At 37.6% G+C, this 71227-nt stretch overlaps 5 protein-coding genes and 1 long non-coding RNA gene across 7 annotated transcripts; 3 read left to right on the forward strand and 3 right to left on the reverse strand.

Moving 5' to 3' along the window:
* The first annotated feature begins 16422 nt into the window (after positions 1-16422).
* LOC110912704 (protein MID1-COMPLEMENTING ACTIVITY 1) lies at positions 16423-21627 on the forward strand. 2 transcript variants are annotated; one of them, XM_022157488.2, is made up of 8 exons: positions 16423-16739; positions 17625-18166; positions 18714-19129; positions 19283-19392; positions 20522-20593; positions 20919-21025; positions 21108-21201; positions 21402-21627. In XM_022157488.2, the coding sequence occupies exons 2-8, from the start codon at positions 17756-17758 to the stop codon at positions 21452-21454; spliced, it is 1263 nt and encodes a 420-aa protein (XP_022013180.1). In that variant the 5' UTR covers positions 16423-16739; positions 17625-17755; the 3' UTR covers positions 21455-21627. The 2 variants fall into 2 exon arrangements, with proteins under 2 accessions (XP_022013180.1, XP_022013179.1); XM_022157487.2 differs by having other exon boundaries at positions 16423-16731.
* Positions 21628-24238: 2611 nt separating this feature from the next.
* LOC110914377 lies at positions 24239-36882 on the forward strand. The gene is made up of 21 exons (XM_022159174.2): positions 24239-24331; positions 25894-26103; positions 27183-27450; positions 27532-27619; positions 27969-28096; positions 28193-28277; positions 28361-28499; positions 28604-28815; positions 28888-29203; positions 29304-29384; positions 29477-29573; positions 30966-31169; positions 31612-31773; positions 31879-31971; positions 32101-32205; positions 32316-32754; positions 32839-33236; positions 33390-33779; positions 33859-34047; positions 34291-35124; positions 35222-36882. The coding sequence occupies exons 1-21, from the start codon at positions 24239-24241 to the stop codon at positions 36880-36882; spliced, it is 6192 nt and encodes a 2063-aa protein (XP_022014866.2).
* A 365-nt stretch (positions 36883-37247) lies between these two features.
* Positions 37248-38481, reverse strand: LOC110914379. The gene is made up of 3 exons (XM_022159176.2): positions 38211-38481; positions 37679-38110; positions 37248-37579 (listed from the first exon to the last, which is right to left on the reverse strand). Exons 1-3 carry the CDS (start codon positions 38457-38459, stop codon positions 37556-37558), a joined length of 705 nt encoding a protein of 234 aa, XP_022014868.1. The 5' UTR covers positions 38460-38481; the 3' UTR covers positions 37248-37555.
* Positions 38482-38490: 9 nt separating this feature from the next.
* On the reverse strand, positions 38491-40145 carry LOC118487274. The gene is made up of 3 exons (XR_004881152.1): positions 39853-40145; positions 38612-38667; positions 38491-38522 (listed from the first exon to the last, which is right to left on the reverse strand). It is a non-coding gene; the product is annotated as an uncharacterized LOC118487274 (long non-coding RNA).
* Positions 40146-60593: 20448 nt separating this feature from the next.
* LOC110877548 (protein preY, mitochondrial) lies at positions 60594-62983 on the forward strand. Its single transcript, XM_022125699.2, has 4 exons — positions 60594-60753; positions 60828-60882; positions 62545-62662; positions 62749-62983. Exons 1-3 carry the CDS (start codon positions 60668-60670, stop codon positions 62653-62655), a joined length of 252 nt encoding a protein of 83 aa, XP_021981391.1. The 5' UTR covers positions 60594-60667; the 3' UTR covers positions 62656-62662; positions 62749-62983.
* Positions 62984-66162: 3179 nt separating this feature from the next.
* On the reverse strand, positions 66163-69601 carry LOC110877550 (la-related protein 1C). The gene is made up of 5 exons (XM_022125700.2): positions 69077-69601; positions 68203-68564; positions 67978-68068; positions 67250-67321; positions 66163-66618 (listed from the first exon to the last, which is right to left on the reverse strand). The coding sequence occupies exons 1-5, from the start codon at positions 69308-69310 to the stop codon at positions 66544-66546; spliced, it is 834 nt and encodes a 277-aa protein (XP_021981392.1). The 5' UTR covers positions 69311-69601; the 3' UTR covers positions 66163-66543.
* Positions 69602-71227: the final 1626 nt, after the last annotated feature.

Genomic DNA, 71227 nt, shown 5'->3' on the forward strand with positions numbered 1-71227 from the left:
TTCACGCGATTAAACCGTAACTATCCTTTGAAACTGACCGGTCTAAGCTACGGCTAAATTAAAGACCCGTTAGGATTCTAATAGGTTAATTTAAACCTTCGTTCCAGATTAGGAGACCAGTAAAAGCTATCTGTAATTTATTTCGATTAAGGATTTATACTTGCAAAGGTAAATACTTTTAACTTATTTTCCGTTATACGGGCTTGGGTTACGGTATTTAGTATACCGCTTGATCGGGCATCAAATTCTCCACCGATTGAGTGGGTAATTGAATAAATTTGATCGGCTCGTTTAAACAGTCTTGTTACTTAAAAGCCTTTGGGGGGTTAATGACCATGTCCCGGATATCCCTGGCATCATTTTACGAAATGGCCACGACCTAAGCGCAGAGTGTAGGCGTACACTCGTCAGTGCATAAATAGTCGCTGTGGTGTGTCTAGTGATCTTTAACCCGGACTTGACCGGGCTACTGAACGCATAAGGAACATGTAATTCGTTCACAAGATTATATATTTAAATAATTCTCCCAAGTTATAAAAGAGTTTGTGCCTTGTGCATTCAAATCAATTTTAATAAACATTTTACAAAAGTGTCGGTTGAATGTATTTACCAGTGTAAACTGACGTATTTTCCCAAAAAGACTAAATGCAGGTACTATGCGTAATTGGCCGGATATTCTCCTTAGCATCATAAAGAGTCTCGCAAGCTTAAGATGCCTTCGTCTGTTGAACAAAACTTATATTTTTATTTGATCCCCCGTGGATACATTTTCGACTATTCGTAATACTTTGATATTGCAAACAATGGTTGAAATATAATTATCTTTATGCTTCCACTGTGCATTCATATATTGTGTGGTTTGACTATATTGTTGCCAACTACGTCACGATAATCCCCCACCGGGCCCACCGGTGAGACACGTGGAAATCGGGGTGTGACAGAAAGAAACCATAAAAAGGCTGGAAAAAATGAAATGTAAGGAGCTGAGGCAAAAGGCAAAAGTCAACTAGGTGAAATATGGGGATGAAAACTCAAGTTTTTTTCACAGGTACATCAATTTGAACAAGGCGAGCAAGAGTGTTAATTCTATTGACATTAATGGCCAAATTATATCATACTCGCATACCATGAAGGCGGAGATTAGAAGAGCTTTCAAAGCCAAGTTCGATGAACCTCTTAAAAGGAGACCCAAGCTTCTAGTGAATGAATTCCAAATATTATCTCTAAATCAAGCTAGAGGTTTGACCGCTCAGTTTTCGAAAAAAAAAGGTTATTGGAGATGTGGAGATGATAAGGCAATGGGTCCAGATGGGTTCACGTTCAAGTTTGTGAAATGGTTTTTGGTGGTATTGAAACTGCGGATTATGAAAGTTATGATTCTGTTTTATGTGTCGGGTAATATTAGCTCGGAGTGTAATTCGTCTTTTTTCACTTGTATTACGAAAGTGAAAGACCCGTGATGTGTACAAAATGCAACATATAAATTATATCAATAGAGGCATAAAACCAACCTTTTTAGTATTAATGTTGGAAAAAGCGTGTTTCTTTCTTCCTTTTGAATTTACAGGACCAAATGAGTTTAAAAGAACAAAATGAACAAATAAGCATCCAAAAACCAACATAAATACAAGAAGAAGGAGTAACGTGACATGCCCGACCCCTCGACAGCATCTCCCAAGACAAAAACAAGACAAAAACAAGAAACAGAAGCTGACCACGGGGCTGTGCCCAGCCAGGCATGGGTGATGCGTGCTAGTGTGTATATGTTTTAGGTATATATTTTAAGCCCTTTTTACACTTTTTAGCCAAGTTTTAAATTTATAAAACACGATATTTACTAACACTACACACACATATGGGCAAGTGCACCCATCGTGGACGTAGTATAGTGTTGGTAAGATACCGAGGCCGTCCAAGGACACAAGAGCTTTTAGTACCGGTTTATCCTCAACGTCTAAAAATATCAAAATGTTAGAAAAGATTTTAAAACTAAGAAAATAAAACTAACTAAATGCTGAAAAATAAAAAAAATAAAAACAGATAGACAAGATGAATCACTTGGATCCGACTCGTGTATAGTGTAACCTTTGATTATTTTCGCACTTTTGCACTTGTTTAAGAGATTATCTTAGTTATTGTAGTAGGCCCCTCTTTTGAAGGTGACGTTACCCTCAACCCAGTAGTTTGAGTCAGCAAGGATACAATCCTAAAGGGTCGGATTATTGAAAGATAATTAATTAAGTTATTAATGCAAATTATGGTAGACCCCTCTTTTGAAGTTGACGTTACCCTCGACTAAGTAGTCTGAGTCAGCAGGGATACAGTCCTAAATAGCCGGGTTATAGTATTAATAGTAGTTTAACTTATGTGATCAAGTATATATGATCAAATTTTAACTAGGTTTTTTATGCCGTTTCATAATTTTCTTAAGTTGGTTCTTTTTATCACGACGCTATTGGTTGTAAATTTGTAAAAATAATAACCTTTTTAAAACTTGTAATTCCCAAATTAAACCAAGACAAGTAAAAAAAATGAATTTTTTTTGAAAAAATTTGGGGTGATTAGCGGTTCCAATAGAGTTTTGTGTAAGGCTTGTAATTAGGACTTGCAAAATTCAAGGTTTTAGCATCCCCCACACTTAAATTACACATTGTCCTCAATGTGTCCCAAAAATAAGTTTTTAGGTTGATTGAATGTGTAATAGGTGTGTTAAAAACAAATTTTGATGTTACTGGGCGTCTGGACACGGGCCCGTGGTGTCCGGGAACGGCCCCGTGTTCAGGTTGCCAGTAACAGAAAGTAACAAAAAGAAACAGAAGTCTGGGCACGGGGGTGTGTTCAGTGAGCACGCCCCGTGTCCAGTTACCTGAACTCGGCATTTTCTGCAGATTGTTCAGCACGGGGCCGTGTTAGGTGGGCACGGCCCGTGCTGAACTTGCTGTAACGAAGAAAAACTGTCGGGAGGCTCTGGTGTGCCACGTGTGTGTTTTATTCCTGAAAATTAAAACTAAACTAGAAAACATAAAAATTAATCTAAGCTAAACTAAGGATAGTTCCGCGGAATGCCTCCATGGCGCCACGTTTATAAGGGTCTTAAACCCAAAGCCAGTCATATGTTACCCAAGTGGGATGCTTTGCATCCCATGTTGTACCGTCAGAGAGCATCATCCAAACTTGAGTCTATGACTTTCATGCAATTGACCGGGTCGTCGTCTTCTACTCTTTTACCAACCTCGAACTTCATCTCCTTGTCCCCAACCCTCAATGTTAGTGTTCCACCATTCATGTCTACCACTGCGTCGGCCGTAGCTAGGAATGGCCTTCCTAAGATGAGTGGTACTTCGGTAACCTCCTCCATATCTAGTATGACAAAGTCGGCTGGGAAGACAAATTCTCCGACTTTAACCAATAGATTTTCGGCGACACCTTGTGGATATTTGACGGACCTATCGGCGAGTTGTATGCTCATTTTTGTAGGGCTTGTTTTTCTTAGGCCGAGTCGGTCGAACATTGATGGGGGCATGAGGTTGATGCTAGCCCCGAGGTCAGCTAGTGCATTGCGAATGGGAGATTCCCCAATTGAACAAGGGATGGCGAAGCTTCCAGGATCGATCTTCTTTTGCGGGAGTTTGTTGAGTAGCAAGGCGGAGCATTCTTCACCTAAATTAACTAATTGCAATGATTCAATTTTCCTTTTATGAGTGAGGAAATCCCTCATGAACTTTGAATATTTAGGCATTTGAGTTAGGACGTCTACAAATGGAATATTAACATGCAATTGTTTTAGCAAATTTACGAACTTTGTGAATTGCTCATCGGTCTTTTGGCGAATTAACCGACCGGGGTACGGCACCGGAGGATTCTTGGGGGGCTCTTGATTTGGTGGAGGAGCCGTCTCTTGTTGTGGTGTTGGTGGAGTTGTGGTTTGGCTAGATCGGCTCTTTTCAATAGGAGGTGATGGAGCCTCCTCGGGTCCTACGGCTCGGTTTCTCAAGGTGATGAGATGTACTTGCGCCTTTGGGTTGGTTTTAGTATTGCTTGGTAACGTGCCTTGTGCTCTCTCGGAGAAATTTTGAGCTAGTTGACTTATTTGTTTTTCAATGTTTTGAATACTAGCTTGTTGATTTCTAAAGTTCGATTCCAATTGTTGAAATCGATCCGAGTTTTCTTTTCGGTGTCGGAGATGAGGCGAGATAAGGTATCTTCAAGCCTTTCTCGTCCCCCTTGTTGTTGTTGAGAGAATTTTTGTGACTCGTTTCTTGGTTGTTGAAAGTTTGATCGTTGGTTAAGATTTTGTTGGTTACTACTATTGCCGGGTTCTCTCCAACCAAGGTTAGGGTGGTTACGCCATCCTTGGTTGTATGTACCCGTTGGAGGACCTGACAGCCTAGGTCTATTATCAATGTAGTTTACCGTTTCTGTTTGATTGTCCAATTCTTTCATACAACTCCAATTTTCATGTGGCCTACCACACCCTTCACAAGCCATAACCGAGGCCGTTTTCGTCATTTCTAATTTTTTGATTTTTGAAGAAAGGGCCTCGATTTGGGCTTGTAAAGAAGTGCTTTCGTCAATCTTATGGGTGCCCGGGGCAATAGATTTATTACCTCGGGGAGTGTGCCACTGAAAATTTGTTTGAGCAATTTCCTCAATTTGATTATATATTTCATTTGGGCGATGATTACCTAAAAGTCCCCCGGAGCTAGAGTCAAGTGTTTGTCTTGTGTGTGGCAACAACCCATTGTAGAAAGTGGATACTTGTTGCCACACCGCAAGACCATGATGAGGACGCTTTCTTAGTAGCTCCTTGAACCTTTCCCAAGTTTCATATAAGGATTCCCCATCCTCTTGTGAGTATGTATGCATTAATTTCAGTCATTAATTTAGCCGTTTTAGCAGGAGGGAAATACTTATATAAAAACTTTTGGGCTAGTTCATCCCAGGTGTTTACCGAGCCAACTGGGAGGGTGTTAAGCCAAGCCTTAGCTCGGTCTTTTAGTGAAAATGGAAACATTCGAAGGCAGATGGCGTCATTTGATGCTCCATTGATCCGAAAAGTATCACATATTTCCAAGAAGTTAGTAATATGTAAATGAGGATCTTCGTCCGCAAGCCCGTGGAAGGTTGCGGAGTTTTGGAGCATTTGTATCAAATGCGGCCGAAGTTCGAAGTTGCTGGCCTCGACATTCGGTGCATTGATAGCGGCGCCGAGATTACCGACGGTGGGTCGTAGGTAATCCATGAGGGTGCGTTGATCCGCCATTGGAAGTGGGACCCCCAAAACTTTCTCTTGGTTTTTAGCTTTAAGTCTTTTTCTTAGAAAGCGTTCGGGTTCGTCTAGAGGTTCTTTTATGTCTTTACTGGAACTGGAGCTCATACACTACGTAGAGAGATCAAGTGCGGTGCCTGGGTTCCAAGTCCTGCAATAAAAACACAAAAGGATGTTGGTCAGAAGTTTCACCACGGCCCCGTGCTCAGATGAACACGGCCCGTGGTCGGAGATACAGTAGTCGTTTTCCGGATCACTGTTACAGAGGAGCTCGACACGGCCCCGTGTTGCACCGACACGGCCCCGTGCTCAGCTCTCTGTAACTCGGAAAATAAAAACTGCCAGTAACAATGCTGGGCACGGCCCATGTCCGACCAGGCAGGGCTGGCAATTTTACACGATACACGAATACACGACACGAACCTACAGACCTTAACAGGTATCGTGTACTAAACAGGTAGACACGAAACAACCTGTTAATTTTCGTGTCGTGTTCGTGTATAGCGTTTCGTGTTTTCGTGTCTTATCGTGTTTGTTCGTGTATAGCGTTAATACATGTTAACACTTAACATCAAGTGGGTAAGATACATGTTTACTTGTTAGATACCTGTTAAGATACCTGTTTAACTGTTAGATACCCGTTAATACATGATTATTCTAGTGTTCGTTAACAGGTATTAACAGGTAATTTTCGTGTTTTCATGTCGTGTTCGTGTTCGTGTATGAAAAAAGGACACGATAAGTTATCGTGTCGTGTTCGTGTATGGGATTTCGTGTATCGTGTCTTATCGTGTACGGGTATACACGATATGCCAGCCTTACGACCAGGCACGGCCCGTGCTGAGCTCTGCAGAGACTGAAAATTTAAGAAAAATCCTAAAAAAACAGAAAAATTAGAAAAAATGATTAGGCCGTTGATTCCTAACTTTCTTAAAATCCTTGTGTCCCCGACAACGGCTCCAAAAACTTGATGTGCGTGAGGTGTTATAGGTTTTTATGTATATTTTTAGCCCTTTTTACATTTTGGTCAAGTTTTAAATTTATAAAACACGATATTTTACTAACACCAAACACACATATGGGCAAGTGCACCCATCATGAGCGTAGTATAGTGTTGGTAAGATGCCGAGGTCGTCCAAGGACACAAGAGCTTTTAATACCGGTTTATCCTCAACGTCTAATCAAACCAAAAGTTAGAAAAAGGTTTTAAACTAGAAAATAAAAACTAAAAATGCTGAAAATAATAATAATAATAATAATAATAATAATAATAACAGATAGACAAGATGAATCACTTGGATCCGACTCGCCTTTAGTGTAACCTTTGATTATTTCCGCACTTTGCACTTTTTAAGAGATTATCTTAGTTATAGTAGTAGGCCCCTCTTTTGAAGGTGACGTTACCCTCAACCCAGTAGTTTGAGTCAACAAGGATACAATCCTAAAGGGTTGGATTATTGAAAGATAATTAATTAAGTTATTAATACGTAATGTGGTAGGCCCCTCTTTTGAAGGTGACGTTACCCTCGGCTAAGTAGTTTGAGTCAGCAGGGATACAATCCTATGTAGTCGGGTTAATGTTTTAATAGTAGTTTACATATGAGGGGATCAAGAAATTCAAACCCCCGCCATCCAATACCAGTGGGTATTGAAGGAGGTTCTACTAAGCTTGACCCAGGTCATTGCAGGATCTATACACTGAACAAGACAAGATACCAAACCATTCCCTTAACCCCCGATCAGGTAGCCAACATACCTCCATATAGACCGTGGAGATATGAATGGTGTAAATCTTTTATTTTATATAGACAGTAAAATAATGCAAAGACACCACGGACAAATGATAAGGAAGACTCACCTTCAACATAAGAAACTAGTTATTAAAGTCATTAATACATAACCAAATACAAAGTGCGAAAAATATTAAAAATAATTACACTAAATGCTTGTCTTCACGAAGTGATGTAAGAGACCTAGGCAAACATGCCTTTGATTGTCAAGAACTCTTACGATCAATCTTGGATCCCGAGACTACCACACACACTCTATGATGGATGATGGATGATGGTGGTGGATGTGGGTTGTGATGGTGGTAGTGGGTGGGTGAAGTGTGAGAGAGGTGGTTTGCCAATGGATGATTTGCAAGTGAGCCAAGCACCCCTATTTATAGCCTGCACAGAAGCCCGGACACGGCCCCGTGTCCATTGGGCACGGCCCCGTGTCCATCCATCTTCTCTTTCTTCATTAAATGCAGTTTGTCTGCATTAGTTGACCATGCCCCCTTGTCCGCTGGGCACAACCCCGTGTGCAGAAGCGTATCTGTACTATCAAGATTTTCCTAGATTCTGTGAATCTTAGAGTTGACCACGGCCCCGTGTCCGCTGGGCACGCCCCCGTGGTGGGTGATAGAAGCTTCTACAACTTTTTCTTTTCTGCAGACACTTGGGCACGCCCCCGTGCTCATTGAGCACGGGGCGTGTTTAACCTTCTGTTTTCTTGTTTTTGTTTGGGAGGATGTTGTCGAGGGGTCGGGCATGCCACATTTATTCCTTTTCTTGTATTTATTTTAGATTTAGCTGCCTTTTTGCTTCTTTTGTTCATTTGAGCTCATTAATCCTGAAAATACAAAAGGAAGACAAAAGCACACTTTTTCCAACATTAGTACTAAAAAAGGGTTAGTTTTATGCCTCATTTGATGTAATTTATATGTTGCATTTTACACACATCAGTAACGTCATCTTCAAAAGAGGGGCCTACTACTATAACTAAGATAATCTCTTAAAAAGTCTGAAAGTGCGAAAATCATCAAAGGGTACATTAAAGAGGAGTTGGATCCAAGTGATTCTATCTTGTCTATTTGTTTTTCATTTTATTTATCTTTTATTTTTTTAGATTTACTTTCATGTTTAAAAACTTTCTTTTATCAAATATTTAGATCGGTTAGACGTTGACAATAAACCGGTATTAAAAGCTTTTGTGTCCTTGGACGACCTCGGTATCTTACCAACACTATACTACGCTCTCGATGGGTGCACTTGCCCTAGTGTGTGTTTTGTGTTAGTAAAATATAGTGTTTTATAAATTTAAAACTTGACTAATGCGTAAAACGAACTTAAAATATTAATAAAATCACATCACACTCGACACGCACCACCCGTATAAATTGTCGGATTATAGACCTGTATATCTTAATGGAGTTGTGTATAAGGTGATAGCCAAAACACTTGCAAATCGCCTCAAAGGAGTCTTGCCCTCAGTGTCGTCCCATACTCAATCGGTTTTTGTTGAAAAAAGAAATATCTTTGACGGCCCACTAATAGTGAACGAAGTGGTCTATTGGGCAAAAAAGAAAAAAAGGAGGTTATGCTTTTCAAGGTCGACTTTGATAAAGTCTATGACTCGGTAATTCAGGGCTTCTTCTTGACAATTTGAAGATGATGGGTTTTCCAAAAAGATGGAGAAGGTGGGTGAATGCATGTCTTACTTCAAGCAAGGCATCCGTGCTTGTGAATGGTTTCCCAACAAGTGAGTTTGACCTTAAACGAGGGCTTTAGCAAGGTGACCCTCTATCCCCGTTTCTTTTCATTCTCGTTTTGGAAGTTCTTGAAGTTTTTATAAAGATGGCGCTTAGATTAGGGCTCTTTGAGGGTATGTAACTTCCTAACGGAGGTCCGATTTTAACACATTGTGTTATGCCGATGATGGGATCGGTTTCGACCTGAATGAGTCGTTCGGAAGAGCTCTCGTACGTTTCAGAAGCGGAAACTAAGAAACGCACTTGAAAACAACTAGAAAATCACTTTAATCCTCTTTTATATTCAATTGACAAAGTTTACAGCGAGAGGAAATACCGGCAGCACTTCGGTATCAACTGACCTGAACGTTACAAATGACAATGACCTGAAACCTATTTATAGTGACAACCTATCCGTTTGAAACATTTCAAACGGTCACACTATTACAAACGGACACATGCTCAAACGGCTAGCTTATCTCAATTGGAAGCTTCCTTTCAAACGGCCATCACTTCAAACGAATACTATTTTGACATTTCAAACGGTCACCTCTTAACCTTTAGTCAACTACTTCAAACAAAGCCTTCAAACTATTGGACCTCCAAGCTAAACCTTCTCATTGGACCATAACATCTTTTGTCTTTTGTGAATAATCAAATTCGTATTTCATGTCTTCAAACAGCTAACATACAATCCCATTTCATGACATTTCATTCATGATGTCACATGTGATGTCATCTAGGTGATGTCACATGTGATGTCATGCTTGATTGGATCCGCACCGAGACCGAAACTTGACATAAGACGAAGATGACAGATGAATGCACTAACAGATGTAATTTTTATGAGGAAGCGGTCAAAAGAGAATGTGGCCAACTTAAAAAGAATCCTTAGATGTCGTTTCCTTGTGCGAGCCTTAAAGTGAGCTTGGCGAAAAGTAGTCTAATGGGTATTGGGGTAGAAAAAGAAGAGGTCCAAGACATGGAAAATTTTCTTCGTTGTAAACAAGGTGACATCCTCTTTATGTTTTTGGGATTGTCTATTGGTGAAAACATGAAGTGTGTAATACCGTGGAGACCCGATATTGATAATTTCTCAAAGAAGCTTTCAAGATGGAAATTGAAGACCTTGTCCATGGGAGGTAGAATTACCCTTCCAAAGGCGGTGTTAGGGAATCTGCCTTCCTACTATCTATCCATTTTTAAAGCACTCGTTAGAGTAATTAAAACTTTGGAAGGCATTCGGTGCGACTTTGTTTAGGGTAACACGGGGTCAAATTGCAAGATGCAGTGGGTGGCATGGAGTAAGATACAAGCTCAAAAGTGATTGGGCGGGCTCAGGTTGGCGAGATCCATACTCTTAACTGGGCCCTTCTCCTTAAGTGGAAAGAGAGGCATAAAAACTAGCCAAATCAGCTTTGGGCTAGCGTTATTAGAGCGATTCATGGGTCATCTAGCAATGCTTTTGATATTCTTCTGAAACAAGATTATGCTTGGAACTATAACGACATAATAATGGTGTCGAAAGATTTGGAGAAGGCGGAGTTCACGGGGCTGAAACACTGGGTTTGGAGGATACTAATGGCTTGTTTTCGGCATCAAAATTCAGGTAGATAGTGGCTGAAATTTTGGGCAGCAGAGTCATCACTAAATGATTGGTTGGAACACTTGGACTCCAGGTAATTTTCGTCTGGAAATTGTCTATGGGATGTGTTGCGACAAAAGTGGCTTTATCGTATAGGGGGTGCATGTTGTGGACACTTGTTGTTGTCTTTGTAGTTATGGGGAAGAGTCTAGTGACCACTTAACAACCTCTTGTGTTCTAGCTTGAGCTATATGCTGGCATGTTTGTGTTTGGATTAAAATATCAGTAAAGGGTCGCGTGAATGGAAGAAGGTCATTCAAGTGATTTTTCATGCTATGCTACGGTGGATATAAGCCCGTAATGCAGTGCTTTCTGATAAAATCTCTTTTAAGTGTCCTCAAAGTAGTGGAGGAAATCAAAGAAGACTCGTTCTTGTGGATTAAATTTAGATTGAAATTTAGTGTGCTTGTATGGGAGAAATCTCCTAGAAATAAGGAGATTTTAACATTCACGACATTTTTTTGTGATTGCTTTTGGGTTTCCCAGATTTTGCTAGCCCTTTGTCCTATTTTGTTTGTTTGAATAAAACTAGTGTTTTTCAATGATGCGCGTTGCGCGAAAGGCATTGGTGTTTTCGATCGTGGGGTATGGTGGGGCGGGGGTTTGGGGCATAGGTTGACACGTGGGCTTCGAGCGCACCCGCTGGTGAGTGACGTGTTGGGTCGGTATGGCGGGACGTGGCTAGCCCTCGTGGGTTGGCCAGTTTTATAAAAATTAAAAAAAAAACCAAAAATTAAAAAAAAAAACCAAAAATTAAAAAAATACACATAGAATTAAAAAAAAAGCCTAAAATTATTATTAAAAGTTCCTAAAAATTATAAAATTCTAAAAAAAAAAGATTACAAAATTAAAAAAAAAAAAGCCTAAAGCGTTAGGTAGATTTCGAACATGGCGAGCTTGTCAAACAGCTTCCGCTCCTTGCCCATGAACTCGATGTTGGCCACCGCCACCCGGTCTTCGTGACTTATATCACCGTCTGGGACGCTATCGTAGTAGGCTTTAAAACGGTCGAGCTTCGGTCGTAGCTCGCGCCACTTGTTTTGGCACGCTTTTAAATTCTGCTGGTCGTTCCCCACGTTGTGCCGGTTGCTAGCGAAAGCTTCCGGCCAGTAACGGGTCTCACCGGGTTGGCGGCCCTTCATCGCGTTGTGCCGGTATCAAGTGTGGGTAGCGGGTTCGGGTAGGTGGAGTGAAGGGTTGGGGTAACGATGTGGACAGACAGTGGGGTTGGGGGGGTTTTATAGTGACTTGGGTGAACCGTTTGGCTTGGCCAAACGGTTATTTTTTAAAATTTAAACCTAGCCGCTATGGTCTAGCCAACCCAGCCAATGAGAGCCGGCCACGGAGGACCGCTAGGCATGCCCAATGCCCGGGCTGAAACTCCCGCCCAAGGGGCCACGCCAAAACCCAAGCCCACCCGAGGTGGTGACTTGGGCATTTGTACCCAACTCTCGCCCCATACCCCATAGTCTAATAAATGAATATATGGTATTGCTCAATATAAAAAAAATCACATAATAAAGAATTAAAAAAAACACTGTTCATTCAGTTTCCGGTCGTTCCCCATGTTGTGCCGGTAGCTAGCGAAAGCTTCCGGCCAGTAACGTGTCTCACCGGGTTGGCGGCCCTTCATCACGTTGTGCCGCTATCAAGTGTGGGTAGCGGGTTCGGGTAAGTGGAGTGAAGGGTTGGGGTAGCGATGTGGACAGACAGTGGGGTTGGGGGGGTTTTATAGTGACTTGGGTGAACCGTTTGGCTTGGCCAAACGGTTATTTTTTAAAATTTAAACCTAGCCGCTATGGCCTAGCCAACCCAGCCAATGAGAGCCGGCCACAGAGGACCGCTAGGCATGCCCAACGCCCGGGCTGAAACTCCAGCTCAAGGGGCCACGCCGAAACCCAAGCCCACCCAAGGTGGTGACTTGGGCATTTGTACCCAACCCTCGCCCCATACCCCATAGTCTAATAAATGAATATAAGGTATTGCTCAATATAAAAAATATCACATAATAAAGAATTAAAAAAAAAACACTGTTCATTCAGTTTCCGGTCGTTCCCCATGTTGTGCCGGTAGCTAGCGAAAGCTTCCGACCAGTAACGGGTCTCACCGGGTTGGCGGCCCTTCATCGCGTTGTGCCGGTATCAAGTGTGGGTAGCGGGTTCGGGTAGGTGGAGTGAAGGGTTGGTAGGGATGGCACTGGGTCGGGTTTGGGACGGGTTTAGGTAATCCCAAACCCAAACCCGGTTAGATAAGCTTGTCCCAAACCCGTCCCAAAACCCGTCGAGTTTCTAGCGGGTAAATACCCATCGGGTATCGGGTATACCCGCGGGTTTCGAGTAAACCCGTTAATTTAAAAAGATTACTTGTTGGCAGTGGCGGACCCAGGATTTTATTTCAATGGGGTCCATTTTCGGGTCGGTCCTCGTTCGGGTCGAGTTAAAGTGAGGTTTGAACTAGATTTTAAAAAAAAAATAAGAAAAATGGGCTTATCAAGGATTGAACCCATGACCTCTTGGTGGAAAAGAGGAAGATTTACCACTACACCAGCTTTCTTTTTATTTTTATGGTGTCCACCTAATTGTATTTATGGGGTCCATATACAATTTAATATACCGAATCTACTATTTTTTTAAAAAGATTGGGGTCCGGGGACCCCGGTGGCACCAATGTGGGTCCGCCCCTGCTTGTTGGGTATACTCATCTCAAAACCCATTGGGTATTTATCGGGTAACTACTAATCGATTACATTTTGTATTGTCATTATAAAAATATATATATTAAATAACTACAATGTATACGAAATAGAATACCTATATGTGTAAAAAATGGGAGTAACATATATATACATTTTAATAATATAAAAGAAATTATATCGGGTATACAATCGGGTAAACGGGTACACTTTATCGGGTAATTGGGTCGGGTAAACGGGTATATCACTAAATCCCAAACCCGTCCCAAACCCGCGAAAAAAATAAAAACTATTCCCAAACCCGTCCCAAACCCGGTTAACCGACCCCAAACCCGTCCCAAATGTGTCGGGTTTCGGGTTTACCCAGCGGGTTCGGGTTTGATTGCCATCCCTAAGGGTTGGGGTAGCGATGTGGACAGACAGTGGGGTTGGGGGGGTTTTATAATGACCTGGGTGAACCGTTTGGCTTGGCCAAACGATTATTTTTTAAAATTTAAACCTAGCCCCTATGGCCTAGTCAACCCAGCCAATGAGAGCCGGCCACGGAGGACCGCTACGCATGCCCAACACCCGGGCTGAAACTCCCGTCCAAGGGGCCACGCCGAAACCCAAGCCCACCCAAGGTGGTGACTTGGGCATTTGTACCCAACCCATGCCCGAACCCTCACCCCATACCCCATGGTCTAATAAATGAATATAAAGTATTATATGATAAAATCAAAACACTGGGCATTTGTACCCAACCCATGCCCCAACCCTCGCCCCGTACCCCATAGTCTAATAAATGAATATAAAGTATTATATGATAAAATCAAAACTTTAAAGCCAAACTGTTATTTTTTAAAATTTAAACCTAGCCGCTATGGCCTAGCCAACCCAGCCAATGAGAGCCGGCCACGGAGGACTGCTAGGCATGCCCAACACTCAGGCTGAAACTGCCGTCCAAGGGGCCACGCCGAAATCCAAGCCTACCTAAGGTGGTGACTTGGGCATTTGTACCCAACCATGCCCCAACCCTCGCCCCATACCCCATAGTCTGAATATAAAGTATTAGATGATAAAATCAAAACACTGGGCATTTGTACCCAACCCGTACCCCAACCCTAATAAATGAATATAAAGTATTAAATGATAAAATCAAAACACTTGTTTATATATAGATAGATTAGTTAAAAAGAAATTTATAGATCTAGAAGAATGTAGGTACCTATTAAAATCCTCTCGTGCAGTTTAATGCTATACATGCCATGTGTAAAATATACCAAAAAGGCTTTTAGGTTGGGGCATAGAATTATAGAAGAAAGACAATTGCACTCCACTCCCTCATAAAAATATACATGGTTATATTACTAAGAGGTGCAGTATTTTCTCACAACATCCCCCATAAAAATACCCATACATGGTTAATACTATTTTCTCATAGCACACACATACATGATAAAAAATAATTAGGTTTTAAGGTCATATTCAAATCTGACTAGTTAAATCAGATGGGTCATATTTAGATTGATTAGTTCAACTCGTCTAATTGAACAAGTCGACCCACTGACCTATATATATCCCTTTTAACCCATTTTTACAACCCACCAACTCAACATACATGTTCAAAGTTTGATTAATACGCATTAACAGATTAACTTGTCAACATGTTTGACATCGTAAATGCGTCGAGTCCAACTTGTATAACTTAAGAGGGCTGAAACTCGACTTGTTAGCAATTTTTCAAACTGGAGCTTAGCTCGTTAATTATTTATTAATGAATTCATATACGTTTATAACTTACGATATACGTATTTTTATAATTACGACTTTTATATATAACATAACATATATATTAGTTAGTTATTTTTATCATATTTTATACGCAATTATTACTATTAATATATCTTTAATACATTAAATAAAACAAATATAATTTTATATGAGCTCGTTTAGACATGTGAGCCTATTTTTATTTTGTAAATGAACTTGTTTCAAGGCTTGAGCTCGAGTAATTCATGAGTAGTTTAGCCCAAATGTAAGTCGCATAGAGTTGATGCTTTTAACACAAATAAACATACGAGTCATATTCGGATCAAACGATTCAAGACACCAACCGGAAATCCATCAACCCAACATGATATCCACCATGAAAAGGGGGGTCGATTGTGTACATCTAACTTAAATTTGTACCCTTGTGCAATATACAAAACAAGCAAGGACATGAACATGCTAATTATATTATATACTAATAAAAATTCAAGCGAATGAACAGTGAATAAACTAATTAAATATTGATTTAGGGAATATAAGAATATGGGGTATGGGGTGGAGGTGGTATGGGGCGGAGGTTGTGACGTGGGTTGGGTATAAACGCCAAAGTCACCACCTCGGGTGGGCTTGGGTTTCGGCGTGGCCCCTTAGACGGGGGTTTCAGCCCGGGCGTTGGGCGGGGCTATCAAGATGACATGGCGTGATCTCATTTGCCAAGACAAGTAGCCGTTTGGGCTAGCCGTTTGCCAACGACTATGTGTTTAAAAAAATCGATGAAATATTAGAATATGTGGTATGGGGCGGGGGTTGTGTCGTGGGTTGGGTACAAACGCCCAAGTCATCACCCCGGGTGAGCTTGGGTTTCGGCGTGGCCCCTTGGGCGGGGGTTTCAGCCCGGGCGTTGGGCGGGGCTATCAAAATGACATGGTTGGATCTCATTGGCCAAGACAAGTAGCCATTTGGGTTAGCCGTTTGCCAACAACTATGTGTCTAAAAAAAGATTTAGGAAATATTAGAATATGGGGTATGGGGCGGGGGTTGTGGCGTGGGTTGGGTACAAATGCCCAATTCACCACCCCGTGTGGGTTGGGTTTCGGCATGGCCCCTTGGGCGGGGGTTTCAGCCCGGGCGTTGAGCGGGGCTATCAAGATGACATTGCGGGATCTCATTGGCCAAGACAAGTAGCCGTTTAGGCTAGCTGTTGGCCAACGGCTATGTGTTTAAAAAAAGATCTAGAAAATATTAGAATATGGGGTATGGGGCGAGGGTTGTGTCGTGGGTTGGGTACAAACGCCCAAGTCAACACCCCGGGTGGGCTTGGGTTTCGGCGTGGCCCCTTGGGCGGGGGTTGTATTTGAGGGTAAAAATCGGTGAATACCGGTGCCGAACCGGTACCGAAAATACGTGACGTTTTAGTTTGAGTTACTTTTTGTTATTTGACATGTTTTGTCATTCTTATAGAACGATTTGGTTTAGCGCGTCGCAACGCGCGCGCATGGTAAACAACTAGTTAGAAAAAATAGTTGAACGCACACTATGATACAACTTTGCTTCTCTGTCACAATCTCTCCACTCTCACACTGCACAAAGCACACCACACCGAAACCAACTTCCAAAGAGTTTTAGAGAGAGAAAGTTTCTCTGTGTGTGTGTGTTTTAGAGAGAGAAAGTTTCTCTGTGCGAGAGAGTTAGGGTTTAATACTTTAATTTCCTCCGAAACTCCTTCAAATCGATACGAAATTCATCTGTTTTTCCATCAATTTATGCAGCAAAGTCTGTAGACGTTGTATCTCTCTCAATGCGCATCGTACAACTACATGCATTGCATCAATTTATGCAGCAAAAACTGTAGACGACAGGTAATTAGGTAAACATACGTAATTGATTGATTTTTATTCAACAATTTTCTGTTTGTTTGTTATATTGTTTTGATTCGCATTAACGCCTGTACGTGTTTGTCGGTGTGTTCTAGATTACGTAAATCTGTAATTTAGAGGTCAACTTCAGGTGAATCTGATGATTTTTTTTTTATAAACTATGAACTGCTGATATTTTAATTATTAATTGTTAAATTTTGTTTTAATTTTCGATCTGCTTGTTTTTTTTTTTAATTTTTATTTTGATTATGATTTGATGAGGTTTTTTTAAATAATTGTTAATTTTACGAATTGTTTATGTAGAATTTATTTTTAATAATTGTTAATTTTGTTTTAGTTTTTGATCTGCTTGTTTTTTATTTTTATTTTTTACTTTCGATTATGGTTTGTTGAGTTTTTTGTGGTAGAAGAATATAAAGTCAACAAATATGTTCTACTATTTTACTAATTGTATTTTTTTTAATCATTGGTTGTTAGTTTTATTTTAATTTTTGATCTGCTTGTTTTCTTTATCCCCCCTTTTTTATTTGTTGAATTTCTTTAAATTTTTTATTATTAATTGTTTTTTTAATTATTAGTTGTTAATTTTGTTTGAATTTTTTATCTTCTGGTTTTTAATTTTTTTTCTTTTAAGAATAAATATTTAGATTATGGTTTGATGAGTTTCTTCTGGCAGAAGACTCTAAGTCAACAAATATGTTCAACTATTATTACTAATTGTTTCTGTTTGGTAAACTTTTGCTTTTATCAGACAAAGAAAGTGAAAGCTTTAACAGAAGAATATTTGAGATCTTATTTGACTAATTTTCTTCTCATTTTTTTAACCTTTTTACAATTAAAAATGACTAATTTTGGTGCTCTACAATTGATTGCAGATTTCTTATTGGCATAATGTGCAAAACACTGAGAAAACACCAAATTTGGTCAATCTGAGATGGGATTTACTAATTTAATTTAACAAAGATAACAATCCAGTAAGTCTAGGGTTTTGAATTAGGGGTGAAAAATGGCTTCTGCATGGGATCATTTCGGAGACATAGCGAATGTGGCCCAGTTAACCGGGCTGGATGCTGTGAAGCTGATAGGGATGATCGCGCAGGCGGCTAACACGGCCCGTATGCACAAGAAAAACTGCAAGCAATTTGCAATGCATTTGAAGTTGATTGGGAATCTGTTACAGCAGCTTAAGATTAGCGAGCTTAAAAGGTACCCGGAGACGCGTGAACCGTTGGAGCAACTTGAGGATGCGCTGAGGAGGTCTTACATTTTGGTCAACAGTTGTCAAGATCGAAGCTATTTTTACTTACTTGCCATGGGATGGAACATTGTTTACCAGTTTAGAAGAGCTCAAAATGAGATTGATAACTATTTGAAGCTTATTCCACTCATCACTCTCGTGGATAATGCTCGAGTCAGGGTACAAACTTGATCTTGTTCTACGGATTATATTTTTAAGATTTTATTACTTCTTACACACAAATACGTATGTCTATGTACATAAAAAATCATTAAACTAATTTTTTCATATGTTTATATATTTAAAAGTTTATCTACTCATGTGTAGGTTATGTGTAGGCAAAATAACCTACACATGAATTACACATTGTAAGTTGTATACAAAAACAAAATTTGTTCATATTTATTTTTGAGTTTAATGAGAGACGAATATATATTACATTTCTTTCTTTTTCTTATATTTTAAAAATTTTTAAGATTGGAAGAAATGAAGGATTCATTTTGTTTTGTGTGTTCTCGCAATATTTAGTGTTCTGCATTGAACCCTCCCCTATGTATACACACACACGTGTATATATATAGAGAGAGAGAGAGAAAGTTTAAAATACAAAAGGCTCTTAACGTGCAACGGTACTCGGCCAACAAAATAACACGTGCGTAATTATGATATAACTCGCGCATGTATTCATTTTTTTCTTCTTTTATAACTTTTTTTTTTGTTTGAGCAGGAAAGATTGGAATATATTGGAAGGGACCAGCATGAATACGTATTGGACGATGAAGACAGAAAAGTGCAAGATGTTATCATGAAGCCTGAACCTTCACATGCGGATACTGTTATTTTGAAGAAAACGCTCTCGTGTAGATACCCAAACTTACCTTTCAAGGAGGTTATCCAAAAAGAAAACGAGAAGCTCCATTTGGAACTACAACGATCACAAGCTCATTTAGATGTAAGCCAATGTCAAGTAATTCAACATCTGATCGAGGTTACTGAAGCCGTTGCTTCAAAATCTCAACACGAGCAAGATTCACCGAAGAAGGTTACCAAGAAGTCAGAGACTCACTATTTAGATGTCAACACCGATAGAGAAATAGTTCTATACGAGGGCAATTCAAATAAGAAGACACACTCAACTTCAAGGTCAGTGTCTTCTTTTACATGTTGACTTCAACATTATAACTGATGTAGCCATGTAGGAATTTTGGAAGTTTGTGTACTTCAACTTAAATATACACATTACTGTAATGGATTGCTTCATTTTTCTATGTTCTTGACTTGTAAATGGTCTTGCAGAAGCACATCTTCGGCTTCGTATGGACAAGATTTGGCGTCTGCTAGAGGATCTTATGGGCATGGAGAATGGCATTCAGATCTACTTGGCTGCTGTTCAGAGCCTAAGATGTGTATGTTCTCTAGTCTATAATACGTATATATAACTTCTGTTTTCATTCGTATGACAGTCAAAGCACACATGAGATGATAACAATCAAAATTGTACATTCATAATTTCATATTAGTTATTTGCCAGCCGCACTCATTCTATTCTATAAACATACATTTCTAAAGATGGTGTACAGTAAATTTGTTTTATTGCTCTCTTATTGGTCCAAGTGGACTCCATTAGGTTTTCCTTTTTTATTTTTACTTTTTCCAAAATATGCAAAATATAAATTATATCTAAATAGCCATAATTCAATCATGGTTCTAACTCAACTGGTTACTCTGTTTGGTGTTTATATATTTTTTTTACTTCTTTTTTAAACGTTAATTTCTTCCACAGTTTAACGAGCCACAACGATACTGTTCAATGTAAAATTATTTTTAATCGGTGAAAAATACGTGTCGATATTTTCTTGTGCATATTTCTTTCGGTTCTATGCTCAGTACCGATATCGTACCAAACCAAACCGATACTGACTATAAATCTCGCGGCGTAGCGCTGGTATTTTTACTAGTTTTTCTACAAAATGAAAATTTATTGTAATGATCTAGAGGCGCCCAAAAAAAACAAGTCTGAGGTGGCGTCTCAGGGGGTTATTTTGTATGTGCGCCTCAACGGGTTTTGATGTTTTTGACTTTTGTGTCAATTTCAAACATTTCTTGTCTTTTGATGTGTGTTTTTGGTGATTCCGATGATGAAATTAGTTAGTATTTTATTTTTTATAAGACATAATTTTTATATTTTAATTCCACCTCGGGCTTACGCCTTGAGGCGTATGCCTTGTGAGGCGAAGGGAAAACGCCTTGAGGCACGATTCCGTACTTTTAAACCTTGATCTAGAATGATTGTCATATAATTTGGTTTGTGATTTACGGTTTGAACTTTGAAGAACCTGGTTTAACAGAGTTCGGTTCATGGTTTGGAACTTGGAATCGGCCTTAAGAAATTTAAAACAAACTATGATTAAAAAAACTGGTTCATATAGCCAAACCAACTGTTATGCCCCAGACTTTTCGTCGTGAACACCCCTAGCAGAATCTCACCATTTCTACAGTTATATACTTAAAGTAGGGCTGTCTCTATTTGTGCAGGCTTAAAGACTTTCTTCTTTCCTTGTGGAACGTTTTCAAAGATTGCGAGTGTTGCAACAAACAAGCACATGAGTAAGATTCTTTATCCATTAATCAAAAGTTAGATGCTTTTCTTTATCTACTTGTTCATTGTGACCATATATCAGGGTTATAGTTTCCTGTATTTGTGCAGCTCTTGGTTATTATAGCTTTCCTGTTTTTATAGTTTTAATTTTTTTTGCTTTTGATAACCGTGAGAACCCGCCATTGGGAAACTCATGGGCCCCACCAATAGGCAGCTGGCCTTCAAGGGGTATAGGCAGACATTTAGTTTCACTTTGTTATTGAATGTTTCTTATATATATTTGTATGATGTACTTGCACATAACTATTGCTGGTGTTTGTTTGTATCGAGCAGCTTCTGCAGAGGCCTGCAACGAGCTGATGGCTTATTCGTTGATATTGTCATGCTGTTGTTATACTTGTTGTGTTAGGAGGAAGCTTAGGAAGACCCTCAATATCACGGTACGTATTCAATAATTTATTGGCATGACAGATATGATTTACAGAAGTTATATATCATTCAGCAATAATATATTTACGATAGGGCGGGTGGTGTGACGACTTTCTCTCGCATGTCATGTGCTGCTGTTGTGCCCTTGTCCAAGAGCTGCGCGAAGTTGAGATGCGTGGAATTCATGGTATGTCACATTTACATTTTTATTATATGATTAATAGACTATTTAAATAAAGATTCTACGAATGCCCTTAATTAGAAACAAAACAAGGAAAACTGAAAAATGGTTAACAGCAACAATGATAAGAAAGGGTAAATTGGTAATTTCTTAGCGAGACGTTGGATTGTTGTCGTTTTCATGTGGGATAGAAATGAAACTTGCAGGTCCGGAGAAGACGAAAACAAGCCCCCCACCCTCTCAATGGATGGAATCCTAAAGCTAATCAATCATATGAAGTTCAATAGATGTTTGGATATGAGAAAGTAGTTATATATGGTTTGTTGCCATTGTTAATACTCCTGGTGGTTTGACTGTTGACTTTTTATTTCACTGTAAAGTTGATCATGGTTGATTCAATATTTTTATAACATATTGCTTGTTTCCTTGTTATCCTGCATGATGTACATATTTTTATAGGATTAGGATCAAATACAAAGGCTTCTTATTGTTACCCATCATGTGCATGTCATGTGACTAATAATTAACCAGGGTTTGGGGTTGAGTTAGACTCACGGGGCAAAATAGTTAGTTATAGAGACCATGGGGGCACATATGTTAAAAAATCCTATTTGGGCTAATATAGTAAAAGTGATATAACCACAGGGGCCAAAAACGTAATTTACTCTTCATTCTAAATGTTGTGTGAATGGGTTCTTTTGAAGATATATCCATTCTTCTCACCACAGAACAGGACTCGACATCGTTGTTGAGCATCAAGGTCACGCATCCCTGCAATCTTTAGGGCTTCCAATCAAGCACACGTCCCTGCAATCTTGAGGGTCGCCAGTGGCGAAGCTTTATTGGGGCTGGGGCGTAGTGTTAGTTTTACCAAAAAAAGTTCAATTTTTTTTTTGTCTTGTAAAATATTGGACTTTTAAGATTCAGACTCCCACCAAAATAATTTGGATTTTGAGAGTCCGGCCTCCACATTGGTCGCGTTGTGATTCTGCTTCACTGGCTTGTTTTTATGACCTCATTAGTCACAATCAACAAGATTTTGATCTTGAATGTATGGATTCTTTGGAAGCCATGTTTTTTTTTTCATGGACAAGAAACTCACATTTCTATTAGCAAGATTTAAATGTCTGGTTGGTCCATGTGGTTTGCAATTTTTACAGAGTCGGTCCTGAGACTTTAATAATTACATAGGTGATCCTAGTGGTTGTATTTTTTACACTCGTGTGGTCCTTATCACTAACCTATATTAAGTTTCCCACGAGTGCAAAAATTGTAACCATTAGGACCACACGAGTGCAAAAATTGTAACCATTGGGACCACAAGACTTAACTGGAAAACTTGATAGAGGTTAGCGATAAGGACCACACGAGTGCAAAAATTGTAACAATTGGGATTACTCTGTAATTTTTAAAGTTTCGGGACCAACTTTGCAAAAATGGCAAACCACAGAGACCAACTAGGCATTTAGCTCTATTACCTATCATGCACCAAAACAACATTGTTGTTTCTTGTATGCTGTATATGTTTTGACTTTTCATTGTATTAGAGTTGTGATCGTTCCCGGGTTACAATATTCTTTTACTATCTAGACTTTTAGATTGTTCGCATCATCATTGTTATCTTCATCATCAACCGATTTATTCTCACGCAAACCACCACTACCGATGTCTATTTTTCTGCCATCTTCATCTTGCTGACTTGGGCACATTATAGGTTTTGCAATGGAAGCCCTTGCAGATGTCCTCTGTATCTCTCATATTTCTCTGTACCTAACTCACGTTTCCTATTCGTGGCCGATCATAGCCACATACAAACCATTCTTTCTTCGCGCCTAAGTGCGGTTTATAGACCTTTATTAATCCCAAATAAAGATACCATTGTCTATATAAAGTAACGTCGTTTACCCTTTTCGTAATTCAGGAACATAATATAACGTTTGATAAATTCTAGAATATACCATTGTAATGTGCTTATTTTTATCAATGATTTGAAAAAGTTTTATTTGAACATGTCAAATATAGTTCATTTTTCTGTTCTTTACCATGACGAACTGAACCGATGTCATCTGAATAACATTTGTACCGGTACTGTATTTTATTTTACAGTTTCCACGACGTGACGGTACAAATTTCGTTTAAAATAGAGTTCATTCGCAATAGAGTTTTATTTTCATTTTTGTATAATAAGCTATAGCGAGTGCTGAAACGATAACGGTACCATGACGAACCAAGTCGACACCAGCCGAACAACATCAATATCGTATTTATTTTATGATTTTTTATCGATGCAAACATGTCTATATCCCTTATGCTACCGAGGTATCATAAATGATTCCCAAAAATGCTAGGTGCCAGCATCACATATTTTCACCCAATTTTAATATGATACATCTATCTACTCTCAATTTTAATATTATTAATTTTTCCCCATTTATGACATAATAAATTGATCATTAATTATTAGAATATTTTATGCATCATATATAAACAATTAATTTAGATTACAATAAGTTATTATTAATTAAATCCACACAACAATCATTATTAAGAATAAAAAATCTAATTTATTACATACCAATAAAATTATCTTCATTACTTTAAGTAAAACTTATATTTAAAAGATACATAATAATAATAATAATAATAATAATAATAATAATAATAATAATAATAATAGTACTATTTGTGTATTACATATTTTTCAATATTTACGGGTTATTATGGTATTTCAGTGTTACTTATTAACATAGCCCGAGTTTTGTGATGAATTAAAATTAATTGTGTTAATGATATGGAAGTTAGCTGGATGAAAATTGTCTGGTTTTCTCAATGTATTCCCAAGCATGTATTTCTTATGTGGTTGATAATGAGAAAGAAGCTTCTAACACAAGATAAAATCATGGAATGGGGCGCGACTAGGAGGAACAATATGAACATGATGTGCTGCCTATTATGCTATGAGAATATAGATTCTCACGATCATTTGTTCTTCTCTTGTAAGTTCTCGGATGAAGTATGGCATAAAGTAATTACATATACTGATATGGCTAATGTTAAACCGATTTGGGAGGATGTCGCAAACTGGTTGCTAGCTAGACGATCATGGAAGAAAGTAAATAGCATTGTGGATCGGCTGGTAATCGCTGTTACTGCTTACAACATTTGGCGTGAACGAAACAATAGGCTCTTTCGGAATTGTACTCGACCACCTGATCATTTAGTTAAGGAGATTATTTCCAATGTCCGATATAAGCTCATGGGTTTGAAATTCAAGAACACAAGCCAAGTGCGAAGGATTCTAGAGAAGTGGGGCGTGCATGGAGATGTTATACTTGATTGTAATTTCAGGCCATGTAATAGTGTCACGTAGAGTTGAATTTGGTTTGGTACCTAGTTGTTAGACTAGAGGGTCAGTTGTCGTTTTGTTTTTTTGCTTCTTTAGCTTGGGGTTTTGTCTCCATAGCTTGGGTATGCCCCATCTATGATCTAGTGTGTTGCTCATTCACACTACATGTTTTTTTGGTTGTTTATAAAATCACCGGGGTAACACTTTACCAAAAAAAAAAAAAAAAAAAAAAAAAACCCTAAGTTATAAGAAGCTTTTTACAGATTATACAGTTAAGGGGCTGTTTGTTTACCTCTTAATGAAGCTCTTAATGGTTCAGACATCTTACTGGTTCAGCACTTAATGGTTCAGACTGTTTGTTTCATGAGCAGATGTCTGAATGGTTCAGACATTTGCTTCCATGGTTAGGATTTATACAGAGTCTGAATGGTTAAGACCTCTAATCTGAATTGGTCAGAAATTTGCCTCTGAACGGTTAAGCATTATACAGGCTCTTAGTGGTTCAGACCTCTTACTGGTTCAGCACTTAATGATTTAGACTCTTACTGGTTCAACACTTAACTATTCAAATGTTGCCAAACAACCCCTAAATCATTTCTATTATAAAAGGCCTGGTCTATTCACACACGCCTTTTGTCTTTTTGCACATCCAAAGCGCCTCGCTATGGCCAAAGTGGGGCGCTTTGGATGTTTTTTAAAACAGATTGGTTGTGGGTTGATGTGGGTTAGTTTGGTAGGGATTTTTGGTTGAATTAGTTTGGTAGAGATTTTTGGAGGAAAAAATTTTTATTTTAGTTTTATTACATATAATTCATAGTTGTTTTATAATTACGTCATTACGTCATTATTTTTATAGAATGTGTATAATATAAGTTCTTAACGTTGTTTATTTTGTTAAATTAAAATGAACACGTTAAATAAAATGTACAGAAAGTCATAACAATTAAACGTAAACAATCCAAAACCAACGTGATGTAAATAGAAGATTAACTGCAATATCTATACTATCTATAAAAGGAGCTTAGAAGCTGACATCACTTTGCTTACTTGTCATGATATTAGCTATGCCACATAGGATGCCACATAGACTCCGCTGATGTCATTCCGCTGATGTCATAAATCCGATTTTGTTTTAATCATTTTAAATCTCAATGTATATACAAATCAAGTATTTCAATTTCAAAAATTACAAAAATCATGTTTATTTTAGGAGGTAAATTTGAAAATGCATGGGGAGTTGAATCCCCATTTAATGCACATCATATCACCGTCTCTTTCTTCTCAATTTTGAAACATATAGCACAAAGCTTTCTTCATTCAAATTTCTACATTTCTCTCTTTCTTCATTTCAGACGATTTCTCAAGAAAATCTAGGGTTTCTGTTACAAAGCATTCTCGGTAAAATGTCATCGGAGAATAAATCCGTCGGTGAATCACACTGTTTGTCACTCAGTTTCATAGAAGATTTGAATCCATCCAAAGATATGTGGACTATCAAGTGTCGAATCATCCGCAAATGGATTCAGCCCTTTCGGATGGATCTCGTGTTGATCGATGAGAAGGTATTCGTATTTGTGTAGTGATGATTCTCTTATTTTACTGTTTTAGTGTTTATACAGAGATGATTTTCTAATCCCCATGATTTTGGGTTTGTTTTTTATTTCTAAGCTTCTTGGTTGTGTAATAGATGTTTGTGTTTGTGTTCTTTGGACAGTTTAGGTTTGTGTTTTTTCTGATACTCTTACATGTTTTAGGGTTAGATATAAAGGACTGAACATGAATATTGTTTAGTTGGTTATTGATCATCGATAGATGTTTGTTCTGTGAAAGCATAAAGTATGTTTGTTTTAGTGTTAGATGAGTTTAGGGTGAGTTATAAAGAATCACAGATGAAAAGTTTTTTGAAGTTTTAATCTTGGTTACATGAAACGAAATGGAAGGTTGTTTTTGAAAGTTTTTTGTGATTTGTGTAATTTACTTTTGTGTATATTTTGTGTTCTGAAAAGTATGTTTTGTTTTAGTGTGTATTTTGTGTTTTGTTTTAGTGTTTCATGTCATGAAACTGAGTTGAATATTATTTGGTCTTTCTTTGTTTTAGTCTTATTAAATTTGATGGTATGGTATCTTACTAATTGTTTCTTTGTTTTGTGTTATTTGGGCTTATCTATATTTTCTGAAAAGTATGTTTTATATTTTTTTTGAGGTATCGTTTGGTTGTTTATTTCTAAACTTCTCAAAAGTATGTTTGTTTTAGTGTTAGATGAGTTTAGGATGAGTTATAAAGAAAAAAAGATGCATACTTTTTCTCTTGGTGACATGAAATGAAATGGAAGGTTTTTTTTGAAAGTTTTTTTTGTGATTTGTGTAATTTACTTTTGTGTATATTTTCGCTTTGTATATTTTGTGTTTTGTTTTAGTGTTTCATTTCATCAAACTGAGTTCAATCTTTTATGTATATTTTGTGTTTTGTTTTAGTGTTTCATGTCATGAAACTGAGTTGAATATTATTTGGTCTTTCTTTGTTTTAGTCTTATTAAATTTGATGGTATGGTATCTTACTAATTGTTTCAGAAGTTTAGAAATAATGAGGTATCGTTTGGTTGATTATTTCTAAACTATGGTATTTCACTACAATGGTCAGGGTCGTAAAATTCAAGCAGGTATTAAGGCTCCATTGATACCTGTGTTTATCTCTCAACTCCATGAGGATGAGGTTGTTATTCTATCCAGATTTGGTGTTGGAGAAAACAATGATACCTACAAAGTTGTTAATCATGGTTACAAGATTAACTTTTACCGTTGTACGGTTGTTACACGTGCCAGTGGTTGGGAAGGGGTTGATTATGGATTTAACTTCATGGCACATTCAGAAATTCTTAAAGGAGAGGGAAAGAATCTGGTCACTGTTGGTAGGACTGTTTCTCATAGTCTGATATATATTTTGCTTACATTTTTGAATCTGATGACTGTTGCTATGTTTGCCATTTTAGATGTTGCTGGAATTGTTGTGTCGTGTGGAGATATGGAAGTCTTTCCGAATGAAAGAAAAAGGATGAACTTTGATCTTCAAGATGTGCAGTAAATTTTTCTATCCCACTTAAATAAATTTGTTTGTGTGTTATTATTGTATTTAATTAATGTATTTGAGGATTCATTAAATGATTTTTCTTATTTATGTTTTTTTATATCTGTTTATGGTTCTTTAATGATTATGTTATTATTAGCACATTCATTGGAAATAATGTAAAGACAGATTGTTGTTTTATTATTGTCTTTAATTAATGTGGGAGTTGGACATTCATTGCATTTAATACAAAGACAGATTAAATCATTGGCATTATTTATTGTGACTGATTATTGTTCTTTTAATAGATAGTATAAATTTTAGTGGAACTTTTAATGCTTTTTTTTTATCTGTTTGTTGTAGGGGAGAAGTAGTTCGTTGTACTTTGTGGAATGGATATGCACAACAATTTAATGATTTCTTGACGCAAAACAATCCGATTGAGAATGTCATGGTTGTCATTCAGCATGCGAAGATTAAGCTGTGGCAGGGTAATTTACATTTGACTGATTCATTTACTTTAGTGTTTGCAATGTGTTTTTTTCATTTGTAATGAATTTGTTGTATATGTATATTGTTACATGCAGGACAATATACCGTTCAGAATGATAAGTTTGGAACTCGACTGTTTCTCAACAAAGAAATTCATGAGGTTAATGAACTTCGTAGGAGGTACTATTACTGAATTATATTTCTTATTTTTCATATTTTTCTTAATACGAGTGTGAGTATTAACACGAATGTTGTTTTCATAGGCTTTTAGTGAAACACTTTGAAGCTGGTGCTTCTTCTTCTCAAACCATTCTTTCATCTCAGAGTGTATTTCCAGTCCGTCAAGAATTTCTAATTGATACTCCTAAGAAACATGTTGATGAAATAATTGAGATTGAAAGCGTATGAATATTTCTATATCCATTCAAAGTCATTTAATTTCCTTTACTGTTTTCTATGTTTTATAATATTAGTATGTTAATAAAGTTTTGTCTTTCATTTTATAGGTAATGTCATGTGTGGTAGTTGCAACGATCAAAATTGTTCAAGAAAACTATGGGTGGTTTTATCCGGCATGTCGAAACTGTAACAAGAAGGTGTTGACTAAAACTGAATACTTACAATATGCTAAAATCATTTCTGATGAGGTCATGAATCTGTCTCCTACTTCATTGGTTTGTCCGAAATGCGATAAAGAATGTACATCGATAACCATTAAGTAAGTTAATGTTGCTTTTTAGGTTTATTGCTTCCTATAATGTGAATGTAATTTAACTACTATTTATTACAGGTTCAAGGTACATTTGAGAGTCCAAGATGAAACCGGTAGTATCTCTTTCGTGATGTTTGATAAAGATGTAACGAAGCTCATTGGTTCAACTGCGAGTGATATAAGGGAACGCCAAGTGAAGGCCAATGATACTGAGAGTTTTCCACATGAAATATCTCGGTTGGTTGAAAAAAAGTTGGCTTTTAAAATTGAAGTTTCTGATTACAACCTTAACCATGACTATCATGTTTACACTATCCAAAAATTATGTGATGATCCGGACATACTTGCTGAGTTGGTTGCTGGTAATGGTAATGGTCTTGAGGTTGTTGATGAGGTAATAGTTTTTGGATATCTTTTATTGATGTGTTTTTAGTTTCCAGTTTTTGTAGCTTAAATAACTTAGTTGAATTTTTTTGGTAATATTTTGATAATAGGTGTTTAGTCAAGAAGGTTCAGAAATCAAAGTTGAGAGATTATCTGAGTCCTCACAGATGGCTGGTGCTGCTATTTCAAAGGTGAATATGGATTCTATGATTTTGTTTTTCTTGTCTGTAGATTATATTACCTTATTTGATACTTTAGTAGTTGTTTTGTGATTTAATTCAAGGATGTTGTATCTGTTACCGCCGACTCTTCTGTTGTCGAAGCCGAGAAGGATTCGGGCACCAGTCCGAATGGTAAACGTTCGTTGCAGGATGTGGAAGGTCAAAATATTGGGGAACTGTCTTCTAGCAGCAAAAATAATCGGAAGAGGTCATCTAGGGTTAAAACCTAGCTCCTTTCATGTCTTTATCTTTTGATGTTTAAGCGAGTCTAACTTTTGGTCTGTACTTAAGTATGTGTTTTTGGAAGTTGGGTTGTTGTTGGTAAGTGTTAACTACTGAAACAGTTTGTATGTATGTGTTAGATGTTGGTAAGCCTATGAACTTGGATTGTGTGGTAAACCATGATGTGGTTAAATTTTTTGTATTATAAACTATGTTTTGATGCTGCTAACTATAATCTTTGCTTATAATCTGTGTTTTGATTTTTGCAATATAGTTTATGCGATGCTTAGTATGCTTTGTCGTAGTATAAATTCTACTTTTTAATGGTACGTTTCAATGTATGTTTAGTTTATAACGACATTATAAAGAAATTGTTAATATCCACTAATTATGTCAAACAAGTTATTAAATTAAAGTTCCAGAAGTAAGTTTTCTTTATGACAAATTGATAATTTAATATAGATAACTCATAAATATTAACCAACCCTTTTGTAAACTAATGTAGGAACCAATAGATTGATAAGACGAATAGAAGGATGTTTGGAAAATATGTAGCATTTAAATCCATAGAACTTTCTCCATGCACATAAATTAAGGATCACATAAATTAATTGAAAGTGTGACTCCGTTAAAATGAATCATCAAACTTCAAATCCAAATATAAATCGGGTCTATCTCAGGTATGGTAACTTCATTGTAAGAATGAATAGATTCATAAAACCAAGACAAGCATGATTAACAAAATATGTATTAATTAAATCCATATAAATTACGTTAAGTATCAATTTAAATTATTTAGATATGGAGCATCCAAAAAACAGTTTGTAAAGAAACAAAGAAATAAAATCAGTACAAAATAAATACAACTAAAGGTCCTTTAATTCGGCTGCAGTTTTCTACTAAATGGTATAAGCCTTTCAATAATTTATGGTCCATAAGTTGTGAACTATAAAACCAACCCATAAGGCCCAAAACTTTAATCAGTTTTCTTAAATCCTAATCTCATTACCTCCGCTAAACATACCCTCTTATTAACTCGCTCTGTATCAAACTGAAGATCAAAAATTAGCGCCAGAATCTCAATGCATATTTGAAAACCCTCACACTTTGGAAGCACTCGATCAACATTTAATTGTAGGTTTTTCTATTCCAGAAGTTGGAAATCTTCTCTGCAGGTTTGTCTTCTTTGATTGTTTTTTTTATTTAGGTTTTTAATGTGGATGTTCAATCATCACTATCTGTTAAAAAATTGATTTTTTGGACAGTGGTTACAATAATTACTTGTAGCTAGCCCTAAATCAACTATATTTTCCCAATTCTTATGTATAGTTATGGAGAATAATAAGAATTTTATAGCAAGAGATAGAAAGTGTTTTCCACAATGCAGTACCCAAATATCCAAAGAGTCAAGGAGGATAAGAAAGTCTATTCTGAATAAGCGTAGAAACAGTGGTGTGTCTCACTCTCTACAGACATCTCCTATTATTCATACACTTCCGGCCAATGTTCTTATTACTACAAACGATAATGGAGGTCTGTTTTTGATGATTGTTTTTCATAATACGTATATAATTTTAATGTTATATTAACTGAAATCTATTTGCGTATCTATAACAACCAGTATCATCAAAAGGTCTGTATGAACCCTCAAGTCTATATTACAAGCCAAGGAACTTAAATCACAGTCAAACTGTAATGTCGTCCGAATCCTCTTCTACAAATATGGGTAAACAACTCTATTGGTACTTTTCAAATTGTTTTACATACTGATTGTAAAAAATGTGAAAATTGTAACTATTTATTGCTGGAATTAACCAAATCTCGTCATGTACAGCATGTCACACGCCTGCCAAGTTAGATCCATCATGTGTTAGTAGGATTCATTTGACTTCATCCAGTTTTGGTAAGTTTATAAATCATATTTTTTTAAGGTATGATATCATATTTGACCTTGTCACTTTGTTTCAATTTTTAGGACAATTGGAAAATGCTAATTATGGTGTGCATGAGTCTAGAAAGAGGAAACAAAGATTGAAAATTATTGAAGGTGATGAAAGGAGGACAACTTCAATGGTTACACCACCTGCATCATCCAATCATCATATTCAGAGCAGTCCTTTAATGAATATTACAAACTGTAAGTTCTTTAGAGTTTTCTTATTACTGTTAATCATTCATTGAATGTTGCTCGAAGTTGTATAACATTTGTATATTTTTTTCTTGCAAGTGGATCGTGTTACAGTAAGTTCCCGTGGAAGTCATATTCCAACTCCTCCGAATATTGATATTAGAACTTCTCGACGTTTGCCAAAGTGTTCGGTAGTAGGTACTAATGGTATGTGGTTTATTTTTAGCAATCTGACTAAATATACGTTTCCGATTCATTGTATTTTGAATAATGTATTCCATATCCTCCTGCCTGTTGAAACTGAGTTTAATGGTCATTTCTAAAATGAAACGGCAGGAAAAGAAAACTCTTACCCTGGTGAAAGCTCTAACTGTGATGATTCCAGTTCTTCTGATCGTTTACCATCTTCTGTTGTAAAAAACATTTCCGGAATTGCAAGAGGTACATACCCTCTTTTAACCTATCAAAGTATTTTTTTCCAGATAGCACTGACATCTCCTAATATTTCTCTTATATAATCATCTTTTTTATGTATCTATATAATTTTGTAGAGTACGTTGATCATGGAGATGCTATTTTTACATGTTCTTACTGTCATGCAATGCTTTGGAAAGATGAAATGCTTAGGGGGAATTTGGATTCTAAGAAATCGGCTTTTTCTCTTTGTTGTTCGAACGGAGACGTTGAATTACCGCCCTCACCTGATCCTCCTCCATTTCTTGAAAAACTTTACAGAAGAAGTTCGTCTGAAAGCCGCAATTTCATGAATAATATTCGAGCATATAACATGATGTTTTCCTTCACATCTCTTGGTGGCAAGGTTTCTAAAAGTTTTCAAAAAAGCAGAGGTCCTTATGTTTTTGGATTACAAGGACAAAATTACCATCGCATTGGTACTCTGCTACCAAATGAGGGTGAAGAGCCCAAATTTTCACAGCTTTATATTTATGATTCCCAAAACGAGGATTTTAATCGTCAAAAGGCTGTAAGGTAAATTAACAATTCACTAAATATTCGTTTGAATATCTCTTTTACTTATATCTCCTATATGTACTAAAATAATTTTCTACATAGTGTCAAGGAAGGTTCCAAAACAACTACAAAACAACTCCTTGATCTTTCCATCATATCCAGTGTTAAAAAAAAGTTAGATTCTTGTAATCCACTTGTGAAGTCATTTAGAATGGTACGAGATTGTTTTAAAGAAAATGAGTGGCAAGATATAAGACTCAAGCTCATTGGAACAAGGGATAAGGATGGTAGAACTTTTAACTTGCCTACATCTGAAGAAATTGTTGCATTAATAATTGGTGATTTTGATGGAGCCTTTGATAAAAGAGATATCATAGTCCAAACAAGATCAGGCGGTCTTCAGAGAATTAGTGAGCTTCATCCCTCTTATCTTGCATTGCAATATCCACTTATTTTCCCATATGCAGAAGATGGATTTAGACTTGGTATTAAACATCGAGGTATTTAAGTTGATTCTGATATAGTTAGAACCAGCACGACAATGAGAGAATTTTTTAGTTACAGACTACAAGACAGACCCAACCACTTTTCATTGTTACTCAATGCTCAAAAGCTATTCCAACAGTTTGTGGTTGATGCTTATACAATGATAGAATCTGCACGGTTAGCTTACATAAAGACACAACAACCCAAACTTAGAAGTCAGACCTTTAAGAATTTAAATCAAAGTGTTCAAAGTGGAGAAAGCGATGCGTCAAACTGTGGAAAACGAATTTTGTTGCCTTCATCATTTACCGGCGGATCGAGATATATGATGCAAAAGTACCTAGATGCTATGGCAATCTGCAAAGCTGTAGGATATCCAGATCTCTTCATAACAGTCACCTGTAATCCCAATTGGCTTGAGATTTATAGATGTTTAAAAGACAAACTGCTGAATCCTCAAGACAGACCGGATATTATCTCACGTGTATTCAAAATTAAAATCAATCACCTAATTCAAGATTTCAAGAAACATAAATTCTTTGGTGAGATACAAGCAAGTAAGTGATTGTGAAATGTTTTAATTAATTTGTCAACCATAAATTCTTTAATAACAGTTTTTTTCATGTAATATTTCAGTTATTTATACAATCGAGTTTCAGAAACGTGGCCTACCTCATGCTCATATATGTTTGTTCTTAAGTGCCAAGAACAAGTTTCCAACTGCTAAAGAAATTGATTTGGCTATTAGTGCTGAAATACCTGACAAAGAGACGGATTCTGAACTGTATGAACTTGTCAAACAGTTTATGATGCACGGTCCGTGTGGTACAGACAACCCTCATTGTCCATGCATGGTTAATTTAAAATGTTCAAAGAAGTTTCCGAAAAAGTATGTAGATGAGACTTGTGTTGATTCTGAAGGATATCCTATCTACCGTCGTCGTCAAACATGTAACACTGTAGAAAAAAATGGCGTGTTGCTTAACAATAGGTTTGTAGTTCCATACAATGCTATGTTACTAAAAAAGTATCAGTGTCACATAAATGTTGAGTGATGTAACCAAACAGGATCCATCAAATATTTGTTCAAATACATTAATAAGGGTCCAGATAGAGTGACAACTTCTGTTTACCAAAGTACGACAACTGCTGGCAAGAACAAGGAAAATGAGGAAATGACCAATAATCAAAATCCGTCAAACAAAACAGAAGTAGATGAAGTTAAAGCATATCTTGATTGTAGATATGTTTTAGCATGTGAAGCTGCTTGGAGAATCTTCAAGTTTGACATACACTATCGACTTCCATCTATTGAAATATTGCCTTTTCATTGCGAAGATGGTCAGGCTATTGTTTATGACAATAATTCAAACTTGTGTGACGTGGTTAGTAACCCAACTGTGAAAATGTCTATGTTTACAGAATGGATGAAATGTAACCAAATGGATGCATTCGCTAGAACATTGAAGTATATAGAGTTTCTAAGACACTTTGTATGGATACGTAAAGAACGAAAGTGGATTCGTAGAAAAAGACCTTTTGGTGCCGTTGGTAGGATACATTATGTACCTCCATCACTTGGTGATTGTTATTTCTTGAGAATTTTATTGAATCACGTTATAGGACCAATGAGTTTCGATGATATAAAAACAGTTGATGGAAAAATTTATCCTACCTTTAAAGATGCGTGCCTCGCTCGCGGTCTGTTGGATGATGATAATGAGTATATAATTGCCATGGAGGAAGCAAGCACATGGTCCACTTCTGATTTCTTGCGTACATTTTTTGTAATGCTGTTGATGTCAAATTCCATTTCTAGGCCTGGTCATTTCTGGAGACAAACAAAATCTCTGTTGTGTGAAGATATATTATACCAGCAACGGAAGGTTACTGGTATTTCTGGTAATTTTAAAACTTTAAATAAAGCTCAAATATTCTATTCCGTTTGTAATTAAATATTTTTATATGCTAATTACCAAACATCTGTTTTATTTTTCAGATTTGGTTCTTCCAGAGGAAGAGATTGAAAACATTTGCCTATCACATATTGAAAAATTGTTACTTGCTTATGGAAGTACGTTAAGCTGCTTTTCAGACATGCCGAATGTTCCTGGGAACTACATTTCAGCATTGAACAATCAAATGATAATGAAAGAACTTTCCTATGATCGGAGTAGCTTAAAAAAGGAACTTGCATCTTTCTTAAAATCTTTAACTGATGAACAGCACAAAGTGTATCAAACTGTCATGAATGCAGTTGCTAAAGGAAATGGAGGTGTTTTTTTTCTATATGGTTACGGTGGAATTGGGAAAACATTTCTATGGAAAACATTTGCAGCTGCGTTACGCTCCAAGGGTGAAATTGTTTTGAATGTTGCATCCAGTGGTATTGCATCACTCCTATTAGATGGCGGTAGAACAGCTCATTCCAGATTTGTTATTCCGATAAACGTTAACGAGGATTCTATATGTTCTATAGAACCGAACAGTGAGCTAGGAGGCTTAATAAAAGAAACTAAGATGATAATTTGGGATGAAGCGCCAATGACACATAAGCATTGTTTTGAAGCTTTGGATAGAACAATGAGAGATATAGTCCGTTCCAATAATTCGTCCTTGCAGTCCAAGCCTTTTGGCGGAAAGATAGTCCTTTTTGGCGGTGATTTTAGACAAATCCTTCCGGTCATTCCAAAAGGTACTAGAAGCATGATTGTAAATTCTTCATTGAATTTTTCTTATATATGGCATGATTGTCAATTACTCAAACTAACTCAAAACATGAGGTTAAGAGTCGGTACAAAAGCAAGTAATCTTCAGGAGATCAAGGAATTTGCTGAATGGATTTTACGCCTTGGTGATGGTCTACTTGGTGATCCAAATGATGGAGAGATGGAGATTGAAATTCCAGATGATCTACTTATATTAGATGAAGTCAATCCTATATCTTCATTGATCTCATTCACATATCCGGATATGCAAAACTTTATGTGGGATTCAAATTACTTTCAACAAAGAGCCATTCTTGCTCCCACAAATGATGTTGTTGATTCAATAAACACAGAACTGTTAAATAGTGTCGTTGGTCAAGAGAAGATATATCTAAGTGCGGATTCTTTATGTGATACTGAACAACATTCCGACCTTGACATGGCATTGTTTCCTCCGGATGTGCTAAACAAAATGCATTTGTCAGGATTACCTAACCATAAATTGGTTCTTAAGGTTGGAGCTCCGGTAATGTTACTTAGAAACATTGATCAAACAAATGGTTTGTGTAACGGTACACGGCTTCAAGTAACAAAACTTGGAAAACTTGTAATTGAAGCAAAGATTATTACCGGAACTAATATAGGTCACCATACTTTGATTTCAAGATTGAAAATGACACCAAGTGATAAAAGATTACCAGTGAAAATTGCTCGAAGACAGTTCCCACTATCCCTGTGCTTTGCAATGACCATCAACAAAAGCCAGGGACAATCACTTGAACGTGTAGGACTATATCTTCCACATCCGGTTTTTAGTCACGGGCAACTATACGTAGCTGTATCTCGAGTAAAGAGCAGGAGTGGTTTGAAGATTTTGATATGTGACAGCGAAAAACAAGTATCTAAAACCACAACTAATGTGGTCTACAAAGAAGTTCTACAAAATCTGTAGTGCTCGTAAAAATATCATTTTGTATAAAACTCTTTTTCATGTATGAATGAATATGATATAATCTTTTGAATATCCTATCAACATGTTTCTTTTATCTAATAATAATGATTGTTATTAATATTGTTTTAACAAAAAGTAGACATGTTTAAACTGTGATAGATTTAATAGTTATAAGACAATGAAAGCCAAATAATAATAATATATATACAAAACACAAGGAATCACTAATGCGAGTAATACTTCCATTCATTAGTCATTAGGAAGAATACATGCTTTTAATACATTGAAATTTTAGTATTTGATTAACCAAAAAAAACTGATCTGTATGTACACCCTTCGTACCACAGGGTCAAAACTGTCGGTTTCAACTATTACAAAACAGTTTTAAGTAAACCAAAAACCAAAAACCATATACAAAAAACATTGTTTCCATACATCATAACATCAACTCCAACAGCCATACAAGCATTCAGTCAAACAAGAAAATACCTTTACCCATCACGAACTTAAGGGTAAATTCTTCACGAGGAACCATCTTTTTGTCCTTCACAAAATTCTTCATGTTTTTTATGTAAAACCGACCATCCGGAGCCTCGATTCCCACTTGAACATCCCAAACATTACCTTCAGCATCTACAATCTTTAAACACCTCTTCCTATCCAAGCCAATTTTTTAGCAAGATGTTTTTTTAATGCGCTGTAACAAAAAAAAACAAATTATGTTAACAAAGATAATATAATGATATCATTAATACATCCTAAAGATCGTAAGTACTTTTTGGTTACATAAACTTACAAAATGATTGTCCACACGGAAAACTATTGGAATAGTTTCCTCATTCCTGGCTACAGGGAGCATATTAGCTTCTGTGCGATTACTAACCTCATCCACATCTTCAGCATCAGAAATACTAATAACGTCTTCTTCAATTTCTTCCTTAACAGCAGCAGCATATAATTCCGGCGGCAACACTAAATCAGCATTCTTTGAACAATTGAAAACGAACATATCAAAATTGTGAAGATCAATCATTTCAAACACAAGCATATGCTCATCAGTTATTGACAATTTCTTCTTAATCCGATCCCATCCAGTTGTTATGTAAAGCTGATTGTCAAAAACTTCCATTCGAACAAACACTTTAAGCTTTCCAGGACCTCTAATAACTACTGGATAGTTTGGGATGGTATTGTCCATCTTGTGATGTACAAATAAACGATTGATATGCTTCAATGAAAAAAAGTTAGACATTAGTAATATATATACTAACAATAAATAAATAACAAACCATAATCAATATAATGAATTCAGATTGTGAACTACATACCATAGCATCCGGTTTATCAAAAGCACCATTGGGTCTGTAGTAAAAATAATCAGATGGAGCAAATTCAATATTGTCATAGAAATAAAATATTCGGAAACTTGATAATGCTTCTTCATACTGAAATACCAGCCAGGATCCAGATTGTAGCTTCAAAGTTTCAACAACAGAATACCACCCATTGTAAAAATAACAGAAGTTTGCTAACTCATATACCTTCACTTCAAAGACCTGCCCATTCGTTGTCCGCATTTTCACAAAGCCCAATGGATAGTTAAAGTCGGTTATCCATTCTTTATATTTTTTTGGGAGAACCTATGCATAAATAAATTAAAATTAGAAATTGTGTAATATGATATTATAAAGAAAACTAAATTTACCATAACCGAGAGCAGGGTACTAACCAAACATTTTCTTTGGTTGTCCTCCATGTAACATGCAAAACCATACATCCTTATAACTTTGAAGTATCAAATAAAATTGTATTAATATCATTAATAAATAAAAGAATAAAATATTAAAAGATTATTCAAAAAAATGTTAAGAATACAAAAAAAAGACTTGAAAACATAAATGTATCATCTAAACTGAAATAGTGCCAATAACTGTTGAATATGAATGACGAAAAAAAAAGACTTGAAAACATAAATGTATCATCTAGCTCATTGATTGAATAATCAACCAAAACTCATGTTGCTACCCAGGAAGCCGATCTACTGTTCCTAAATGACATTCAATCTACTATTGAGTGCAATTTACTGTTCCTAACGCACACTCAATCTACTGTTTAATACAATCAACTGTTGCTATAAAACCCTGTTGCTAAGCAATAATACAATATACTGTTCCAACCCAAAAGTATATATCCGCACTATTTCAATATCAAAAACACAAACTAAAATTATAATAAACAACATAGTCTTACAAAATTTTTATACAAAATTTTATACAAAATCTTTATACAAAATTTGAAGACTAAACAACATAAACTTGCAGATTTTCATTATTTCTACATATTTGATTTCTGATATATGTTGTTTTAAAAGGTCAACTAACAAAATTTAGACCATTACATAACAGCCAGTCATATGTACATTACAAATCTTCAATCATACATCCATAAAATGTATATTAAATCTGCACTATAATTCCCATGTAACTCGATACGATTTAGAACGATTTTAGAATCCACAAGTAGCTGACATTTCAGAATTACAGTCAAAAAGCATTTCAGAATTACATTATTTTTTAGAAAATCAAATCAAAATTCTATTAAAATACATATTGTTACTCGAGCATAATCTGATATTAGTCTAGACTTGCGGTAACTTGGTCCAGTTCAGCAAATATCATTCCATACATAATCATACAAAATCTTCATACAAAGTCTTATAAACAGTCCTTTTTAACATTGCCCTAATTGAGGTGAAATAAAATAATTTGACAAATACTAAAACTATTAACTTCAATTGATCATCAATGTCTACAACTATTAACTTCAATCGTTCATCAATATGAAAATCAGAAGTATAAGTCATAGAATAAACACCCAAGAGCCGAATATATACTACCGTGGTATAATAAATTACCAGAAGAGAAGATTTTACAACAACAAACTCTTCGATTGATGCATATAGATGATTACCTGTGGATTCGTTTGCCAAAGATCTTGAAGAAAGCTCTCTCTTCGTTCTCGCAAGTTAGTTCCGAAAGACGTAAATGTTCCATTCAAAATGTCTTTAGGGCTATATTTCAAACACAGGGCCTTCAACCCACAAGCCCATTAACAGCTTCTAATTGGATACAAATTCTTTGGCCCATTTTGAAATTTGATTATTTACAACCTAAAATGAATAGGCCTTTTATTGAATTATACAATAACAATGGACTTTTACTGAATTTTACACTAACAATGTGTCAAAATAAATTAATGTCATATATAAGAAGATATTACACAACATAAAATTAGGTTATGCTTATCAAACATGTAGACTAAAACAAACTATCTTTAACATTGTTTTATAAAGATATGTAACTAAACACAAAAATTTAAATAATATGTTATAATATTTTTTTAGCATTTGATTCCGATTGTTATTAGAACAAACCCGTGTGTTCACACGGGTGTACACCTAGTATATATTTATATCAGTTTGTACATACAATACAAAACAAAAAGGTACAACTGAGTACATAATACATAACAAAACACTAAACAAACAAACTAAGGTACTAATCCTCGTGCGGTGGGGACGGTGGGAGGGGAAGTGGAGGCAACCCAGCGAGCTCTCGTAGAGCAACGAGCGTCTCGACGATCCAGTCAGTGCGTGCGCCCTGACGTCTGAGGCGCCGGTCGAAGTCCCGAGCCACCTCACGCGCTGCCGGAGGCAGGTCAGCGTAAACGTGCTGCGGGTACTGTGGCGGCTCAGAAGCTGGCTGAACTGGTGGTACCGGGATCTCCTCGACCTGCTCCTCCTGCGCCGGATCCTCGAATATAGGCTGAGCCTGAGCCTGAGGCTGATCGATGCCCAGAGCCTGTAGCTGAGCCTGCCGAGCGGCCTGCTGAACATCAGGAGGGGCTAACACTCTAGGCCTCACCTCAATAACAACCGGGATGACCTCCGGCAACACCTCCGGCTGCCAAATCAGCTCGTCACCACCCCTGAACCTCAGACCGACATCAAAGGTACGGGTGATCTGCATGCTAGATACTGATGCGCGGCCCAACCTGGATGACGGGATCGGATCGGACAGCAGCGGATCATGCTCGGGCACGATCCCTAGTGAGCGTGCAATGGCGGTGATGTATGAGCCAGTGTGCAGCTGCCGGCGGAGCTGCCGGTGGTATGCTGTAGAAAAGTAATCTGCCAGGCAGGCTGCTAGATCGCAGGTGTGACACCTCGAAAATTCCTGTCCAATTAAATAAAGACACGTGTCCTCTGTGACAGACGTGTCAGAGAAACCAGGTTTAATAAGGAGATATGTGGTAGGATTTATTTAAAAAGGGCGTCATGTATTTTAAATACCGCTGAACGACCCAAGGGCGACATGTTATTAAATCACCTCTGAGTGGCCCGACGTTGTATAAATCCCAAGACCCTTAAATAATTATCTCATTCGGTAGCCGGTTACTCTCAGATAAGTAAAGTCTCATCTTTATTAACGGACATGGAATTATGAGTGTTACCACTCTTAATCTAAATAAAAATCTTGGCAAAATATCATAGCTAGCCAAGTTCTATAAAAGAATTCATGACCCAAATTGGAATCTCCGTCAAATTAAAATCTTCCCTAAGTGAATTAATGAAAATGGAGACATGTAAGGTGAAGAAAGGCATGCAATGGCTGGTCTTGAAGGCCCCACACCTGAATAAAGGCAGCATATTTCGGTTTTATGAATTGCATGGTCAAAGACTTAAGAGTTTGTAAGATTTTGTCTTCTGACCATCGTTTACGGACCGCAAGGTCAATGTCTTACGGTCCGTAAGCATGGCGCTTAAATTTCTGGTTCCGCATGGAATCGGTTACGGACCGCAAAGCCCTTAGCTTACGGTCCGTAAGGAAGGCACCTGAACTCTGTTTCAGTAAAGTTGGTTACGGATCGCAAGGCTGATATCATACGGTCCGCAAGAGTTCCTTACGGACCGTAAGGACTGAAGCTTACGGTCCGTAAGACCGTCGCTGGCAGTATGTTTTGGACAGCTGCCTGTCCTAAGCTTGTAACCGACTTAAAACGTAACATTTCGATTCTATGGGCTTGCTAGGCTGTTTTTAGACCCTTAGGGACAAATGTAATGATCTGGTATCAACATTAGACTTGCTTGGCTTGATCCAAGAGTCTTGGGTTCCCTATATAAAGAACTTGACCTTGAACATTTGAGCTTTGCTCACTTGGGAAGTTTGGCTAGGCACTTCTGGAAATCCTCTGGTCATCAAGGCAATTTCTTAAGCTCTCTAAATCACCTTAGGACTCTTGTAAGTGTCCTTAACCCCCTCTAATCCTTTCTAGCTTAGTTAATTAAGCAAAAGTCAAACCGTCGTAATTAAGGTTTGACTTCGTGATTAAGCATAATGTACTTTGTCTAATCACGAATTAAAAGTACCTTTAGGAAGGTAATTAAGTGGGTAACAAACCCTTAAAAGGGTATTTTCAGATGCCCACTCTAAGCATGTTAATTGTCGAGTCAAAGCTAATTAGAAAAAGTCAACAGAATGCTTATCTTTGAATTAACGCATAATTAGCAATGTAGGTTGTATGTAACCTGTTTGAAAATTAATATAACTTGGTAATAAGTATAAGAACATGTTCCAACATGTTCATCTCGACAATTTTCTGTTTAGACCCGGTTCGGAACCGAAAGTCGCATAGTTTGACTTTCGCTTTGACTTTCAGTTCTGACCCGTTTTAGGCAAGTTTGAATCTGCCTTAGAGCTTCTTTTGGACCTATTAACATGTTAGTATATCCTCCTGTGATTATACAATATGGTTCATTAGATATTTAGTTCGTATGCATGTTTCCGCTAAAAGCCCATATGTTGACCATTATGCCCAAATGTCCAAGAATCATAATTTTTGAAAATGTAAAAGGGTAGACACCTTAGTTACTGAAATATAAAGTTGTCCCCAAAATTTGGCATCAATTTGAGGTCTAGATTAAGAGTTATGCCCATTAGCGTAATTAAAGGCTTCCTTAGTAAATTATTAGCGTAATTAACACATAGCCTATCTAAACCCGAATTTTATGCCAAAACTTTATACCCACTGTTATATAATAATATTTTGGGAATTTTAAAGATTTTTATTTATTTTTAGGCTGAGCATAACTAGGGGTTCTAAGCTTACTTCGGCTTATGCCGGTTTTACCCTTTTCGGTCATAAAATGAGTATTACATAACCTTTTGACCCGAAACCTTTTTCTACTGATTCGTTATATTAAATATCATATTTTGAGCCTTCTGGAAATACAAAAATACCAGCTTTTCTTTGAAAACCCGGAAATGGCTCCAAATCGCCTTTTTAGGCATTTTCACGACATAGTATATGTCAAAATAAGATTTTATATAAAAGGCTTAAAACCTACTGATATATTTTATAAAAATATACATTATAACAGTAGCCTAAAGTTGGAAACTCAGATTTCCCATTTTACCCCTTTTTAGCCTATGTAAAATTACTAAAATGCCCTTATGAGGCGTAATTGGCATATAAAACATTTGGGGCATATTTGGGCATACCTTTCTGATATTACAACATATTTGGTGCATATAATCTCAGGAAACTTGCATATGACTTATATGGTTACTCGTTACGCACTTTCGCGTTCGGATCGGTTTATGTGACTAGTTCACACATATTAGCCGAAGCGGGTCAAACCATATCATCTAAGTCTCAAAATTCAGAATGTATTAGTTTACCCCTATTATACAAGTATCCAAGCTTGTAGGGTCTAAATCACATTCCTCCCCGATTTTCGCCTTCCTCGCGATTAAACCTTAATTACTCTCTGAAACTAACCGGTCTAAGCTTAGGCTATATTAAAAGACCCGTTAGGATTCTAATAGGTTATTATAACCTTCGTTCCAGAATAGGAGCCCAGTAAAAGACACGTGCATTTTTGAAATTGTGGTTATACTTGCTCAGGTAAATACTTTTAACTTATTTTCCCTATACGGGCTTGGGGGTACGGTATGTAATATACCGCTTGGTCGGGCGGTTGGTTCCATCTCATTAGTAGATGGGTATTACCAATGGGACCCGTTTGAAAATCTGGTGTTGTTTGTTTCTTGTACCTTTGGGAGCTTAATGACCTTGTCCCGGATATCCTTGGCATCACTTTTGGCCACGACCTCGACAGTCGGGTGTAGGCGTACACCCGGTCTTATGTCTATTATTTTTAAGGTATTAACGTTGGCTTCCCGCCGCGGACTTATACCATGTGGTGTGTCATTTAACCTTAAACCCGACACGACTCGGGCGACTGAACGGTCAACAAACATGTAAATCTTTTACAAGTTTAACTCTGCTTAATTATTCCCAAGTTATAAAATGATTTGTGCCTTGTGCATTTAAAACCAATACCTTTAAATATTTTCAAAATGAGTCAGTTAAATTGTATTTACCAGTGCAAACTGACGTATTTTCCCCAAAAAAATTAAGTGCAGGTGCTATACGGAATAGGCTGGTTTCTCCTTAGCATCGTAGAGTCTCGCAAGCTTTTGAGATGCTCAATCTGTTGAACAATTTCTTTCTTTTTACTTCGATCCGCCTGTGGATCTATTTTGACTGGTTGCGATACTTGATATTACAATCAATAGTTGAAATAAATCTATTTTCATTTGCTTCCGCTGTGCATTATAATTTGTGATGTTTGACATATGATGATATCAACTGCGTCACGGAATCCCCCACCGGGCCCACCGGTGACACGTAGAAATTAGGGGTGTGACAGGTTGGTATCAGAGCCAACACTGAGTGAATTAAACACTAGCCTTTTGTGTTTAATCTCAGTGCACAAATTTGCACATTCTTCGAGTTCCAAGTCTAGACATTGAACATAGGACAAACTCTGCTTTGTTTTATTTTGAGTCTTTTATAATTATATTATTGTGGTTATCTAAATATTGTATGCAGGTCATCATGCCACCCAGATTCCTTCGAGGTAGAGGCAAAGGACCCGTGACAGGTCATGATCACGAAGCCGGGCCTTCGCACCGGCGAACCCCATCCATTACTATGAGCACCAGCCCGCAAGAGCCCTGGAGACTCTATGTCGAACCAGGAAGGCGATCAGTATCCCTTAGCTCCTCTCCTTCGTACCAACATTCATTTGGGCCCAATTCTGAAAACGAGCCCAATAATCAGCCTCCAGCTTTCATACCTCTCCAAAGATCCAATTCTCACCATTCTTTTGGCAGCCCAACACCCGTCTTCCAAAGCCGGTTTAACCCGGCTAACTTTTTGCTGAACCCATGGGTTTTAACCCACTCGGACCGGGAGACCACTTTCCAGAGAAGAACGACATGGATGAGGATACTGACCCCGTGGAGCCAGCATCAGGAACGCCGAACCACCCCATCGAGATATCAGATGGGTCATCATTCCATGGATCGCCATATCGTGGTCCAGACAGCTACGAGGAAAGGTTCCGAAACATTGACTGGTACTTCACACCGTCTGAACACTCGCATCATGAGCAGCAACAGGATCCTTCAGTGGGTCATCAATTTGTGGCAGTCACGCCACCGCCGCCACCGCCAGTAGAGCCGCAGCAGCCGCCTCCGGAGCCACCGAGGCGAAGAAGGTCTAATGCACGGATGTCCGTGCGAGGTGGAGTTCGGATTGCTACTCCCCAGCCATCTAGTGGCAGCCATTATCCCCCACTTCAGGAGGAAGAAGACCCCTATGATGGTGGTCCGTCAAGCCCCATACCAGATGTCAACTCAGTACCTGTGGTACCACCTCTGGGTTTCGATAACCCGATTCCTGCATATGCTGGGTCAGCGGCGTACAACCCATTTGAGCAGCCGGCACACACCCACTACAACTACAACTACGGTTATGCAGAGGTAGATCCATACCTAGTAGCTCGGGATTACAATGCCCTTCATCCTGAAGGACCATATGGAGGGCCATGGACTACTGGTTACCCGACTTATGGGTACCAGCATCAGCCACCTCCTCCGCCGGTGTATCAGCCGCCTCAGCCACCGATTCAACAAGAAGTCCTTGAGAGGCTGAGCCAAGTTGAACAAGAAGTTCGTGAAGACCGCAAGGAGCGGCAAGGATTCTTTAAGGGGCTGTCAGATTTGCTCAAGGGGAAGTCGAAGAGGAGGGGTCATTGAAAACCCTTGTTACTTAATTGTGTTGTAATTCAGTCCCTGCGTGGACTTGTTATTCCAGTATTCAGCTCCTGCGTGAGCTTGTGGTTTGTATTCCGCTCCTGCGTGAGCAAGTTTGGTTAGTTAACCCCTGCGTGGGTTTGTTCTTGTTTCCCGCCCCTGCGTGGGCATTTTTATTTATTTTGGTAGAAAGTCCCGTTTGGGCAATTGTAGTACTGTCTTAGAACTATGTGTGAGATGTTTTAATTAAGTTTTTCTTTATTATTGCATGCATAAATTATGAAAATAAATGAAAGATTTAAAAAAGGATCTGCCATTATAATTAATTGGTAAAATCTAAAGTGAACCAAGACCTAGCTTTGTAAAACAAAGCCAAGATGGTAGTTCCATAATTAGGTTAAGATCCATAATTAACATCTCAGTTTAGGACTGTTCAGCGTTAATTATTAAAAGAATCTTAGAGGTAAAACCTAGCCCTTGTGTTATTGAAACCTGGCCAAGATGGTATAACCCACATAATAGATTCCAATTATTAACATCTAGTATGTTAAAGCTCTTGGCAAACTGTGAATCAGTAAAGTCACACAGGCCATGTATATTTGGGTTAATTTTAAAATTCCCTTAAATTAATTAACCACTTCTTTGAAAGTGAAGTGCCTGTGGGCAATAATTAAATGTCCTCCGTGACTAAGGACAGTGGTAGCTCATGACTCCCTGTTAATTAATGGTATAGAACTATAATTCTACCTAAAACACCTTGATATTTTAAAAATCTTGGTTATTGAATTATCTTAATTGTCCTTGTGACTAGGCCTATGTGCTAAGGATTAAAGTATTATAGGATAACAAAATCCTGATGTTTTAATGAATTAACCTAAAATGGCAATTTAAAACCTTGGTTAATAGAACATAAAATACTATAAAAGAGCCTTTAAGTAAAACCTTGTCTATTAATTATATGTAGTGTTGAAGCTACATGACTAGATCAGAGGAAGCCAATAGCCATCCGGTTGAGAACCGTGATGATGTAAAGTTCCTAGTAACCAGTGCCGAATTAAAAGCAATTGTAAATGAAGCAGTTGACAAAGCCTTAGCGCGACAGTATAGTGAATTCAGTGAAACCCACAGTAGAACCCTGTCTGCACCTCATGCTAAGCCAAAGAACCATTCTGAGGTTCGCAACAAGCCGCCACCTGCTTCTCCCAAACCTAAGAAAGATGAGGATCGTCATTCCTCCAATGAAAACAGTGTTCACCCTAAAAAGCTTGTGGTTGATGAAACCCCACGTGCTAAAGGCTGCACGTATAAGTATTTCGTGTCATGTAAACCTCGAGAGTTTACAGGGGAGAAAGGGGCAGTTGATTGTATGACATGGCTCGATGAGATTGAGACGGTGGTAGACATTAGCGGATGTGCTGAGAGGGACATGGTGAAGTTTGCATCACAATCCTTCAAAGGTGAGGCGTTGGCTTGGTGGGGAGCATTGATCCAGGCATCTGGGAAAGCTACCTTGTATAGTATGTCATGGGAGCAGTTTGTTGCTCTTATCAAGGAAAACTACTGCCCTCAACATGAGGTTGAGCGTATTGAATCTGAATTCCTATCCTTGGTTATGAAGAACCTTGATTGTCAAGCGTACCTCACCAGTTTTAACACCTTATCCAGATTAGTACCTTACCTGGTAACCCCTGAACCAAAAAGGATCGCGCGTTTTATTGGGGGTTTGGCCCCTGAGATCAAGGCCAGTGTGAAGGCCTCGCGACCAGTTACGTTTCGATCTGTCACCGACTTATCTCTGTCACTCACCCAAGATGCAGCAAGACAGAGAGCTCTAAAAAGTTCGGAATCTGACAAAAGGAAACGGGAAGATGATAACTCTCATAGATCCAACAAGAGGCATAAGGGAAACCGTGATGGTAAGAAGGGCTCTGAGGCCAGGAAAAATGAGAATCGATCGGGCGATAGGCCCAAGTGCAAGACTTGTCAAAAGCACCATTTTGGGAGGTGCAGGTTTGAGCAGGGGTCTCAATCCAAAAAGTGTGGGATATGTAAGTCCTCAGAGCATAGGACTCTTGAATGCAAGAAAATAAAGGATGCAACTTGTTTTAGTTGCAATGAAAAAGGGCATATCAAGACTAACTGCCCAAAGAACGCCAAGAAGGCTGAGGATGGAAAGAAGACCAACGCTAGGGTCTTTCAAATGAATGTCCAAGAAGCCATCCAGAACGACAACGTCATAACTGGTACGTTTCTCATTAATGACGTTTTCGCAAGAGTATTATTTGATTCGGGCGCGGATAAATCTTTTGTGGATAATAAATTCTGTGAGCTGTTAAGATTGCCTGTTAAAACCCTTAGTGCTAAGTATGAGGTAGAGTTAGCGGATGGCACCTTAGAAACAGTCTCGACTGTGTTAGATGGATGTGCTATATCCATTAGGAACCACTCTTTTCCTTTATCCTTGCTACCCTTCAAGTTAGCTGGTTTCGATGTAGTATTGGGTATGGATTGGTTATCGCATAACCAAGCCCAGATTGTATGCAGTAGAAGGCAAGTAATAATCAAGACTCCATCTGGGGAATCACTCACCATTCAGGGAGATACTCGTCATGGATTGCCTAAGCAGTTGTCTATGCTCAAGGCATCCCAATGTTTGAAGAATGGCTGTGTCATCTATATGGCACAGGTAACCATTGATGAACAAAAGCCGAAGATTGAAGATATCCCCGTTATATCTGAATACCCTGAAGTATTTCCAGAAGAACTGCCTGGTTTGCCACCAGACCGACAAGTGGAGTTTAGAATCGATATTATTCCTGGAGCTGCACCGATTGCTAGGGCACCGTATAGACTAGCGCCAACGGAGATGAAGGAATTGAGAACACAGTTAGACGATTTGCTGGCTAAAGGTTTCATAAGACCTAGTTCGTCTCCTTGGGGAGCACCGATTCTATTTGTCAAGAAGAAAGATGGTTCGATGCGTCTATGTATCGACTATCGAGAACTCAACAAGGTTACCATTAAAAACAGGTATCCTCTACCCAGGATCGACGATCTATTCGATCAACTCCAAGGGGCAAGCTACTTCTCCAAGATAGATCTGAGATCAGGATATCATCAGCTGAAGGTTAAGGAAGAAGACGTTCATAAGACTGCGTTTAGGACTCGTTATGGCCACTACGAGTTCCTAGTGATGCCTTTCGGGCTCACAAACGCACCTGCCGCATTCATGGATCTCATGAATCGCGTTTGCAAACCTTACTTGGATAAATTCGTCATAGTCTTCATTGACGACATTCTCATTTATTCCAAGAGTAAAGCTGATCACGAGAAACACCTCCGCAGTATTCTAAAGCTGCTTCACCAAGAAAAGCTGTATGCCAAGTTTTCCAAATGCGAGTTTTGGTTAAGAGAAGTCCAATTTCTTGGACACGTGGTCAGTGAGCGTGGTATTCAAGTGGATCCCGCTAAAGTTGAAGCCGTCATGAATTGGCAAGAACCAAAGACACCTACGGAAATTCGCAGTTTCCTAGGTTTAGCTGGATACTACAGGAGATTCATCGAGAATTTCTCAAGAATTGCAGCACCCCTAACTTTGCTGACTCGCAAGAATAGTAAATTCAATTGGGGGCCTAAGCAGCAAGAGTCATTCGATACTCTGAAGCAGAAATTAAGTAACGCTCCTGTGTTGACGTTACCTGATGGTATTGATGAATTTGTAGTCTATTGTGATGCATCACACACCGGGATGGGTTGTGTGTTAATGCAGAAAGGCAAGGTTATTGCCTACGCTTCACGACAATTGAAAGTGCATGAGAAAAATTACACCACTCATGATTTAGAATTGGGTGCCGTTGTATTTGCACTAAAGTTGTGGAGGCACTACCTGTATGGCACGAAGTGTGTGATCTACTCTGATCACAAAAGCCTGCAACACCTGTTCAACCAGAAAGAATTGAATATGAGGCAGCGACGATGGATGGAAACTCTAAATGACTATGATTGTGAAATAAGATACCATCCAGGCAAGGCCAACGTAGTCGCAGATGCCCTCAGCAGGAAGGAAAGGATAAAGCCAATCCGAATCAACGCCAAAAGCATTGAGGTCAGGAATGGTCTGCATGAAAGGTTGTTAGCTGCACAAAAGGAAGCAGTGCTAGAAGCTAATTACCCCAATGAGAACCTAGGAGTGACTGAAGAACAGTTATCCTATGGCAAGGACGGAATCTTGAGATTGAATGGAAGAATATGGGTTCCTATTTATGGAGGTCTTCGTGACGTCATCCTTAAGGAAGCCCACAGTTCTAAATATTCCGTCCATCCTGGAGCGGATAAGATGTACCAGGATGTGAAGGCAAATTATTGGTGGATAGGCTTGAAGAAGTCTATAGCCACCCATGTGGCTAAATGTCTGACGTGCGCTCAAGTTAAAGCTGAGCATCAGAAACCGTCAGGTTTGTTGCAACAGCCCGAAATTCCCACCTGGAAATGGGAGATGGTAACGATGGATTTTATAACCAAGTTGCCTAAAACACCAAAGGGAAATGATACTATTTGGGTGATAGTGGATCGACTGACTAAGTCAGCTCATTTCCTACCCATTAGAGAAACTTTCAGTTCTGACATGTTAGCCCAATTATATATGGATAAGATAGTAGCTCTACATGGCGTACCGGTATCCATCATCTCTGATCGAGATACCAGATATACATCTCACTTCTGGAAAAGTTTCCAAAGGTCTCTAGGTTCGCAACTGAATTTCAGTACGGCTTATCATCCGCAGACGGATGGGCAAAGCGAGCGTACTATTCAAACCCTAGAAGACATGCTTCGTGCATGTGTGATAGACCTAGGAGGAAGTTGGGATAGACACCTGCCTCTAATCGAGTTCTCATACAATAATAGCTACCACACCAGCATTAAGGCTGCGCCTTTTGAGGCTCTATATGGTAGAAGATGCAGAACGCCCATTTGCTGGGCCGAGGTAGGAGACGTTCAAGTATCAGGACCGGAGTTAGTCCTGGATACGACTGACAAAGTTACCCAAATCATTGAGCATCTAAAAGCTGCCCGTGACAGGCAGAAAAGCTATGCCGATGGTAAGCGAAAATCCCTCAAATTTGAGGTCGGCGATAAAGTTTTGCTCAAAGTGTCTCCTTGGAAGGGAGTAATGAGATTTGGGAAGAAAGGTAAGCTAAGCCCAAGATACATTGGACCATTCGAAATCATCGAATGTGTAGGATCAGTGGCTTATAAGTTAAACTTACCAGAAGAGCTTAGTGGCATTCACAATGTGTTCCACATCTGCAATTTAAAGAAATGTCTGGCTGATGAATCGCTAGTCATACCCCATACAGATGTGCATATTGATGAGAGTTTGAAATTTATAGAAAAACCTGTGTCAATTGAGGACCGACAGGTAAAGAAACTTCGAAGGAAGTATGTGCCCATTGTCAAGGTCAAATGGGAGGGCCGTAGAGGTCCTGATTATACGTGGGAGTTAGAATCCACGATGAAGGAGAAATACCCTCAGTTATTTCAATAAAAATCTCGAGGTCGAGATTTCTTTTAAGGGGGTGAGGATGTGACACCTCGAAAATTCCTGTCCAATTAAATAAAGACACGTGTCCTCTGTGACAGACGTGTCAGAGAAACCAGGTTTAATAAGGAGATATGTGGTAGGATTTATTTAAAAAGGGCGTCATGTATTTTAAATACCGCTGAACGACCCAAGGGCGACATGTTATTAAATCACCTCTGAGTGGCCCGACGTTGTATAAATCCCAAGACCCTTAAATAATTATCTCATTCGGTAGCCGGTTACTCTCAGATAAGTAAAGTCTCATCTTTATTAACGGACATGGAATTATGAGTGTTACCACTCTTAATCTAAATAAAAATCTTGGCAAAATATCATAGCTAGCCAAGTTCTATAAAAGAATTCATGACCCAAATTGGAATCTCCGTCAAATTAAAATCTTCCCTAAGTGAATTAATGAAAATGGAGACATGTAAGGTGAAGAAAGGCATGCAATGGCTGGTCTTGAAGGCCCCACACCTGAATAAAGGCAGCATATTTCGGTTTTATGAATTGCATGGTCAAAGACTTAAAAGTTTGTAAGATTTTGTCTTCTGACCATCGTTTACGGACCGCAAGGTCAATGTCTTACGGTCCGTAAGCATGGCGCTTAAATTTCTGGTTCCGCATGGAATCGGTTACGGACCGCAAAGCCCTTAGCTTACGGTCCGTAAGGAAGGCACCTGAACTCTGTTTCAGTAAAGTTGGTTACGGATCGCAAGGCTGATATCATACGGTCCGCAAGAGTTCCTTACGGACCGTAAGGACTGAAGCTTACGGTCCGTAAGACCGTCGCTGGCAGTATGTTTTGGACAGCTGCCTGTCCTAAGCTTGTAACCGACGTAAAACGTAACATTTCGATTCTATGGGCTTGCTAGGCTGTTTTTAGACCCTTAGGGACAAATGTAATGATCTGGTATCAACATTAGACTTGCTTGGCTTGATCCAAGAGTCTTGGGTTCCCTATATAAAGAACTTGACCTTGAACATTTGAGCTTTGCTCACTTGGGAAGTTTGGCTAGGCACTTCTGGAAATCCTCTGGTCATCAAGGCAATTTCTTAAGCTCTCTAAATCACCTTAGGACTCTTGTAAGTGTCCTTAACCCCCTCTAATCCTTTCTAGCTTAGTTAATTAAGCAAAAGTCAAACCGTCGTAATTAAGGTTTGACTTCGTGATTAAGCATAATGTACTTTGTCTAATCACGAATTAAAAGTACCTTTAGGAAGGTAATTAAGTGGGTAACAAACCCTTAAAAGGGTATTTTCAGATGCCCACTCTAAGCATGTTAATTGTCGAGTCAAAGCTAATTAGAAAAAGTCAACAGAATGCTTATCTTTGAATTAACGCATAATTAGCAATGTAGGTTGTATGTAACCTGTTTGAAAATTAATATAACTTGGTAATAAGTATAAGAACATGTTCCAACATGTTCATCTCGACAATTTTCTGTTTAGACCCGGTTCGGAACCGAAAGTCGCATAGTTTGACTTTCGCTTTGACTTTCAGTTCTGACCCGTTTTAGGCAAGTTTGAATCTGCCTTAGAGCTTCTTTTGGACCTATTAACATGTTAGTATATCCTCCTGTGATTATACAATATGGTTCATTAGATATTTAGTTCGTATGCATGTTTCCGCTAAAAGCCCATATGTTGACCATTATGCCCAAATGTCCAAGAATCATAATTTTTGAAAATGTAAAAGGGTAGACACCTTAGTTACTGAAATATAAAGTTGTCCCCAAAATTTGGCATCAATTTGAGGTCTAGATTAAGAGTTATGCCCATTAGCGTAATTAAAGGCTTCCTTAGTAAATTATTAGCGTAATTAACACATAGCCTATCTAAACCCGAATTTTATGCCAAAACTTTATACCCACTGTTATATAATAATATTTTGGGAATTTTAAAGATTTTTATTTATTTTTAGGCTGAGCATAACTAGGGGTTCTAAGCTTACTTCGGCTTATGCCGGTTTTACCCTTTTCGGTCATAAAATGAGTATTACATAACCTTTTGACCCGAAACCTTTTTCTACTGATTCGTTATATTAAATATCATATTTTGAGCCTTCTGGAAATACAAAAATACCAGCTTTTCTTTGAAAACCCGGAAATGGCTCCAAATCGCCTTTTTAGGCATTTTCACGACATAGTATATGTCAAAATAAGATTTTATATAAAAGGCTTAAAACCTACTGATATATTTTATAAAAATATACATTATAACAGTAGCCTAAAGTTGGAAACTCAGATTTCCCATTTTACCCCTTTTTAGCCTATGTAAAATTACTAAAATGCCCTTATGAGGCGTAATTGGCATATAAAACATTTGGGGCATATTTGGGCATACCTTTCTGATATTACAACACATTTGGTGCATATAATCTCAGGAAACTTGCATATGACTTATATGGTTACTCGTTACGCACTTTCGCGTTCGGATCGGTTTATGTGACTAGTTCACACATATTAGCCGAAGCGGGTCAAACCATATCATCTAAGTCTCAAAATTCAGAATGTATTAGTTTACCCCTATTATACAAGTATCCAAGCTTGTAGGGTCTAAATCACATTCCTCCCCGATTTTCGCCTTCCTCGCGATTAAACCTTAATTACTCTCTGAAACTAACCGGTCTAAGCTTAGGCTATATTAAAAGACCCGTTAGGATTCTAATAGGTTATTATAACCTTCGTTCCAGAATAGGAGCCCAGTAAAAGACACGTGCATTTTTGAAATTGTGGTTATACTTGCTCAGGTAAATACTTTTAACTTATTTTCCCTATACGGGCTTGGGGGTACGGTATGTAATATACCGCTTGGTCGGGCGGTTGGTTCCATCTCATTAGTAGATGGGTATTACCAATGGGACCCGTTTGAAAATCTGGTGTTGTTTGTTTCTTGTACCTTTGGGAGCTTAATGACCTTGTCCCGGATATCCTTGGCATCATTTTTGGCCACGACCTCGACAGTCGGGTGTAGGCGTACACCCGGTCTTATGTCTATTATTTTTAAGGTATTAACGTTGGCTTCCCGCCGCGGACTTATACCATGTGGTGTGTCATTTAACCTTAAACCCGACACGACTCGGGCGACTGAACGGTCAACAAACATGTAAATCTTTTACAAGTTTAACTCTGCTTAATTATTCCCAAGTTATAAAATGATTTGTGCCTTGTGCATTTAAAACCAATACCTTTAAATATTTTCAAAATGAGTCAGTTAAATTGTATTTACCAGGGCAAACTGACGTATTTTCCCCAAAAAGATTAAGTGCAGGTGCTATACGGAATAGGCTGGTTTCTCCTTAGCATCGTAGAGTCTCGCAAGCTTTTGAGATGCTCAATCTGTTGAACAATTTCTTTCTTTTTACTTCGATCCGCCTGTGGATCTATTTTGACTGGTTGCGATACTTGATATTACAATCAATAGTTGAAATAAATCTATTTTCATTTGCTTCCGCTGTGCATTATAATTTGTGATGTTTGACATATGATGATATCAACTGCGTCACGGAATCCCCCACCGGGCCCACCGGTGACACGTAGAAATTAGGGGTGTGACAGCAGGGCTGGCGGCGTAGTAGTAGGCAGTATAGAAAGAAAAGGTCACTGAGGTTGACCTTCTCCTTGCTGGAACCCCGCGGCACGATAGTCGACGCGATAACATGGTGCAGGTATCGGTACAAGGGATCTCTAATGGTGGTGGCCTTTTGCCAGGATTTCCCAAAGGGAACCCTGGAAATGGCCCTCCAGAAACTGATAAGCGTCTGCCTGTCCATCATCGTAACCGCCTGCGTATATAAATCAGTATCAAGCTCGGCCATAGTGTACAAACCTGTATGGACAGCAAACTCCCGCACACTCATCTGAAACTCCTGACCGGCGAGACGGAATGTAACCTCGTGGACTGGAAAATCAGGGTCCTCCACGTAATCCGCCGGATGCGGCGCGTATGTAAACGTAGAAAGAAACTCGACCGTAAGCTCAGGGTACGAGTCCTCCATCGCTAACTCAAATAGGCGCGACCAAGGAGTATCTAGTCCAACTATACCACGCGCCCGCTCGACCTCTCCCACGGTAGTCAGCAGCTCACAGTCTATCCCTACATGCTCCCCAATCTCTATGGTGCGCAACCTAGCGCATCTCCCCCTCGCCCGTGACCCCTGCGGAAACTGCAGGTACGGACATGCCGGCTCTCCCTCGTCCCCCACCTCTCCCTCAGCCTCCATATGCTCAATCTCGTCATCGGATAAATCCATCCCTGCACGTTGAACAAATAATAATATTAAATAAACAAATAATATTAAACAAATAATATAAAATAAACAAATAATAATATTAAATAAACAAATAATATTAAACAAATAATAATATTAAATAAACAAATAATAATATTAAATAAATAATAATATTAAATAAACAAATAATATTAAACAAATAGTAATATTAAACAAATAATAATATTAAACAAATATTAATAAACAAATAATATTAAACAAATAATAATAATTAAACAAATAACAAATTAAAAAAAATAAACATGAACCAAAGCGCCCCGCTCTGGCCTCGGCGCGGCGCTTTTGTTCTTCATTTTGAAGAACAGAACCAGCCCCGATCGATTAAGGCCCCAATCAACACAATAATCAACATGTAGGTTATACCGAAACGATTAAGGGTGTTCGATCTTACCTTTTAGCGGTTGAAAGCTTGAAAAAATCGAAATCCGGTTCTAGTGTGTGAAATCGCACCTTATGTGTGTGTTTTTTGTTTTTGGGTGAAGTGGGGGAGAAGCTGCCCCGCTTCAGGTATAACGACGGACCGAAGCGCCCCGCTATGGCCATAGCGCGGCGCTTTGGTGTCCAAAACGCAACGTTATGGCCATAGCGGGGCGTTTTGGGCCTTTTTAAATTTTTTAAAATTGTTTTTAATTCACAAACGCGTCGATAAATAGTCTAAATTTTACGTTTTTTCCATTATACATCATTTTTTAATATATATGGACTATACTGCAAGTTCCGGATCAAATCGGTTACGTGTGATGTCTTATTCCGTTATTTCGTATCATTTTGGTTTGAAAGCACAAGTACTCATGTGAGAAGTGTTATGTGTATCAGCCGCCTACCGTACATGAACATGACGTATTTTTTCATTAATTGTAGTATTATGATGTATATTGTCATTTTGGGTCGTACAAGTGCGTATTGAATCTGATTGGGTCGTGTCGGTGACATTCGGTTTTTAACGTGATGTAACGCATATATTGAACAAACACAAACGTGATTATTATTAAACACATTTAAGATACATCGTGAACATATGGGGTTTGATTAAGGTCAGGGGGACGATACGTAAGCATTTCGTACGCGTTGATCTGATCCATGTATAATGTATGCCAGGCTGTTGCGCGCTCTGTTCTGTTCGCTCTCCAGAGTAGGTTTGGGGGAGGCATTGGATAACAACCTCCAAGCTCTACATGTATGAAATGCCCATTGTCGACGAACACAACCGCAACCACCAGGGGAGGTTGCTCAGGTTCGTTTGGCCCGCCCAGCAGAGGGAAAATTGTATCGCTCCCACGAATGTCGAAGGTGTGAACATTCACACCGTATCGTTGGGCAATAAGAAACCCCGTCTCAGGCATCGTCATGTAATTTTCGATAACTGCGCGTCCCACCCCCTTGAAATCGATCCGTGTAACCAGCGCATCATAATGTCCTATGTTTTCTGGATCGAAAACCTGCCTCCAAAGCGATTCGTTCATACGTAACTCCTTTAGAAATTGTTTCCGGATCATCAAATATGAATTTTGTTTCACTCCTAACCCAACAGCCACCGATCGAAACCCACAATGACCATCTGGTTTCACGTCCTTTATTCTAACGATGTATGGATGGATCACTTTGGGAATCTGAGATGCGTAGTTGCGGATCGCTATATCCGTCTTAGGACCGAACTTGATCATCGGGAAATCAGGGTGTAGGTTGAGCAGTTTGGTATTCTTTTCTTTTCTAGAATCTTCGGGTGATATGTACGAGCTGTGACGGGAAAGATCGTCTGAGGCCTCGACCCAAGTTTCTTCTAACAGAATGTAAGAGCTTTTTCTAGCGGTTTCAACCTTTCTTTCTTCCTGCGTTTTCAATGTTGGGCGACCACGAGTTTTCTTCAGAACAGCAGGAGGTTTTTTGTTATTTTTCCCTGGATTGAGGATTTGCTGAAACTTTTCAAAGAAGCTCCTTTTCACTTGAGGGGGTGTTGGATCGATCTGTTGTTTCAATTTTTCAAATTCCGCGTCTACATCGATATCCTCTATGTTATTCCTTGCAGGCTTGAAATCAAGCTTCTTCCAGAACACGTCTATGTGTGTGATCCGGATTTGCTGACCTGTGGATGAAAACAAATTAGGTGGCAAAATCATACCGAGAAAGGTCAAAAATATTAATTACCGTTATTTTCCATCTTTTCCAAACGACAGGCACATGGCAAACCACAACTAGTAAAAAGTTGGCAACCACAGCTTGCACCGTAGGCTCTCAACCCGTCTTCCTTACGTTTTAGTTCCATACTCAAAAGCTCAATCGCATATATTGAAACCTTTCTGAGAATATATGCAAGCATGGGCTGATTCTTGTGGTGCGTCATCACTTTTCGGAGGCTTGTTTCAAAGCTACTTCTAATCTCGGCGTATTGTCTATCAACAACATGATCAACATACAGTACAAGTTTATCCAGTGTGTTGCGATGACTTGGAAAGTGACTTTTTAATGTTGCATGCATGCCCTCAACCCTGTTGGTCGTAGTTTGGTGAAAGTTGATAGTTTTGTTAATCCAGCAAGATACAAACTTTTCACAGTACGGATCCAACCAGGATTTCTTCAAATAATCAAAAACCTCTAAAATTAAAAAACGTAAATAGTCAGTTTTTGTTATTATATAAAATTTGAACATAATTATGTAAGAAATACTCACGTTCACGGTCATCTTGTTTCAGCTGTGCTTCAAGGTTTTCCAAGTTATACCTGTATATTTCCTCGGTCGTAGACTCGCACAATGTCCAAAACGTACGTACGAATTCTTTCCACTCCTTGTCATAGAATTTCTTCTTGCTGTTCTTATTAATATTTTGTTGAATATGGAACCGACAAAGATACTTATGCGCTTTTAGAAAAACTTGTTCACACGCGTTCATTAGCGCAAAATCCCTGTCTGTTAAAATCATGCGCGGTTCCATACATCCTACCAGCATAGACTTGATCCTCTGCAACACCCGTAGGTAGTTCTCTGACTTCTCAGCGGAAATTACCGCACAAGCAGCCGTAAACGATTTGTTTGTCGACGTCATGCCTACGACCTGAACAAATGGCAGGTTGTACATGTTCGTTTTGTAGCACATGCGGGAAGGCACACCACATAGCGAATGATTTTTCGTGAACAAAGAAGACGTCTTCAACTTCGTTCGATATCTCATTCGTGCGCATGTAATAAGTGTAATTTTTTTCGATAAGAATGTTTTCAAGTTTTTGCATCGGAGACTTACCGACATTTTTTTCGGCGTTGATCTTCTGAACAGCGTTGTGTATATCTTTCGGAATAAGCTTTCTAGCCGGATTGTTTTTTGTCAGCGTTCGCCAGATACTTTGGTTGGGAATATCTTGCTCTGCCAACTCCTTAACCAGTTTTTTGTCCTCCGAAGAAAGCATTCTCGCATACGCGTGACCCTCGAAGTTTTCAATAGGAGTGTGGTTATGCTTCGCCTTCGTCACCTCGATCCTCCAAACACTTCCGGATGATTCCGAAAACCCGATCATCTCGAACGGGCAGCCTATTTTCTTGCTACCCGTTTTCCTCTGTGTAGCTATACTCTTATGCTCCCCACCAAAAGTACATTGAAACCAAATCTTGTAATTCTCTCCTCTTTTATTCGACCTCTTAGTCACAATGAGGTAACCATTGTCTTTTGCCGTGTCTTGTACCCAACGCACCAACTCTTTACGTGACGAAAAGGTCTGCGTTGTATCAAACGAAAATGTAACCGGGTAACAACCTTCCTCGTCAACAGACACATCCTCCGGCTCACCATCGTCACCGAGGTTCGAATAGACTTGATGTTCAAAGCTCTGTTCACAACCGTAACTCTGGTTTGGATAACACTCCTGCTGTACAAAGCTTTGCTCGCCACCGTAACCGAAATTCGAATAACTTTGTAAGCTCTGTTGACAACCGTAACTGTCGTTTGGATAACACTCCTGCTGTACAAAGCTATAGTCGCCACCGTAACCGAAATTCGAATAACCTTGTTGTGCGTAAGGGTCCTCCACAGGGGTATTCAAATCCAGCTTCACCGTGTTATCACGATAACAAATGCCAGATACAACCTCTGTCTCTCTCAAGTTGGACGACACTGGTTTCTCAAACGAGTCAGAAATAGCGGTCCCCTCGTAAGAATCAGGAACAACTGACTCGTCAGAATATTGACCGAAAAGATAGTTGCTTAACCACGACATCGTTTTTTCAAAACATGTAACTAATAGAGCAAATAAAATCGACAAAAAACAAATCGAATGACGAATATCGAGTCTGAGCAGGGATTTAAAGTGAGCATTTGGGGTCGAAGCGCCGCGCTTTGGCCATAGCGCGGCGCTTAGGGTTCACGGGCCAACTGAAACCTCGTATCATCTTTATGTCTCTGCATGTCAGTCAGTCAAACCTCGTATCAACTTTTGTCGACCTAAGCGCCCCGCTTTGGCCATAGCGCGGCGCTTAGGGGTGTGAAAATTATTTTTGACGTGTGTAATTAGGATGACCCTTATAGAATCATACATGCGTGCCTATAACTAAAAAAAAAAAAAAAAAAAAAAAAAAAAAGGACCGGAGCGTCACACTAGTTTAGCGTTTATGTAATATTAAAAAAAATATAAAAAAACCACTTGTAGTTGGAAAATAAAAACGCAATGTTTAGAAAACGGCGCCGTTTAAACAAGCGTAACAGTAAACCAACCATAATCGCGAGTCAGTCAGTCAGTCGCAAAAGTGGGAAGAGAGGAGCAATGGTGAGAGGAAGCAGAGTAGTTGAAATCATCAGCAAAACTCTTTCAGAGATGCTCGTTTGTCCTCTCTCCGAACAACCCTTAAGGTACCCACCCACCCACCCTCATCTCATCTTTCTTCCTTCCTTCCTTCAATTCATCATTTGATTTTATCCTTTAGGGTCTGTGAGAAATCCAATTCTTTGATAAGCCACGCAATCGGTGTTTCTTTTCCAGTGAGTTCTTCTGTTTCTGAATCAATTTCCCATTTTTTGTTATTCAAATTCCCTAAGATTTAGTGATCTGGGTATTGAAATCTTGTTGTTGATTTTTAGATACATTTTTTACTGGACTTATTTAGGGTAATGGGGCAGCAGTAATTGGATTTTGAACTCTAAAGAGCTTGAATTGAGTTTTGAACTATTTCCAGCCTGTTGTATGTATGTGCAGCATATAGGTGATTGATTGATGATTCTCATCTTGGTTTTAAGGCATGTTTTTTAGAAATTAAAATCCAGCTTCTCATACATATAAAGCTTAAACCACCAAGTTAGTTTTGTGACTTTTGTCAAGCTTAGTTAGTTCAAATGGATATTTTCTAGTGAGGGTAACATGTAGGATGCCCCAACTCTAACTTAAAATAAGTTATATGCTAGCAGTGGCGGAGCTAGCCCATTAATTTAGGGGTATCCCGAAAATATTACCATGTAATAATACAATAATAAAAAAATGATAATAAATAAAGTAAAACAAATATCTAATAGATTTGGGCTTATTTTATCAATCGGACTTAATTATTCTACAAGTTTTCGGGTTGTAAAATGTTTGGGCTTATAAAAGAATGGGATTTTGGTAATATCAAGTATCCTATTTTTTTGTTAGGGGTATCCTCGTATTTTTTAGGGGTATCCTTTTTATAAAACCGAAAAAAACCACTACGAATATGGGGTCCCGTGTTAAGGCTCCTGACACTATAGTTCCGCCCCTAATGCTAGTCTTGATAATAAAATAACGTACTTAACAAATCACTGAAATTTGGCTGAATCCCGTGAAATCATTTCATAGAAGTTCATTGAGATCTTTTTATAAAGGAAATCAACTTCGATTCTTGAATAATCCACATCACTTCTGCTTCTACTGTAACAAAAGATTCCCCTTTTATGTGGAAAAGGCCCGTATCAATAATTATGATTTTACGTATGGACAATTCCTCAATATCTTGTTCATTCGCAACAAAATATTTTCTTTGTGCGTCAGAATTTCTTATCATGTGACACATTAGGTTAGGTATATGTATATCCCACACCATTTGTTCACAGGAAAGATAATGGGACGCATTGGCTTTGGACTAGAGGAAAACTACATAGTTAAGTGAGCAATTCTGGATGGGTTACCTCCTGAAAAGTTTCCACTCCCATGGGTTTTTAGCATCCATCATCCAAAATATAGCTATAAATAAGATTTAGAGTAAATTACAAGTTTTGTCCTTTATGTTTACACCAAATTGCAGGCGCTGTCCTTTAGCGCAAAAGTTAACAAGTTTTGTCCTTAATGTTTCAAAATCCTGCACGTTATGTCCTGCAAGTTAACAAGTTTTGTCCTTAATGATTTATATATGATTTTACCTACATGTACAAGCCAAAAAAACCTTTTGTACACACTTTGATGCATAAAAACACCCTATACTGTATAAGGGACAGAATGTTACCATTAAGTATTTGTCATCGAGAACATTGCTACTAATCTTGTATTAGTATTCTGTATTGATACTGGTGTCGGATATGAGTTACCATTTCCATATATGTACATTGTACATACACCTTTAGAATTGACATCTTGGATATATCCTAATAAGGGTATTATTGTCATAATATTTGACATTCTGTAATGTTTATCAGATAGTAGACGGGATCCCGTGTCTTGTACCAAGGGACGGGGAGATCGTTGAAACAGATAGTGACCGTACAGCAGCGGATGCAAAAACGGATCACAAGACCGCGCAAGAATGAAACAAATGTAATGTTGTTCTTCTTTATTATGTTTGATGATTCCATACTTTATTTACTGGTTCATATGCTTAACTTTTGAACACATTGCTGCAGGTTTTGTGAGACCATCGTGAAGAAGATACTCTTCCTGTCATGAAAGGATGGATGCTTGACTTTTCGGTTTGAAATTACAGCAGTTAGTGTTATAAAATATGTGCATTGTGAATCTTTGTTTGAATGATAAAAACATTGCTCGGTTAACCGAATAAATTTCAGGTTGTTAGCTTGAAGAGCTTGACAGTTATGAAATAGTCAAAGCAGGTCTGAAAAATACAAAGAATTCTTAAGAGGGGTTTGAATGTGCATTTTTAAAAATAGTTATTGCAACCTTAAAATTATAATACCTCATAATGTACTCTGCAATAAAATGAATTCAACTTTGATATCAATATATATTTCCTTTTAAACTATCAAAATTCACATGTTTTTAGTTTCCTTCGAGGCGGGGTCTCACTAGAAGCAGCCGGTCTCACTGGGAGCAGCTCCTCTATTCCTACGGGGTAGAGGTAAGACTGTCCATATCTTACTATCCTCAGACCATATCTTAGCTTTACTGTTGGTGAGATTTACTTAGTATCATGATGATGATATAAGAATTTCTCTTGCAGTGAGTTTGGCTATGGATCTTGATATCTAGTTGCTATGAGTTTGGTTCGTTTAACATAACAAACGCGAAATCAAATCCCATGATATCTAGTTATTTGTCTTTGAAACGAGGCGTGAACTTTCAAAGAGGAAGGATGAGATGATTATCAACGGTGATACAAAGTTCATGACCAGATTTGGGTTTGTTTAACATAACGAAACAAACGAGAAATCAAATCCCACAATATCTAATTATCTGTCTTTGAAAACGAGGCGTGAACCAACAAAAAGAAAGGATAGAATTTAAGATGGTTCACAATGGTGTGTATGGAGTTCACGACTAGAGTTGGGTTAGTTTCAACATAACTAACGAGGAATCCTGTGATATCTATTAATCTGTCTTTGAAACGAGGCATGAACTACATAACGAAAAGGGAGTGAGTTTGGGAGTGTTTTTATTGAGATGGTTTTCAAGCATTACCAAATCTAACAATGATATGTGCAAAATTTTAGCTTCATATTCCTTTTGTATTGTTACGTCACTTTTTCAAAATATAACTTCCTTACAAATTACAATATAGTATCACCTTATAGTTGAAGAAGTTGATAACTTCCTTAAAATTTATTTTTTTTGAACGGCAAATTTGGATCATGACGGACTACTGGAGTATTATCGTGCCACCAGCAGAACCACCCGATCATATCCATCCCCGCTAGGCAATAATGCCTATACACCAATTCAGGAGTAAACCCAATAAATCTAGGAAAAATCGAACTCATGACCTAATAGTCATAAGCCTTATCTCACCACCAAGATACCACTAGGCTACAAATTACAATACCAATTACCCATGTATGATAATTGGGAAGTTCTTCGAGATGACATATCCTTATACTTTTGGTTAACATTATAGCTTGCTTAAAAATGTCTAATGGGATGTGTTTGTCTTTGTCGCTCATAGCATTTAGTAATTATTTATAGAGTAAATTACTGTTTTCGTCCATGTGGTTTGTCAAAAATCACTATTTCAGTCTATTAGTTTAAAAATTGCGATTTCAGTCCCTGTGGTTTCACTTTCGTAACCATTTCAGTCCACCTCGTACACATTTCAGTCCCTGTACTTAACTGAATAATGGATTGAAATGGTTACGAAAGTGAAACCACAGGGACTGAAATCACAATTTTTAAACTAATGGACTGAAATAGTGATTTTTGACAAACCACAGAAACGAAAAAAGTAATTAACTCTTATTTATATTCTCTTACGAATCGAGTCAAGTAAAGATAGAGATGAAGGAGAAGGTGTGAGAAGGGATTTCTTTGACCCGTGATGTAGAATGTTTTTTCTCAATCGGTGAACACACACACCCCTAAAATCTATGTTACGCTAGATAAGAAGTAGAGGGTCCATTTTGTAATTGTCATATTGTCAAGGGTCTATTCTATAACAGTTTTATCATGATTGTACTTAAAGCGACCTAATGAACAAGATAGAGGTAGCATGACTCGACTCACGGATTTGTCGGATTACTCTTTTTTCTCTTAGTGTTCTTCTTTCTTTATTGATTTTATGCTTGATTACCAATATGTGTCGTAACAACCCACCTCTAAAATCCACCTATCGCCCACTTTGTGAGACTTGAACCCAACACCTGGCGCCACTAGGCCAAGAAGCCATCGACATAATTCTTTAAAAGTTATTTATAGATACGATAATGGTTGTAATTAGTGTAATACAAAGAAAAAGTCTTACAGGAAACACAAATTATATATGGTTTTGTAGGTCCAATATGAGATTAATGGTTTTAGATGAGATCTTAGTGGTTTGATTTTGGCATACTAATAATAGGAAAGTTCATGGAAGCTCTATAGAAATTATATAGTCGGTTACTTGTATTGCAAAACAATCAAAAAGAGACGTATATTCTAATATGTCGTTATCCTGAAGAAATTAATGTAAAGTTGTTGTTAGGACCACTAAGTGAATACTTAATTAATGAAGCTAGATGATTGTTTAATTAAAAAATCTAGAAGATTATTCAAATAATAAAACAAAAAAGTCATTTATAACTATATCATGTTGAATCAATAGAGTGAGAAAGGTATGATATCATGAAGAATTTTAAAGTTTTTGAAAAATATAGTTTGAACAATATAAAATTAGTTAGCGTAAGTGTACATTTTATGGTTTTTTTAATCGGTGAGTTTAATGATTTAGATAGAAAAAGATAAAACATAAAGAAAATAACTACGATATACTTTCTCTTTAAGATTTGTTGATGTGAACATCAAAATCCTCCTTAAAAACTACAATATATGACACATTTAACTTTTACTTTTTTATATCACTCATATCGTAAAAAGTAAATTCTAACAATACCTTGTGTATAAAATTTGAACAATTCATGAAATTTTTTTTTAGAAATGACGCATATTTTCATAATTTGTTTGACTATAAAGGTATATTTGTAGCATCCAAAACAACTATGTGTATGATTTTCTCTAATACAAGTGATTGACACGGAGGGTTGACGCGTGCAACCCACCGGTATAAACAGTTTTAACAATGTTTGTTATGGAATTTGAATGTTCTATCATTCAAATACCAATGAACAACTAAAATATCTTAATAGTTCTACAAATAGCATATTCACAGTGTGTGTGCGCGCGCACGCATAAGATGCGTGCCAAGATATGATCAAATCATGAAACTCAAGACACCACCTGCATATTCATGATCAAATATGGCACCAAAGACAACCACATCTCACAAGTCCAAACCACCTGCACCACAATCAAACAGACCTGCACAAATTTGGAGGAAGAAACCACCAATTTTTCCTCAATATCATCTAAAAACAACCAGCCACAATCATGTAAAATAGGTCCAAAAAGAAAATATTATAAATCCAACAAATACAAAGTCAACCATCTCCAAAGTCACAATAACTCTATCCTCTATATGTTTCATGTTCTAATTGTGTGTATATATCGATATATTTTTTTTGGTTTTTGTTTTTCCATTCTTTTTGGTTTTTGTTTTTTCATTTTTTTTTTTTGTTTTTGGTTGGTTTTTTTTGTGTATAATCTAATGTGCCTCTCAAAACACCATTTCCATCTACCAGTGAATCTCCGTAGAAATCCAAGATAGCCCGCATCATCATCGAGGTCTTTTGTGTGTATATACATATATACATACATATCTATATACAGATATAGATATTTATATCTATATGTATCACATATGATTATTCTCATGTCACTTAAACCAATGGATCTTGAACACCTGGAGGGATTAGCCACCTCATCCAGTCATCACGCCTCCTCATCTTGTCACCCTGCAATATCAGTATATTAATCACCTCTGAATTCCAAACTATGTAAAAAGCCGATAAATCATGAAATGATATCCCAGACGACTAGAGGTGGAAAATGGACGGGGCAAGTTGGTAACGTGTCAATATTTGTAATCTTATACGGTTCGGGTTGATTTGAAACACTTTTGACCAAAACACAATTGTTATATAAGTAATTAGTGTCCAAAGGTGATTATAAAAAAATAGGGATATTGGATTTAGATAACCCCAACTTTCACCAATTGGCTGATAGCACTCCCAACTTTCACATATCCTTATATAATATAACAATCTAACTTATTCAATAAAATGACTTATTAGGTTTTATCTAATAAAATTACACTTGGAACGACTTTCGACTGGTTTCTGTTTTAGCAAGATTTTACCAGTTTAACTCGTTAGATATAGAAACATAGCTCAGATCAACCCATTCAAAACTAAAGGGTCGGAATTTCCGTTTCTGTATCAAATATATCTCCTATGGTGGTGTTGGAACGGTATACGTGTTTGTCAAGAAATAAAGGCTAAAAGGGAGTTACAGCTAAGGTATATCCTGAACTAGAATAAGATAGTTAATAGAAGTTTGAATGAATTAAAAGATAATAACGCGCACCTGAACTTCCACAATATCTGAATACTGCATTACATTAAGTATTAGCTGAGCATTATCAGTCAGACACGAAACCTACAATAATAAAAATGATTATTTATCTGTTCCTGTGAAAACTTAAAGAGAAAATAAAAATGGAAGGTGTTGATATAAACACAATGAACTTGCTTAGGTACAGGAAGATAAAAACTAACATGAAGGTTCAAATTAACAGACAGTGAATTAAAATTGAGCCTTGGCTCAACATGTCTTAAAGTTGATGTTTTAAGTAAAATCTTGGAGCCAGAATTTATTCAAAAAAACCTTTTAAATTTAATCCAAAATAATGTGTTGTTTTTAAGTTGACATGTGAAAGCCATAAAAGTAAGGTCAAAATGCACATGGCACACGCCTGGTCACTCAGGTGAGGCGCAAGTAGACGCAACTTGCTCTAGGCGCAACAGATTTCACGACACACACATATACACATAATGATCGACCACATATGATGTCACTGACACAATTTCACTGCAAAGTCAAGTTTTAAAGAAGAAAAATAAGATGCAACAGGTTAACTTTGTGTTCATTTTCTATAAGCAGACAATTATGAACATAAGGTTGTACACCCTGAATCAAAATATGAGCACAAAGGTTGGGTTTGCAGATTTCATAGTAAAGGGTATGAAGTGCAGTTTAGGTATAACATAAAGGTTGATTTGTGCAATTTTGTCATAAATCAACAGAATACTCACTTTTCTAAAGCCTGCAATTAAACTAACAGGAACCCAGCCCTGTTCATCCATGAATCCTCTCAAGTATGTATCTCTGACCAAATTCTCAATACTGCAAAAAATTAACAGCAGAAAGATTTACTACCGTCATTAACTCATAACTCATTACATTCATCACCAGGTGAACTTTCAGACAATAAATGCGATAGAACTTAAAAGCTTAAAATTTGATTGTAGATGAAGAACCTGAAATAGTACTCGATTTGTTTCCGTATCTTGTCAGGCAAAGGCTCTGCAAAACGGAAGTAGAATGGACCTGGAAACATTTGTGGAGGTGGTGGACCTCTAAAATAAATTACACCAGTTGGGACATTGCTGCCTAACGGCTGCACCAGCAGGGGCATTGGTGGAGGAATAAAAGGAGTTGAATTATGTGCAGACGGTTGCATGTAACCACCCATCTGAGGTTGCATATTGGTATTCCTGTTGTAAAAGTTTCTATGTTGGCCCTGATCCTGACCCGAAATCCCTCCGCCTCGCCTCATCAACCTCTGACCAGAATGTGCTACATGGTTTGGAGTTGAAGCAGGATTCACACTTGCAGACACCTATAATGTAACAAACATATATATAAATATAAACACAAAATTAATAACTTTAGGGTGCTACTATATTTCACCACCCTCAATTCTCATTTGGGCCGTATAGTTGGTGAAAAAAGGTCATACAGCCCGTATGGCCTTTCCAGTGGTGTGCTCTGTCACATGAGTCGCTTATGTGTCTTAACACATTCATTATATGCCTGTATAAACATTTTGGCCCGCATGATGTGTTATTACTCATACGGACCTGTAAATGACCTATTACCGCCGTTCACATGGCCCGTATGATTTGTCAGTGGCGTTGGTGTGTGTTTAACACGTCAGTGGTGTGCGTGTAGTTCTGACCTAATCTTATCCGCCATAGAACCAAGCATATAATCATGATAATCGTAAAAAGATAAAAATAAAATAATAATAAAATAATAATAATAATAATAATACTAAAAAATAAATAAATAAATAATAAATAAAAAATCATCAGTGATCGTAAAAATTGAACCGAATAATAGCTCGACTACCTGTAATGCTGGTACAAGTGACGACGACGACGTTGTTTCGGCCGGAGAAGTAACAGAAACCACCGGCGGATACATATCGGTTGAAGCGTTCACGATTTGCTCCGGTACAACTGACGGCGACGAAGTCGTTTCAGCCGGAAAACTAACAGAGACAACAGGAACCGCCGGCGGAGACACCCTAACCGAACGTGCCGGCGTCCTATAACCGTCTCCGCCACCGTCTTCCGACATCATAGTAGAAAGTTTTGATCAAAACCTAAATTCCACAACTACTAATACTCCGGCGAGTTGATCGGAGATGATATTCAGAATCAGAATCGAAACAAAACAATAAAAACAAGTGTATGTAGTGAATAGGAAGACACGAACAATCTATTTAATAAAAAATGCAGTTTAGGTTATCGAAGAACGGCGGCGATCGGACGGTGATCGGACGGCGAATATTCCGATGAGTCACGGCGGTTTAACAAATAGAAATGAGAAGGAAGGTGTGCGTGCGAAGGAATTCACTCTGTTTTTTTATTTGGAGGAACTGACTAATCTACCCCTTTGTTTGTACCATTTTACTTAGTCAAGCGATGGCCTACAGCGGTAGTCCCACGGAGTGATTTTTTTTTTTTTTTTTTTTTTTTTTTTTTTTTTTTTTTAAGGACAAACGTATTTCCCCTTAAAAAAACTGTTTAATTGTGTAACCCAACTTAAAATTAAAATTGTATATATCTCACTAGGTTATAACCCCGTGTATTACACGGGTTGAATAAATGAATTTTAGGCATGCTTGGCTAAGCTTTTTGAAACAACTTATTGACTTTTTAAAAAGTCATAAGCTCTAGATGATGTTTGGCAATGAGCTTGTAGGTGAGTGGAAAAATAACTTTCCCAAAATGTCACTCTATACTAACTTTTCCAAAAAGCCAATAAGTCAATAAGTTATTTCAAAAAGCTTAGCCAAACATGCCCTTTATATACCAAATAATAAAACATTATCTTTTTAAAAGTCTCCTTTATTGTATGGGTTGAAGAAATGTAATTTTATATATTAAATAATAAAATAAGTTATTTCTATAAGAACCATATGTATTGTACGGGTTGAATAAATGTAATATTATATACCAAATAATAAAAAATATATCTTTAAACCATTGTGTTACACGGGTTGAATAAATGAATTCTTATGAGATTTGATTAAATATTATTGATAATAAAAATTTGTATTAGATTAGATTTTAGATTTGATTAAATATTACTAATAATAAGAATTTGTATTAATTTAGATGAAATATTATTATTTTTAATATTATTAATAATAATTTTAATCAATTAAATGAGAAAATGACAAGTGCAGATTTGATTAAATATTATTGATAATAAAAATTTGTATTAGATTAGATTTTAGATTTGATTAACATTATTAATAATAAGAATTTGTATTAGTTTAGATTAAATATTATTATTTTTAGTATTATTAATAATTTTAATCAATTAAATGAGAGAATGACAAGTGTCCAAAATATGTTTCTTTTGTTATATAGTATAGAAGATAGATAGATATAGATTTAAGTTGTATATATCAATGATATAACGTAAAAAAAAAAAAAATAATGGCAACGCTCTTGATTTTGATATACAAAATAAAGAAAGAACAAAAAGATTAAAATAACAAATATGTAATAACATTAATTTTGCAACCTTTATGACAATATGAAAAAAAAAACCCTCGTTAAATAATATTATATAGATATTTTAAAGTTTAAGTATTCAATCTACGTACAAACCGAAGTAGAAATTAATGGCAACGCTCTTGATTGAAATGTCCTTATGTAAAATAGCATATTTTTCTCAAAAAGAAGAACTTTTATCAATAAAAACCGAAGCTTTTATACAAGCGACAAAAATAAAATGCCTTGGAAAATATGTTCTGTGTACAAATATTTTAAAAACGAACTAATACAAAATAAAAAGTGCAAAATATCTTTTATGAAAACTGGCTGGATGTATGCTTTTATACAAGCGATAAAATATAAAATATCTTTTTTTTATTTGTGCATTTGATACGCTTTTATATTTTAGATTTGATTAAATATTATTAATAATAATAATTTGTATTAATTTAGATTAAATATTATTATTTTTAGTATTATTAATAATTTT

Source organism: Helianthus annuus, chromosome 15 (genome assembly GCF_002127325.2).
Source record: "Helianthus annuus cultivar XRQ/B chromosome 15, HanXRQr2.0-SUNRISE, whole genome shotgun sequence".
Classification (NCBI taxonomy): domain Eukaryota; kingdom Viridiplantae; phylum Streptophyta; class Magnoliopsida; order Asterales; family Asteraceae; genus Helianthus; species Helianthus annuus.

What these genes read in the sequence shown, in the direction of transcription:
- LOC110912704 (XM_022157488.2), top strand. Translation starts at nt 17,756, where the DNA reads ATGGCTTCTGCATGGGATCATTTCGGAGACATAGCGAATGTGGCCCAG. An exon ending in CTGTTCAGAGCCTAAGATGT is followed by an intron (nt 19,393 to 20,521) that starts GTATGTTCTCTA and finishes CTATTTGTGCAG; the next exon opens with GCTTAAAGACTTTCTTCTTT. An exon ending in TGAGATGCGTGGAATTCATG is followed by an intron (nt 21,202 to 21,401) that starts GTATGTCACATT and finishes TGAAACTTGCAG; the next exon opens with GTCCGGAGAAGACGAAAACA.
- LOC110914377 (XM_022159174.2), top strand. Translation starts at nt 24,239, where the DNA reads ATGGCTAATGTTAAACCGATTTGGGAGGATGTCGCAAACTGGTTGCTA. An exon ending in GAAGATTAAGCTGTGGCAGG is followed by an intron (nt 28,097 to 28,192) that starts GTAATTTACATT and finishes TGTTACATGCAG; the next exon opens with GACAATATACCGTTCAGAAT. An exon ending in TTCGTTGCAGGATGTGGAAG is followed by an intron (nt 29,574 to 30,965) that starts GTCAAAATATTG and finishes TCTTATGTATAG; the next exon opens with TTATGGAGAATAATAAGAAT.
- LOC110914379 (XM_022159176.2), bottom strand. Translation starts at nt 38,459, where the DNA reads ATGCGGACAACGAATGGGCAGGTCTTTGAAGTGAAGGTATATGAGTTA. An exon ending in TTGATAAACCGGATGCTATG is followed by an intron (nt 38,111 to 38,210) that starts GTATGTAGTTCA and finishes TTTTCATTGAAG; the next exon opens with CATATCAATCGTTTATTTGT. An exon ending in TCCGTGTGGACAATCATTTT is followed by an intron (nt 37,580 to 37,678) that starts GTAAGTTTATGT and finishes TTTTTGTTACAG; the next exon opens with CGCATTAAAAAAACATCTTG.
- LOC110877548 (XM_022125699.2), top strand. Translation starts at nt 60,668, where the DNA reads ATGGTGAGAGGAAGCAGAGTAGTTGAAATCATCAGCAAAACTCTTTCA. An exon ending in CTCTCCGAACAACCCTTAAG is followed by an intron (nt 60,754 to 60,827) that starts GTACCCACCCAC and finishes TTTATCCTTTAG; the next exon opens with GGTCTGTGAGAAATCCAATT. An exon ending in CAATCGGTGTTTCTTTTCCA is followed by an intron (nt 60,883 to 62,544) that starts GTGAGTTCTTCT and finishes AATGTTTATCAG; the next exon opens with ATAGTAGACGGGATCCCGTG.
- LOC110877550 (XM_022125700.2), bottom strand. Translation starts at nt 69,310, where the DNA reads ATGATGTCGGAAGACGGTGGCGGAGACGGTTATAGGACGCCGGCACGT. An exon ending in CAAATCGAGTACTATTTCAG is followed by an intron (nt 68,069 to 68,202) that starts GTTCTTCATCTA and finishes AATTTTTTGCAG; the next exon opens with TATTGAGAATTTGGTCAGAG. An exon ending in CAGATATTGTGGAAGTTCAG is followed by an intron (nt 66,619 to 67,249) that starts GTGCGCGTTATT and finishes CTGATATTGCAG; the next exon opens with GGTGACAAGATGAGGAGGCG.